The sequence below is a fragment of the Trachypithecus francoisi genome, unplaced genomic scaffold (assembly GCF_009764315.1).
Source record: "Trachypithecus francoisi isolate TF-2019V2 unplaced genomic scaffold, Tfra_2.0 Lachesis_group14, whole genome shotgun sequence".
NCBI lineage: Eukaryota > Metazoa > Chordata > Mammalia > Primates > Cercopithecidae > Trachypithecus > Trachypithecus francoisi.
In genome coordinates, this window is record NW_022681459.1 from 4,132,535 (window position 1) to 4,204,623 (window position 72,089).

At 38.6% G+C, this 72,089-nt stretch overlaps 1 protein-coding gene across 2 annotated transcripts; it reads right to left on the bottom strand.

The window, feature by feature from the left end:
• Positions 1-22,017: 22,017 nt before the first annotated feature.
• On the bottom strand, positions 22,018-51,422 carry CUNH21orf91 (chromosome unknown C21orf91 homolog). 2 transcript variants are annotated; one of them, XM_033232193.1, is made up of 5 exons: positions 51,281-51,422; positions 50,166-50,299; positions 25,384-25,920; positions 24,007-24,069; positions 22,018-22,347 (listed from the first exon to the last, which is right to left on the bottom strand). In XM_033232193.1, exons 2-5 carry the CDS (start codon positions 50,290-50,292, stop codon positions 22,181-22,183), a joined length of 894 nt encoding a protein of 297 aa, XP_033088084.1. In that variant the 5' UTR covers positions 50,293-50,299; positions 51,281-51,422; the 3' UTR covers positions 22,018-22,180. The 2 variants fall into 2 exon arrangements, with proteins under 2 accessions (XP_033088084.1, XP_033088085.1); XM_033232194.1 differs by lacking the exon at positions 51,281-51,422 and adding an exon at positions 51,044-51,178.
• Between the last annotated feature and the right edge of the window lie 20,667 nt (positions 51,423-72,089).

Below are 72,089 nucleotides of genomic sequence, written 5' to 3' on the forward strand. Positions count from 1 at the left end.
ACAGGAGTGGTGAGAGAGGGCATCCTTGTCTTCTGCCAGTTTTCAGAGGGAATGCTTCCAGTTTTTGCCCTTTCAGTATGATACTGTCTGTGGGTTTGTCATAAATAGCTCTTATTATTTTGAGATTCTTTTCATCAATACCTAATTTAAGTTTTTTAGCATGAACTGGTGTTGAATTTTATCAAAGGCCTTTTCTGTATCTATTGAGATAATCATGTGGTTTTTGTCATTGGTTCTGTTTATGTGATGGATTATGTTGATTGATTTGCATATGTTGAACCAGCCTTGCATCCCAGGGATGAAGCTGATTCCATCATGGTGGATAAGCTTTTTGATCTGTTGCTGGATTCAGTTTGCCAGTATTTTATTGAGGGTTTTCGCGTCGATGTTCATGGGATATTGGCCTGAAATTTTCTTTTTTTTGTTGCATCTCTGTCAGGTTTTGTATCAGGATTACGCTTACCTCATAAAATTAGTTAGGGAGGAGTCCCTCTTTTTCTATTGTTTGGAATAGTTTCAGAAGGAATGGTACTATCTCCTCTTTGTACCTCTGGTAGAATTTGACCGTGAATCCGTCTGGTTAGTCCCGGGCTTGTTTTGGTTGGTAGGCTATTAATTACTGCCTCAATTTCAGAACTTGTTATTGGTCTATTCAGGAATTCGACTTCTTCCTGGTTTAGTCTTGGGAGGGTGTATGTGTCCAGGAATTTATGCATTTCTTCTAGATTTTCTAGTTTATTTGCATAGAGGTTTTTATAGCACTCTCTGATGGTAGTTCGTATTTCTGTGGGGTCAGTGATGATATCCCCTTTATCATTTTTTATTGCGTCTATTTGATTAATCTCTCTTTTCTTCTTTATTAGTCTTGGTAGCATTCTATTTTGTTAATCTTTTCAAAAAACCAGCTCCTGGATTCATTGATTTTTTGAAGGGTTTTTTGTGTCTCTGTCTCCTTCAGTTCTGCTCTGATCTTAGTTATTTCTTGTCTTCTGCTAGCTTTTGAATTTATCTGCCCTTGCTTCTCTAGTTATCTTCTTGTGATGTTAGGGTGTTGATTTTAGATCTTTCCTGCTTTCTCCTGTGGGCATTTAGTGCTATAAATTTCCCTCTAAACAGTGCTTTAGCTGTGTCCCAGAAATTCTGGTATGTTGTGTCTTTGTTCCCGTTGGTTTCAAAGAACTTGTTTATTTCTGCCTTAATTTTGTTTTTCACCCAGTAGTCATTCAGGAACTGGTTGTTCAGTTTCCATGTAGTTGTGTGGTTTTGAGTGAGTTTCTTAATCCTGAGTTCTAATTTGATTGTACTGTGGTCTGAGAGACTATTTGTTACGATTTCTGTTCTTCTGCATTTCCTGAGGAGGGTTTTACTTCCAATTATGTGGTCAATTTTAGAATAAGTGCGATGTGGTGCTGAGAAGAATGTATATTCTGTTGATTTGGGGTGGAGAGTTCTGTAGATGTCTATTAGGTCTGCTTGGTCCAGGGCTGAGTTCAGGTCCTGAATATCCTTGTTAATTTTCTGTCTCGTTGATCTAACATTGACAGTGCGGTGTTAAAGTCTCCCACCATTATTATGTGGGAGTCTAAGTCTCTTTGTAGGTCTTTAAGAACTTGCTTTATGAACCTGGGTGCTCCTGTATTGGGTGCCTATGTATTTAGGATAGTTAGCTTTTCTTGTTGCATTGATGCCTTTACCATTACATAATGCCCTTCTTTGTCTTTTTTTTTTTTTTATTTTTGTTGGTTTAAAGTCTGTTTTATTAGAGACTAGGATTGCAACCTCTGCTTTCTTTTTTTTTTTTTTTTTTTGCTTTTCTTTTGCTTGGTAAATATTCCTGCATCCCTTTGTTTTGAGCCTATGCGTGTCTTTGCATGTGAGATGGGTCTCCTGAATATACCACACCAATGGGTCTTGACGTTTTATCCAATTTGCCAGTCTGTGTCTTTTAATTGGGGCATTTAGCCCATTTACATTTAAGGTCAATATTGTTATGTGTGATTTTGATCTTGTCATTATGATGCTAGATGGTTATTTTGCCCGTTAGTTGATGCAGTTTCTTCATAGTGTTGATGGTCTTTACAATTTGGTATGTTTTTGCAGTGGCTGGTACCAGTTTTTCCTTTCTATATTTAGTGCTTCCTTTAGGAGCTCCTATAAGGCAGGCCAGGTGGTGACAGAATATTTCAGCATTTGCTTATCTGTAAAGGATTTTATTTCTCCTTTGCTTATGAAGCTTAGTTTGGCTTGATATGAAATTCTGGCTTGAAAATTCTTTTAAAAATGTTGAATATTGGTGTCCACTCTCTTCTGGCTTGTAGGGTTTCTGCAGAGATCTGCTGTTAGTCTGATGGGCTTCCCTTTGTGGGCAACCTGACCTTTCTCTCTGGCTACCCTTAAAATTTTTTCCTTCATTTCAACTTTGGTGAATCTGACAATTACGTGTCTTGGGATTGCTCTTCTCGAGGAGTATCTTTGTGGTGTTCTCTGTATATCCTGAATTTGAATGTTGGCCTGCCTTGCTAGGTTGGGGAAGTTCTCCTGAACAGTGTTTTCCAACTTGGTTCCATTCTCCCTGTCACTTTCCGGTACACCAATCAAATGTAGGTTTGGTCTTTTCACATAGTCCCATATTTCTTGGAGGCTTTGTTTGTTCCTTTTCATTCCTTTTTCTCTAATCTTCACACTTTATTTCATTAAGTTGATCTTCAATCTCATATCTTTTCTTCTGCTTGATGGATTTGGCTATTGATACTTGTGTATGCTCACAAAGTTCTTGTGCTGTGTTTTTCAGCTCCATCAGGTCATTTATATTCTTCTCTTAACTGGTTATTCTAGTTAGTAATTCCTCAAACCTTTTTCAAGGTTCTCAGCTTCCTTGCATTGGGTTAGAACATGCTCCTTTAGCTTGGAGGAGTTTGTTATTACCCACCTTCTGAAGCCTACTTCTGTCAATTCGTCAAACTTCTCCATCCAGTTTTGTTCCTTTGCTAGAGAGGAGTTGTGATCCTTTGGTGGAGAAGAGGCATTTTGGTTTTTGGAATTTTCAGCTTTTTTGCGCTGGTTTTTCCTCATCTTCATGGATTTATCTACCTTAGGTCTTTGATGTTGCTGACCTTCAGATGGGGTTTCCATGTGGATGTCTGTTTTGTTGATGCTATTCCTTTCTGTTTGTTAGTTTTCCTTCTAACAGTCAGCCCCTTTGCTGCAGGTCTGCTGGAGTTTGCTGGGGGTCCACTCCAGACCCTGTTTGCCTGGGTATTACCAGCAGAGGCTGCAGAAGAGCAAAGATTGTTGCCTGCTCCTTCCTCTGGAAGCTTTGTCCCAGAGGGGTACCTGCCAGATGCCAGCTGGAGCTCTCCTGTATGAGGTGTCTGTTGACCCCTGCTGGGAGGTGTCTCCCAGTCAGGAGGCACAGGGGTCAGGGACCCACTTGAGGCCCTCTGTTCCTTAGCAGAGCTTGAGCACTGTGCTGGGAGGTCCGCTCCTCTCTTAAGAGCTGGCAGGCAGGAACGTTTAAGTCTGCTGAAGCTGCACCCACAGTCGCCCCTTTCCCCAGGTGCTCTGTCCCAGGGAGATGGGAGTTTTATCTATAAGCTCCTGACTGGGGCTGCTGCCTTTCTTTTAAGATGCCCTGACCAGAGACAAGGAATCTAGAGAGGCAGGCTGGCTATAAAAGCTTTGCTGAGCTGTGGTGGGCTCCACTCAGTTTGGACTTCTGAGAGGCCTTGTTTGCACTATGAGGGGACACCACCTACTGAACCCTCAGTAATGGCAGACACCCCTCCCTCCACCAAGCTCGAGTGTCCCAGGTCAACTTCAGACTCCTGTGCTGGCAGCGAGAATTTCAAGCCAGTGGATCTTAGCTTGCTGGGCTCTGTGGGAGTGGGATCTGCTGAACTAGACCACTTGGCTCCCTGGCTTCAGCCCCCTTTCCACGGCAGTGAACAGTTCTGTCTTGCTGGCATTCCAGGTGCCGATGGGGCATGAAAAACTACTCCTGCAGCTAGCTCAGTGTCTTTCCAAACAGCTGCCAAGTTTTGTGCTTGAAACCCTAGGCCCTGGTGGTGTAGGCACCAGAGGGAATCTCCTGGTCTTTGGTTGCGAAGATCGTGGGAAAAGCATAGTATCTGGGCCAGAGTGCACTGTTCCTCATGGTACAGTCCCTCGTGACTTCCCATGGCTAGGGGAGGGAGTTCCCTGACCCCTTGCACTTCCCAGCTGAGGAGACCCCCCACCCTGCTTCAGCTCGCCCTCCATGGCTGCACCCACTGTCTAACCAGTCTTAATGAGATGAGCCGGGTACCTCAGTTGGAAATGCAGAAATCACCCGCCTTCTGCACTGATCTCTCTGGGAGCTGCAGACCGGAGCTGTTCCTGTTTGGCCATCTTGCCAGCCATTCCTGTTGTCTGTTTTTTAAGAGAAGCATTTTACACTTTGTTGGTAATAAATAGAATGGGGTGCAGAATCGTTGAATTATGGGAGGCATCTGTTTATATGCCTGTTATAAAATGGGAGTTTTTATGACCCAGGGATAGATTTATGAATAGGCCTTTGAATGATAGCTAAAGAAACAGCACTTTTATAGTCTCCTACTTTTTAAACTAAAAGATCATCTATGAACAGCAAATTCCATCTATGATCTGGTTCGTTTAATTAATATCACAGGACTATTTGAATGTATAATTTCTCCTTTCATATAGATTAACTATTTAGCACAAGGACAGCTTGCAAGACAAATTTGCTGATGCTTAAAAACCCAAAGAAATGGGATAAGTTGTAAGAGGCGATAAGAACATTTTGTCAATAGATACTAGAGTTACTGGAAGTTGGAGCTACACTCTGTTAGCCAGAAGGCCTGTCTCAAATCCCAGTTCCACCCCTTAGAATAGAATAATTTGGTCAACGCAAATGTGTGCCTTAGTTTCCCAGCTGTAAAGTAATAGTTCCCACTTTTTAGGTTTGTTAAGAGGATGAACTAATTTCATGCTTGTAAAGTATTAGAACAACTCATGGCATTTGGTGATTTTTGTATAGCATTTGATTATTATGTATTATTATCATTTATTCCCATGTCCTTTGGACTTTTAGTCCTATGCTCCTTCTTTTGTACTACTGCCACCCAGAAAAGCAAAAAAAGAACCTAATATGCTGGATCAAATACATCATTTTGGCAAATGTATGTATGTATGTATGTATTTATGTATGTATGTATGTCAACAGATGGGCAGTCTCACTTCACAGAAATGTTTCTGCCTCCCTTCATTGAGGAGGGGCCATTTAGACAATTGTAGGTGGCTCCCAAGTGATCTCTGCTTAGCGACCGCTCTCACCACATTGTCCCAGAGTGATTTCTCCATTCAAATGTTGGAGCCTCTAATGGTGAAAGTTTTAAATCACTGGTGCTAAGAAATGTCTCTACAGGATAGCTTATTACAGGCTCTGTTTACACAAGCCTTCTGTGGGGGACTTTGGAATTTGGCAACTCATCAGTAGTTATGATGATCACAATCACCAGCCCCAGGACTAGGAACACACCTCCAGAAGCTGTACATTTTCATAAGTGAGGCAAGGTATTCAGCATTGATCACCATCAGCATTGGATTTATTGTTTTCGTTTTCAAGAATCTGACTCTGTTCTGAAAACCATAAAGTTTCCTCACTTAAAGGCCAAAATGTAAATGTGTGACATGTATTTTTCCCCAAGGCAAGTGAATCCCTGCAGATGCAGTGACAAGCTATCTTTCAGTTTGATAAGATCAGTGAACTGGATGTAAAACTGCAACAAGTCTGCAATATGAGGAAATTAGATAAGCAAGATTATCTCTAAAATAAACCTCTACTTTTAAAAATAATCTATGACTCCAGCCAAAGTGCACAGGGACTGAGGTCCCAGACATGATTTGGGGGACAACATTAATAGATCACAGATGACTCATTCAATGTGAGAAGGAATAGAACTAAGTGTTAGAATTAAGGATTAAAACAGTCAGTGTAATGATTAAATACACAGGCATAAGAGTTAAACTACCTGGGTTCACCCCTCTAATAGTATGATGGGCTAGATTCTTAAATTCTCTGCACCTGTTTCCTCATCCATAGATTGGAGATAATTGTACCTACCTCACAGAGAAATTGTGAAAACTAAATGTGATGATGTCTATAAAACATTAGGAACAATGCTTACCTTTGAGTAAAACTCCACAAATGCTAGATAGTATTTTATCACTTATCATAACTAATGATTTCAAACTGCTAACATTTGAAACTTTGATGATCAAGGATCAAAAATTTGTAAATACTAATGATAGTATTTATTTTAGCAATTTAAAGTAGCTTCTTTCAACTTGCTAACATTGGAAACTCTAAGGATCAATGATTTGATGAAATATCAAGGATTTCTCAATTTCGGGGCCATTATATTATTACTTTTTCTTAGTAAAAGCTTTTCCATTTATATTTTGTTTCAAGCACTGTGTTATGATTGGATAGTCTTAATTGATAATATTTGTTATCTGTTTTCTAGCTTTCAATGAATAAGACCTAAGAATAACAAAGATTAAAAAAATTTCAATATAATATATATATATATATTTACTACAGTTATATATTTATATTGTCTTTAAAGGTCAAACTGTGTTTTCTTGTTTTTGGTTGTGTTTTTTTTTTTTTTTCCGAGATGGAGTTTTGCTCTTGTCGCCCAGGCTGGAGTGCAGTGGCTCAATCTCGGCTCACTACAACCTCCCTCTCCCAGGTTCAAGCGATTCTCCTGCCTCAGCCTCCCAAGTAGCTGGGATTACAGGTGCCCACTACTACGCCCAGCTAATTTTGTATTTTTAGTAGAGACGGGTTTCACCATGTTGGCCAGGCTGGTCTGGAACTTCTGACCTCAGGTGATCTGCCTGCCTCGGCCTTCCAAAGTGCTGGGATTACAGGCATGAGCCACCGCGTCCAGCCCAAATTGTATTTTCTTAAGGAAAATATTTAGCAATCCTACATCTTTTCTTACCCTGTTCTCATCCTCACTGCCTAACATCAACTTTGATCACTTGATTAGAGTCAAGTCTGTCAGGCTTTTCCACCAAAAAGTTATTCTTTCCCTTTTGTAATTAATAATTATTTGGAAGGACGTATTTTGAGATTATGTAAATAGTCCATCTCTTACGAAAAACTCAATTTATGGATTCATTTCATCACAAGATTTTCCTAGTTTATTCAACGGATTCAGTAAGTATTTGGGTGCTTAAATTGCCTCTGATTTGGCTAGTGAGGACTCCTTCAATATGGTTCTGTTATTTTGACATGTCCCCATCTCTTTTTAGTATTTCTGTACTTTCTGGAACAAAAAGATATTCCAGACTTACCTTGTACCCCAAAGTCAATCGTTTCTCCAAAAGGGGCCCTGGTTTAGTGGAGAACAGTTTTTAGAAAGCAGTATTTGGGTTCTAGTTGTTACTCATTGCTTTTCTTGGGGGTCATTCTCCCAGACCCTCTTCTCAGTGGCCAAGCACAGAGGCACATTTACATCTGTGTGTATCTAGACTTGTATCTTATCTATCTATTAAAAATCATGCATCGGCCGGGCGTGGTGGCTCAAGCCTGTAATCCCAGCACTTTGGGAGGCCGAGATGGGCGGATCACGAGGTCAGGAGATCGAGACCATCCTGGCTAACACGGTGAAACCCCATCTCTACTAAAAATACAAAAAAAACTAGCCGGGCGAGGTGGCGGGCGCCTGTAGTCCCAGCTACTCAGGAGGCTGAGGCAGGAGAATGGCGTAAACCCGGGAGGCGGAGCTTGCAGTGAGCTGAGATCCGGCCACTGCACTCCAGTCCAGGCGACAGAGTGAGACTCCGCCTCAAAAAAAAAAAAAAAAAAAAATCATGCATTTAGTCCATTATCTTCAATTGCAACCAGACTCAGGGTTCATTCTGGTTCTCTTCTCTTTCATATTTGTAACTCCTTGAGGAATGAGAAACTGAACTCCCTAAATTCTTAATATATTTACTTATTTAAATTCCTTCCTATATAATCAACTCTGTGTTGCCACTTTGTCCCCGTAAAAGAAATCAGAATGTTGGGACCTCAACATTACTATTGCAAAAGAAAAGTTAAGCCTGGGAACTGAGTCATGCAAATATTGCCTTTCTTTTTCCCCAGATAGCTGTCATTTGACAATCTTGTGTCATAGCATTATATGTAAGCCAGTTTCCCAACACGGCAAAAGGCCATGTACCTCCCCAGATGGCCCCCTCACAGATTGCTCTCAAGGAAGGTCCTTGTTAGCCCCAAAATCTTTCAGGATACATATTCCCCTATAAAACCAACACATGTCAATTGTAACCTTGGTTCTACCACCTAAGTTTAACTCCTAAAACCGAGTTCTGTTAAATCTCACCCTGACCATGTCAATTACAAGCTTATCTTCCAGGGTACAGAACAAGGACAAGACATGAACCACTCCTGCGCCTACCCTGAGATGGATGCATAATTGACTCTTTCCTTCCTCTTTTCAAAGTGTTCACCTTCTTTTATGTAAAACATAGATTCATTTAGCGCTAGTTAGAGCCTCACAAGGATGTAACTATTTGTTTCACTGCCTACCCTCCTTCCCTTTTCCCCTTAAGTAATGAGTTCCCCAAACCCTCTTCGGAAAGCCCAGGTTACAGATACTCCTGTGACTTGTGTTTTTCCTGGGTCGCCCTCAAACTTTGGCTTAATAAACCTCTACGAATTGAGACATCTGCCTCATTTTAATAACCTTTCCCCTGCTGATGCTTCCTCCGTCCACTGAGGCTCTGGCACCCCATCCCCAATCTCCCGCTCCCCACTGCCCCCATGGGTGTCCTCCTCCTCCCACTCTAGATCCGACAGCCTGCATCAGACCTACCCACCCACCCCATGCTAGGCCCTCCTGGTTTGCTCCAGCTCAAACACACCTCACCATGCCCCTGTGAATGGGGATTAACCCTAACCTTGCTTGTTGCACCTGATAGCTCTAGGATGGAATTGTTCCAGAAGGAAAGGGGAAGGAATAGCATAAACTCCATCTCGGGGTTTTCTTAGGGGATTTTGCTGGTGTTATTTCTGGCATCTACCAGTAATGAGATTTTACCTAAGTTGACTGATCAGAACAATTCAACACACCCAGACATGTGGCTAAGCTGCAGGCTGCTCACAGGCATGAATTCCTTCTTAGCGGTGGTCTGTTTTCCTGCTCATTAGCACAACAGGAAACCAAGCACTGGTAATTGGATAAGTCTTCCTTTTACTTCTAATGCGCACCAAGTTAGTGGTAATGACTAAGAGGACTACTTAACTAAGTTTCAGATCTTGTTCTAAAATTCTTTGTATCTAACTGGGCTTCCATTTCAAATTCGTTCAGCTATGAGACTGGAATTGGCTTCTTATGAGCTTATCTGCTATTCCATTTACCTTAGCTTTCTCTTTGGTTCCAGGATATGGTGCCAAAAAATGTATTTCTGCACAAGAGATGCTAATATGATAAGGGACATCTGGTGGCTTTTGTACACATTGCTGTGATTTTCTTCTGTTGACCAGAAAATCCTAGTCACACAATACCCACAGGCCCTCAAACATATGACTACAGTAATGTATAACTTGAGCTGCTTTACTTTGAAGAGCTAGTCAAGAGCAGCAGGGTAAGCGATTCCCACCCCACCCCACCCCCGCAGGTAGTCGCAATAGACATGTATAAGCTTTGAAATTTCCTATAAACAAATTTTGCTGAAACTGGCTTTTTGATGTAAAGTAGCATTTGTTATGCAAGTTCTACTGGTATTACTCTTCCCACAGTCTATTTTGATTGACTTTCAGGATGAAGACATCTAAGATACTTCTGGATTCCCTAGAAAATTTATGTTGCCTGTTCTTTTCCAACTGTGTAGTCCTCTCCTGACTGTTTCAGGCTGGCCCAGCAGAGAGTGGAGAAATAGCTTACAATTCCATTAGAAAGAAGATCTTGTATAATAAAAATAAAAATTAGAAGCCCAGTTGGAAGTGGTATCAGGTCATGGGCGCTTTGGAAATGAAATCAGGAGATTTGGTGCTTGTCTTTGGCTCTGTGGCTAACAAGGTATCGAATGTTTGGAAGTTTCTTAACAGACTTAGGCCACCTAAAGGTATCTGAGTAGACAAGCAGTTTCTAAAAGGTGCTTTGTAGGTAACCAGGGGCCTGCTGGTCTCTCATAGCTGCCTCAGAGGCTCATGATAGAAGGTTTGAGAAACTAGGGGATTGTCACTGAGAGGCATACAAAGGGGACTTTGGTCGAATAATCTCCATTGTCCTTCGAGTCGAGCAGCAGCAGCTCTATTTCCTGTACATTTCACATTTTTTTAATTCTTGAAGGATTTTTTTTTTTTTTTTAAACAAAGACCCCTGCTAAAACCAAACCAAACCAAATCAAATCAAACAAAAGCTGCAAGACTCCTGAAGGTCCCTCTAGCTCTATATTTTTAGTATTTTCCTATGATATTTATATATCCCACATGCTGCTGGTTCACTTTGTCATCTGAGATGAGACCAATCTGTGTCCATCTGGGCTAGAAATTTCTTCCATACTTTGATGAAAAGCAGTGTAGTCCTGCAAGATGTGAGTCTATTTCCCCATACTTCATTCACACAGGTATGAAGATGAGAAGAGATGGAGGCAGCAAAGGAAATGTGGCTTTGCATGTCACTAGCTCAACTCCCTCTACATTTTCTTTTAAGCAAGGGAGGTGCCCCGTTGTCTCTATAGGGCAACAGCAGTGCACTGGGTCCCAACATGTTTCTGGGGCTTTTGTGAGAAGCAGTAGGCAGGAACGGTGAAGAGAAACTTAGCAGGAGGCCCAGGTGCTGTCTTGTCTAGTTTCAGAGCTATCTGATCAGGACAAAAAGGAACAAGCTCGTCCACAGCAAGATGGCCAGCAACTTGGTTATTTACCCAGTTAGTCTTGGGGAACTCTAGAGCTCTTCTAATAGCTGGGACTATGCAAATTTTTTCAAGGAAACATATACTGTGGGTTGGCGGTAGATGGGATTCAGTAGGATCCTTCTCTTATACAAGATGACTTTCTGGATGGGGTAAAAAGGGAGGGGACAAGGAGAATAAGAGAGGAATGAACCAAATGTTCAACATTCTAATACTCTTTAGTAATTTGTCTAAAATGATTGGATATTGAATTATTAGAGGCATTGAATCTTTTACTTTTTGTATAACACTCAGTGTTCAAATAATTTCTGATTGAACACTAGATTAAGAGGAAAAAATAACACCACAAATGAAATAACTTGTAATTTTATTATGCAAAGGATTATTCTAAAAAATTAATAAGCTGTCCCTCTAAGCCCTTTTAGAACACATGGAAAAATTCAGAATAGTGTAAGAGCCTCTTACGGGCACTTCTTTCTTTGGAGACGGTGATGACGCAAGTAGAGGATTTAGGATTGTGCTGCTCAGAGACAACTGTCTGCATAAAATAATGCCAGATTCATGGTTTCCAGACTTGTTAAATTCATGGAGTATTAAAATAAAACGGAAAATATGACGCCCAGTTGTTTGGTCAAAATCAGTCTAGGTGTTGCTTTGAAAGTAGTTTTTAGAGATGATTAAGATTTAAATCAGTAGACTTTGAGTAAAGCAGATTACTCTCTGTAATGTGGGTGGGCCTCGTCCTATCAGTCGAAGGTCTGAAAAGACTGAGTTCCCCTGAAGAGGAAGGAATTCTGCCTCTGAACTGCCTTCAGACTCAAGACTGCAGCATCAACTCTCGGGGTTTCCACCCATCCAGCCTGCCCTGCAGGTTTCAGATTTGCCAGCCCCCAGAGCTCATTTAGGGAATTAAACCAATCTTTCTCTCTCCACATATATACATGCTTTGTTTTGTTTCTCTGGAGAACCCTGACTAATAGACCAATACAAGACTGTGGTCTTAATTTCACCAAGTAAGGACTTCAAACTAAACAAATAAACAAAAATGAAAATCTGCCATCTATTGTCATCACTTCATGAAAGAAAGAACAATTTATATCCCCATAGGAAACACATAATCTCAAAACAAAGAACAATTTTATTGATGAATACATTCTATCCTATTAACTAGCTTACCACATGGCCTTTACCTGTCTCATTTTTCATACACAAGAGCCAGCCTTTAGGAACTGTGCTGGAGGTGACCCAACTTCTGATTGTGTGGGAGAACCATCCCACTGTTACTCCTAAGAGAACATTCTCTCCCAATAGTTTCCCCTGATACGAGAATGTGAAAGAGTAACAAGATGCCAAAATATATAGACCTCTTTTTCTTTCTACAACATAGATGCTCTTAAACAGCATGCAGAGGATTGTGTAGCTGCTTATAATAGGAGCCAGGCTGACTCAGCCCTCTTTTCTCTTTTGTCACAGGTGATCACAGCAATAGCTTGCTATAACAGCACCTCACAGTTTCCTCTTAAAATGAAACCACGTTTTCTTTGTCCTCTTTCAGCTCAGTTCTGCTGTTCATACAGGGGCTTGCGAATTTTCCACTGTAGGTTTCTTAAAATTCATTACGCTTGTAGAATGTTAGAGTTGGAAGGTCCCTAAACATCACAAAGTTCAATTTCATTTTTTATAGATGAAAAACAGAGGGTAGGAGAGGTAAAGAGGTGCTTAGTTGTGGCAGAAGGTTGGAAGAGAAGTTCCTGCATGTTGGTTTAGCAATCATCTTGCTCATTACAACTTCCTCTTCTGCCTTAATTACTTTTCAGTTCAGTTGCCTCTTTCTTCTAGAATAGCCCTTCTCTATTCACACTGCCTTTTCTTGGCTTTGAAGTTACAGATCTGAAACTCTTGCGTTAGCTATGCTATGGTTTTCTTCTACATTCTGTACACTGTACTGACCATCCTCTTATAAAACTCTTATCTAGGTTGAAGATTTCTTGAATTCCCTCTGGTGAAGCTTGATACCAACTGACCTATAAGGGCTTGGTTTTCACAACAGAGTCTTAGTCTACCTTTGCCATCACACCAAATACTGAGAGAACAAATAAAATTATTGCTTGAAAAAACTAAGTGAAGACGATAGGATTCGTATTTTTCCCACATGCCATTTGCAGTAGCTTTTCATATTTCTCATTTATCCCACACTTGAAATTTCATCTATTGGTTTTTGTAAATTTTCTTTTTGAGCCACAAATTTATCTCAGTTTCAGATTCTAATCTATTTTCAGTAGTGCTTTCAGTTTCATTTACTCCCATTTCAAAAATACTCCCTCTTGTTCTTTACAGCAATAAAATCCAAATGCAAATTCTGACAACCTCAGCCAATGGTGAGTCACGGTCTCTCATTTCCACCTCTTCTAAATGGTCATGGTCACTCATTTTCACTCTTCTAAGCACCTCTTCTTTACAGCAACAAAATCAGAAAGCAAATTCAGGCAACCTTAACCAATGGTGAGTCATGGTTCCTCATTTCTACCTCTTCTAAACCCCTCCTCTGATGATCAGGAAGTAGTAGCTATTCAGCACTTTACCACTTTCCTTGAGTCTCTGACCCCATTGTCTTTTTCTTCTTTCTCATAGAAAATAGACGCAGCCATTTAAGTACTTTCTCAACTTACTCTCCAATAAATCTGATTCAAATATGTTCATCTGCAGTTTTACCTTCTCTCTAGTGTCAAAACCTGAGGTGATCCTAAACCTCTTCAAAGACAAGTCATTCTCCATGTGATACTCTCTTCTGTCTCTTTAAACTGGACTCCTTTGATTATTGCTACCTCTCTATTGTTAGCCTTTCTACTGGATCTGTCCTCTTAGTATTTATTCATATTCAAGTACTTTCCAACCTTAAAAAAAAACCTTGAACCCAACATCCTCTTTGCCTTAACTTCACTTCATAAAATTTTAAAGACATCATACCTCAAATCCACAATCCTACCTGTCTTAGTCCATTTTATGTTGCTGTAACACAGTACTACAGAATGGATAAAATTAATAACAGTCACTGATTTGGCTTACAGTCCTGGAGGCTGGGAAGTCCAAGGGCATGGTGATAGCATCTGGCAAGACAGCAAGACTTCATGCTGTGTGATAACATGGTGGAAAGAGCAAGAGAAGATGCAGCAAGCAAACAAGAGGGGGCTGAACTTGCTTTTATAACAAATGCACTCTCATGATAACTAACCCATTCCCTCCATAACATTATTCATCCGTGAGGGCAGAGCCTTCATGACTTAATCACCTCTTAGTAGACCCCACTTTTTGATGCTGTTGCTTTTGGGATTAAGTTTCCAACACATGAACTTGAGAGAACACATTCCAATCATGGTACTACCTTGCATCCATACGACAATCTGTTGTGATCTACTTTTGCTCCCACAGGTCCATTAAAACTGTACTCCCCGAATTTCTGGTTGCTAAATACAATGAACATTATTCAATCCTTATTCTTTTAATCTCTTGGCAGAATACTTTCGAGTTGACCAACAGAGTCTTGTTGGCTTTTATATCCCTTGGAACCAAAGACTTACAGGGCTTGGTGGAGTTTCTGGCAACATAACAAAATCTGAAAATTGATGAAAGACTTAAAATGGAAAATAAGTGGATGCCAAATGGTGAAGGCTTTAAATGCTAAACTGTGGAGAGTGGCTTTTATTTTGTAGGAGTGATAATCTAGAAAGGTCTCTTAGCAGGAAAGTAGCATTACCACATCTTTTGGGAAGTAAATTCTGGGGCAGTTTATGGTTTGGAGCAGTGGTTTCCTTTTTTTCTCTCTCTCTCTCTTTTTTTTTTTTTTTGAGAAAAGGTCTTGCTCTGTTACTCAGGCTAGAGTGCAGTGGCACAATCACGGCTCACTCACAGCCCAGGAGGTCTCAAGAAATCCTCCCACCTCAGTCTCTGCCCCATCAAGTAGCTGGGACTACATGCTAGTGCCACCATGCCAGGCTAATTTTTGTAATTTTTGTACAGAGTCTTACTACATTGCCCAGGCTGGTCTCCAACTCCTGGACTTAAGCAATCTACCAGCTTTGGCCTCCCAAAATGCTGGGATTATAGGCATAAGCCACTGTGCCCATCCTAAAGCACATTCTTAACAGGAAAACTGACATAGGCATTACCAAGATGTTTAATTTCTCTTCAGAATCTTCCCATCAGATTCAGTTGACTCAAAAGGCAGCCCATGTGGCTGAGGGTTAGTTTAGATATGCATTGGCTCTTAGCAGTTCACTTTTGGAAACGAATTTCATAAGATCTCAGAGTAGAACACAGGACATAGATCCAGTGGAAGAGGTTAGGTTTAACAAGTTCTGAGTTGCAAGCTAGAGAAAGCAACTAGTTGACTTTGGCTATAAAGGACTTTATTCAATGGGGAGAGATACCCAGAAGGCTGGGAAACCAGGCAGGAGCAAAGGTGATGTAATCAACTACTAGGATCACAGTTTAAAGTACACAAGGCAATGGCTATTCAAACATCAGATGTCGGGAACTTACCTGTTGTACTTACTGGATATGGGATAATGGCTGTTGTCCCTATTGATAGCCACTGATGCCTTCAACACAGGTCTTCTATTCAGTTTCTTTGCTTCACCAGTCAGGGCGAGGTGCCTCAGATACACAGGAGGTTGAAGTTTTTGCTTCTAGAGGTGGTGACTTGTGCCATCCAAACACTAGAAAGGGATTCAGATGTGGAAGAACAGCAAAACACAATACCAAAATCAAAAATAGAAAATAAAACCCAAAGACGTAAACTTGCAAGGATCCAATGCATCGCTTTTATTAGATTCTAAAAGCAAAACCTTTCGAAGCTTTTTATGAATTTAGAGTATCGATATATAAAACAGGTCTTGTTCTGCCTGCAGTTCCCCTTCCTATTCTTATCCACCATCCATGTACGACTTGTCAGCCTCTAAGACACCTGCAAAGAATTTCTGGTCCTATCATGACATTAAAAATTAGGGGTGAACAAAGCGTTTTACAAATAGTTTGAAAATTCCCAAGAAGGCTGGGAAACTGAGCATGAGGAAAGCCTAACAAATTCAGGCTTAGAAAAGTTACAATGTATTTCTCTTAATGCCACTTAGTTAAACTAAACAGGAGAACTTCATCTGTGGTCTGGTACTCTTTCCAAACCAGACTCTTGGTCTCCATTTCCTCTCCTGAAAAACAAAGCAGTATGACTATTAGACTTTGAAGAGACTTTAAAAAAGGACACATTATTCTAGTACCCCATGAAATGTTTCAATTCTCAAGCAGTCCTTATTTTGTAATTTGCCTCTGAACTCTTGTAAAATCATGTTTCCTAGTTTTAAAACTGCTTGTTGCCATAAAAGCATCATATAAATGACTTTAAAAATCATTTGTGGAAAAAAACTGGTAATGTAATATTCAGATTCATAATGCTAACTAAAAGTGACCTTGAATATTTTGTTGTAGTCCTATTTTAATGTTTTAAAGCCGATTTAAAAATACTCATATTCAGATAAGCCCCAAACTAAAAACAACTCAAATGTCCATCAACAGGTGAATAATTAATTTATAATATATTCATACAAAGGAGCAGTACTCAGCCACAAAAAAAAAAAAAAAAAGGAACTGAACTATGAACTATTATTGATCCTTGAGCTAACATGGATGAATTTTAAGAACATACAGTGGAATGAAAAAATGACTTCATTTACGTAAACTTTTTAATGCAGGCAAATGCAAAGTACAGTAATAAAGATCAGAACAATCAGGCCAGGCGTGGTGGCTCACGCCCATAATCTCAGCACTTTGAGAGGCCGAGGCAGGCAGATCACCTGAGATCAGGAGGTCAAGACCAGCTTGAGCAACAAGGAAAAACTCCGTCTCTACTAAAAACGCAAAAATTAGCCGGGCGTGGTGGTGTGCACTTGTAATCCCAGCTACTCACTCAGGAGGCTGAGGCAGGAGAATCGCTTGAACCCAGGAGGTGGAGGTTGCAGTGAGTTGAAATCATGTCACTGCACTCCAGCCTGGGCAACAGAGAGCGACTCCACTCCATCTCAAAAAAGGATCAGAACAATCGGTGGAAGGAAAATGGAAAATGAAGTGACCGTGAAGGGAACCAAAGGGAGTGATGGCTCTACAGTTGCATACATTTGTTAAAACTCAAACGATACAGTAAAATGCCTGTGTGCTTACTGTATATAAATTACACAATTAAAAATAATTGCATAGAATCATCTAGTAAGTCACAGGCATCTTATTTCCTGCTTCTGTATTGTTGGGAGACAGAGAATATTAAGTATCAAAGCTAAGTTAAGATTATTACAAGAAATTAAGAAATTGTCAGATAAGATCATTCTAAGTATAGACTCCCTAAACCTGCAAAGCAAAACCCTTCATATAGACTCACCATTTAAAAAAAAAGCTACTTTTAAAAACATTCACTCAAGCTAGCAGATAACAAAATACTTATTTTATTGTTGTAAAATTAAAAATAGTAGACAAGCATATATACAGTTCCAAAGCAGAGCAATACAAATATATAAATTATTGCAGTTTTCAAAGAAAATATAACAGCCAAATAATTGTCAATACTTTTTTGAAACGAACTTGGTTTTTACCACAGCAGTTTCATTTTCTTTTTCCAAGTCTTAACACAATTTTATAAAGTAAATTTCTAACACCAGAGAGATTAAGTTCAATGACCATAGTATATGCTACTGTTTTAAAGCAAGGTTAACACACACACACACAAACACACACACAAAATGGAATTGAACAAAAGTTACTATTTAATACTTTCTAAACTGCCTCTTTTGGAGGTACGGTGAAAGAAAAACATTCTAGATGTGTCTGAAAGAAACAAGGTACACACTTACTAAAATTCCCCTTTGCTTTATTTAGGTGTAGTTGATGGAAGTTCAACTAATCTTTAAACCTTTTTTGGGGGAGGGCAATACTTATCTTCATGATTTTTTGTTTGCTTACTTTAGTAAACTTAAAGCTGTGAAATAATTAAATATTATTAAAATGTATTAGTAATGTGGACTCAAACTAAAAAGAACAGGGAAAGCATATGTTACAAACTAGGTATTTTGGAGACTTGACATAATACGGTTCATATCAATTTTACTATAGCCAGAAGTTGCTTAAGAGGTTAGACTGCACCATAATAAGGGCAATTATGAAAGGATGAAGTGAAATAAAATCCCGAGATGCAAGCATTATAGCCCTCCTCCAAGTTACCTTTATTTTCGTGTGAGGGCTCTAGTATTCTGGTAAATAAACTCTTCCCTGCCCCGTGACCACAAAACTTTACTTGGTAAGAATAAACTGTTGAGGGTTTTATCTCTTACTAATTTTCACCACAAATTTCCTGAAATAATTACTCCCACCAACCTAAAGTTAAAAGTACAATCACACACTGAAATGACATCAATTATCTTTGCTTTACATCTGAACAAAAAGTATTAACATTTTTTATAGCGTATTACACTTCTTAATGAGCTCTTAGTAACAACATTTGTCAGTAAATGAACTGGCATAAGTCAGAAAAAGTGACAATACAAGAATTTTACATGGTACCATTTAAAATTTTCATGTACAAGTAACCCACTTTATGGTCACTAACCTGAACCTCCAATTAAGCTACACAAATAATTTACTCTTTAAAAATTCCTACTTTAAAGCATTTACATTTTACATTTTATAATTTAATAATGAAAGCAGATTCTTCCAGAACAAAACAAAACCCAAACTGGGAACATTAAAACACAAACAGATCTAAAAGCTTACTTTAAAAAAACCACAAAAATGTACTAACAAGCCTTACCAGTGTAAACACTAAGGTAAAAAATATATAAACAACATAAAACACAAAACCATTTTAAGTCATAAAGAATATGGTAAAATGGCTGGGCGCAAGGGCTCACACCTGTAATCCCAGCACTTTGGCAGGCCGAGGCGGGCAGATCACAAAGTCAGGAGATCGAGACCATCCTGGCTAACACAGTGAAACCCCGTCTCTACTAAAAATACAAAAAGAAATTAGCTGGGCGTGGTGGCGGGCGCCTGTAGTCCCAGTTACTCAGGAGGCTGAGGCAGAAGAATGGCGTGAACTCGGGAGGCAGAGCTTGCAGTGAGCTGAGATCACGCCACTATACTCCAGCCTGGGCAACAGAGCGAGACTCTTGTCTCAAAACAAAAACAAACAAACAAAAAAGATGGTAAAATGAAAATCCATATCTCAAGATGCCTGTCAAGATATATTTGACTATATATTTTGACTATATTTCTGAAATCACTTTCTAACATGAAGTTGACATTGAAAAAATAATCCTTAAATGTGTATCAAAATGGGCACTTTGTGGTAAAATGAACATGTATTTTGAAAACCTAAGAACGTGTCTTTGCTCTACCACTGTTCATAGTAAATGACACAACAAAACACTATTCTGCTGCCTGAATCATGTATTACTGGACACCCAAGTGTATGTATGCCTTTTAAAAAAGGCTAATTTAGATATTAATATGAGGATCAAAGGATAAGATGATAATCTCAGAGTAAACACAATTGATTTTTAGCTTAATTATAAGGCTGAACTGATTTAAAACTTTAAAGAGAATCTGTGTGGTCAAAAACACTTTTCTGATTTTTAAAACTCAATTTAACTTGTCAAATTATAAAACTGAATGTGAAAATGATTAGTCTTATCTCACTCCCCTTAATCACATAAGCTCTGAAAATTTAGTAATGAATGACTGGCAGTCTGTTTTGCCACTTTTTAAACAGTAGTACATGAGATATGCTTCAAAACATCCTCAAAAATTACTAACAACAGTAGAGAACAGCCAAGTATGGAAAACAGTATTTGTGATATTTCATGTTCTCTTGTTAGAACTCAACTCTGTACCTGATACTTATATTTGCATACACAGTAATTGCATATTCGATTAAGAAAACATAGGACTAAATTATAAGTTTACCAAATATTTGGATAAACTGCTGTGCAAAATACTTCAAAAAATTTTTTTCACTAGGAACTCATCCAAATAAAGTAGTGTGAGTACCAGCACCACAAAGTTTTTTTTAAGAGCACCTCTCCTTTGAAGAGCTTAAGTAGAAATATCTAAATGGAATAAATCAGAGTCCCCACTTAAGACCTTAGTACATGCACACTCTCATCCACTTGTTCCGTACTCATTAGTAAAGCTATATATTTGTCAGAAAACTCCTTTCTTTGGATAACACTGTAGCATTCAGGACTGTAACTTATGGCTCATATTCTGGAAATATGCTACTACTGATATCAAATGCAACATATCCCCAACTTTTATGACTGTTCCTAACTCATCTAAACACAAACCCAAATATGCGCAAACACACTGGCTGGTAACCAAAACTGAATTACACCAGAAAAGAGTAAAGTCAAATTTGAAAATGTGGGAACAATTAAGCACTAAGATACTGGCATAATCAGGAAATGTATTTACCCAACTTGTAAGTTTGAATATTTTGATATTGCACACATTTAATTTAAAGCTCATCAAAACTAAGGCAATGCATCCATACTCCCTGGATTTTAAATTCATTTTGCATGACTTAAAGAATTGAGAGAAATCGAAAGCATCTTTCAAAAATTCCCCCAAAAAGTAATGTTATACTTCAAAGAAAAACAAAACAAAATCAATGGATATCAATTAATACCTTCAGGCCAATTTAGCACGTTAGCATTACAAAAAGTTGTTTTCAATTAGATTGAAGTGTTTATTTGCTTAAATACTTTTTTGTGTTTAAGAATAAAATCTGACCCAAGCCAGGGTAGGCTGCCAAATTTAAGGCAAATGTCATTTATATCTTTATGCATGAAGCTGCCAAGTTACTGGGCTTTTCTGTAGATAACTTTCAAGCAAGGATCTACCTCATATATACATTCTAAACATGAATTAAAAACAGAATTTAGAGCCCATTTTAATTCTGCATTGGTTATAGCTTTTACTATAATACATTATTAAAACTTATCTAGCTGTTTGGGACAATCTGTTAGATAAAAACTCTTTGGAAGCATCATAGGCAACTTACGAGAACATTCTATATATAGGCTTATATTTTTTTAATTAGGAGTTTTGCTTTTCTTCTGTCAAGCAATCCTGTTTTTCTCTATAGAGTCTAAAGTTTAGAAAAATACCTCACAATGCTTTTTTTGAGCACTAAGTTCAATGATGGTGATAATACAATTTGGACAGTTTAAGTATTCTTGAAACTTTACTCAAAGTGGCACACAAAATAACCTCACTTTCTTTTCAAAGACAGAACAATTTCACAGCACATTCAATTTGAAGATAGATATTATATTTGAATTGGAAGTGAGGCTGACTAACTCTGTCCAAATTCTAATGCATCAGTCATTGTAGTGAAGCTAATAATGAAAGAAGCAGAGACTTTCATTTCTATGGAGACAAATTGACAGAGAAGCCAGATTAGTCTTTTCTTCCTGAACGAATAACTGCTTTTGTTAGAAAACAAAATAATGTATTTTATTTACTTGAATACTGCTTTAAAAAGTTAATTCCTCTTTTTAAGAGTTACTAGAAATTAAAACAACTCAACTAAATAGATTTCTAATCCAAAATACATTTATCTTTGGAAAGCAAGGTAACCGTTGTAAAAAACACTGTATTAAAGGAATAAAATGCAGTGACCTGAAATATGGGTGAACATATTCACATATGATAGTGTAAATAAATATACAGAACCACTCAAATATACAATTATAAAGAGAATGGCAAAGTACCTAAAATAGCATTTTTACATATAAAATTTTTATATTAAAATATTGCTCATAATAAATAAGAGGTGATATGAATTCCATTTCCCTCTTAAAAATTATCTTTAGTAGTTTAAGGAGTTTGTTAATCTGTTGTTTCGACAGGTGAATTACATTAAAATGTTTAATAAAATGACACTCTAACAGTATATTTAAGTAGTCACATGTGATAAAATCTGTTTAGTAATTATGGGAGAAAAGAGTCCCCAAATGAGCCAAAATGATTAGCCCCAGAAGACTAGAGTATAATGATCTGCTTTATTTGAAAAAGATGTCTAATACTGTCTTATGTTTGGCAAATTTAATGACCATAAAAAAATGGACCAGGACTTTCTTTAAACTTCTTCAAAGTCTGCATGTCTGGGAGACCAATAAAGGGCAGGGCATACTAAGTAAGTCTGTTTAGGTCAGTTGTTTATGGGTAGGTGTGACTTCATTCCTGTTCGCCCTACTTGCAGACATGGTAACTTAGAATAGTTCTTCAGAAGCTGTTCGATGGCAACGTGGCGGACATGGAGCTGTGAGGCCAAAGAATCTTTTTCTTGCACTTGGTGTGTTAACTCTTCAAAAACTTCTGTAAAAGATTGAAAAACTTTCATTTGTAGTATGCAGAAAGCCAGTGCTATGATTCGTATTTCAAGAACTCTAACTGAAATCTGCATTGGGCAGTGTCACAATGAAACTGATTTGATACCAAGGAAACAGTTGTGTTCTCTACAAAGCATATCAGTTCTGATCATCCTAGGCATCTGTATACTGTACATAGCCAAGTGGAATTTGGCTTTTCTCCATCAAGTGAAATTTAAGTCATAGCAATGACTCCAGAGATGCACAGCAAACATGGTGGCTGCTACTGTAGCTGAGCCACTTTTCACAATTAGAATCTATAAACAGATTCAATCAGTATATAATGTGATTTATGGACAAGAAGTGCCCGTTAGTATTCAGGTCTGGAATCAACTCTAAGAGGCTTTGGAATCAGACTACCAGGAGTTTTGAATCCTTGTTCCTACTCTTACGTGCCTTAGGCAAGCGACTTTTGGTTTCAGTTTCCTTTCCTGTGTAACATTAATAATGATAGTAAGCACTTCACCAGGCTACTGTAAAACTTAAATGAGATCATATTTGTAAAGCATTCATAAATTTCTACAACTATTATTGCGATTATTTTTATTATTCTGAGAGGCTGTGTGGTTAAGCTTTGGAGTTTAAATCCTTGATCTGCTACTGATTGGATGCATGATCTCTGTAAGCAACTTAACATCTCTGAAGTACAATTTTCTCATCTAAAAGGAAATAAACTGAAAAGGAGACAATTGGGGAATCTGAACATTAATTGTTAAGTGTTAGCACTATACTTGATGATGTTAAGGAATTACTAATTTTAATGGTGTGATAATGACATTGTGACTGTTTTTTAAAAAGTTATCTTTTAGAAGAAATCCTAATCTATGGACAAAAACCAATGTGTTAGCTGGGATTTGGCTGAAAATAATCCATGCTATGGGTAGTGCATTGGGAATGGATGCAAGTAGAGATGATTATTATTATGCCTTTGATAACAGTTGAAGTTGGTGAAGATGGCTTAAGGGGTTCACTATACTAGTCTCACTACTTTTATATATGTTTGAAATTGTTTATAATTTAACAAAAAAGACTAATATCACGTGCCTTAAAGAACTGTTTGGGAGCACTCCCACACAGTGCCTGGTGCAATCGTGGGTAGTCAATAAAATGTTAGTAAGAGGCTGTAGTTTCCATTTTCACTTAGAAAAGAAAAATGTGGCCAGGTGCAGTGGCTCAAACCTGTAATGCCAGCTCTTTGGGAAGTTGAGGCAGGAGGACTGTTTGAGCCCAGGATCTCGAGATCAGCCTGGGCAACATGGTGAGACCCCATCCCTATAAAAAAGAGAAAATTAGCTGGGTGTAATGGTGCACATGACAGTAAGTCCCAGCTACTTGGGAGGATCACCACTGCATTCCAGCCAGCGTGATAAAGCAAGATTCTGTCAAAAAAAAAAAAAAAAAAGAAAGAAAGAAACTAAAAGAAAAATGTATTTCCTCTGCAATTGAAAGTTGTTTGTTTCTTATTCTTTTTGCTCTGGAAACTCTAACAGGTTTGAATATCTCATTTCCAAATTTAAAGGTAGATAAAGCTAATGGTGTCTTATCATAGGTGATTTTCTATGTCAAAATTTTTCACACACAAAAAAGCAGTGCGAGTGATTCTTACCCTGGATTTGCTGGAGGAGCTTTGCATTCAGTTGTTCTACCTCACCAAGAGTCATCGAATTCACTGAAACATGAAAATGTATTCACTATTACCACAACAACCTAGGAAAACATGCAGCTTACATCACCAACATAATATCCTATTTTTAAATCTGCACTTAACTGTCAACACAACATTCAGCAGTACTCCAGCATTCAACCATTAACGCTCTTAAGTGTGGAGGAGACGTTTTCAAACCCTGACGACAACCCATGGTAAGAAACTTTTATTTTTATTCTGTTTTGAGACAGGGTCTTGCTCTGTCACCCCGGTGGGAGGGCAGTGGTGTGATCAATGGCTCACTGTTGCCTCAACCTCCTGGGCTTAAGTGACTGCTCCCACCTCAGCCTCCCTAGAAGCTGGAACCATAGACGTGTGCCACCACACCTCACTGTTTTATTTTTTGTAGAGATGGGGTCTTGCTATGTTGTCTAGGCTGGTCTTGAACTCCTGGGTCCAGTGATCCTCGCACCTTGGCCTCCCAAGGCTGGGATTATAGGTGTCAGCCATTGTGCCTGGCCAGAAACATATTTTTTATCACTCCCAGTACACCACCACCCTCCAATGAAACAAAAGTTTCACCAAAAAATACTCAGTAGTAGGTCCAATGAATTCTGTTATCTCCTATTGTGTTTCAGTTTTTACAAAGTGTTACTCACTACCCATTAAGCTTATTTTGATTAAGCATTACACAGCTTATAATATGCAATTTGAAAAATTAATTTGTCTATCTAGATATACAATCTTAAACAATTTACATTTAGAATCAAGAAGTTGTATAACAAGTTATCAGAGGTCCCTTCTGGCTCTGAAATCATGATTTCAAGACAATTAAAATCACCTCAGCTTCTGTAAATTTTTGTAGAAATAGTTGTAGAGACAATGAGTCACGCTTTCTAACTTTACAGTAAGTGCACACATTACCTTTGGCCTTTAGTAAAATGTCAGATTTTTGCTTTTGAAATGCCACCACCAGTCAACAAGACACATGCCTACATCAGTCCTGTAGGGATCAGCAACATGACAATGTGTATTAGCCAATAGATGAAGCTGTACTTCTAAACTACATGAGTCCTAGATGTTCCAATTCACAGTCTGTTGATTCCACGTAGTGTAATTATTTTACATGGCAAAACAAATATGGAAACTGCTGAACTTCAATGCTTAGAAGATAGAATTCCAGTGAATGAAAAGTTTTAAGACGTCTCATTTTTGCTAAGGTGAACCTGTTACCAAATCTACGTTTCCACAGCAAAATTTCTGACCCATTACACATTTATACAAATATATAGAAATCCCAAACCACCCAACTGTTACTTTTCTCCCCATTTTACTTACATTCCTCTCTGCTGTAATGTGGATGCTGGGTCTGGACATCAGCCTCTGGACTAGAGATTGTCTCTTCTTTTTTCTGTGCTTGGTTGTGACTATGAGGCCACAATACACTGTTATGACATAAAGTGGCACCTGAATCTTGTAACATAGCAAGTCCAAAGTCTGTATTTTCCCTCTGCTCCAAAATTCTTTGTGTACGGTTAGAGATACCACCTGCACTTCCATCTATCCATTTTGCAGAATATTTCGGTACTTGGGAATCAAACTGTGGGAGTAATTTTTCTTCTGGCTTATGCCTGAAATTAAATAGATGCTGCTGGGGGTTTTTAGAACATTCCGAATCTGAATCCAGATCCTTATTTTGTGCATACTGTACAATCCAGTTTATCTTCTTACTCAAAATGGTTTTAACTTCTTCGTAAGTACTTTTTGAAAGCTTAGATCGAGGACAACCCTGGTTTGCAATTAAATGATATTTTTCAAAGCAGTCTTTATGGCCCCTTAATGATTTGGTGTGCAAGAGATCAGACTTTGGTACCCCTATGGAAAAAAAAGAGAAACAAAAGACTTGAGAAATTTTGTTTTCTATAAGTCACTTTAAGAATATACAAACCTTAGTAATATCACAGAGTCCTTGATAGTCTGCGAATTAGAGGGAAAATGCTAAAGAACATTAGTATTAACATAAAATGTGGCCTAATAATTTCTGCTTAAATTTAATTCAATATTCAGTAATATCAAATTCTTATGGATAGCAAAACCTAAAAACTTAATTATTCAATTTTAATCTTAGTTCAGAGATGTTACTGCACAATATAAAAAAATACTACTGAACCCAGCAATTTACCTTTACAGATTCTTGGCCTTTACATTATAGTGCTTTCTTCATTAAACCTTCTGAAGTACACACTTGCGAAAGTGTCTATAATATTATGAGGTTCAATAACAGAAATACTCAACAAGTCTCCCCCGCAAAACACAGTAAATCATGTTCTTAAATTGTGCTATGTTTATTGAAGAAAAATAAACCAGAACCAGAATAATACAAATTAATAAAAGTCAAAAAGTCAATAAACGATTCAGATTTATTTTTTAAGAAAATCAAAGCATCTAACATTTTTCAAATTTCCATTTTATAGTTACTAAAACCTTATCAAGATTATTTTCTAGAAGAAATACATTATACACAATAATTTTTCATATAGCAATAAATTCAATCTGCCAAGATCCAATAGCCAGTAATTCTTCAACTCACAAATATTCAATATATACCATAAATAACAGAAATATTACTTTTTATATCTCCCAACTTTACAGTAGTGTAAGTATGCTACCTCAATTGTTTTTCAAAAATATAAAATACATTTTCAAATATCTAATACATTTCAAAATATAGAATATATTCACACATGTTTATAAGTTCAAGCCTATTATTAAAGTCAAACAGCGCTACTTTTATAATGAAGGTGAATCAGGAATGCGGACCTGAAAATTTATGTCTGCCAGAACTAACCAGTTTAAATCTGCTTAGCTTTTTAAATGGAGTAAGCGGAGAGCCAATCAGGAGCTAGTTTTAAAAAAAGTTTTAGCTGATTCATCAGAAAAAAATATATTTTGTAATTCATCCTTTGCTTTGAAAATTGAACTCACAGTGGTTTTATTATTTGAACTCCAAAGTCTGGCTAAAAGAAAGATAATGAAGCATTTGCACTTTAATGGTATGAAATCAAGTATTAACATGTATTAACATACTTGTGAATATTAATGTTTAAAAAATATATAATATCAGCCAATGGTGGGACCTGATGAGACTGTCAAAACCAAGTGTTAAATTGGTTATCGGTTCCCTCAACAGTTACTGTAAGCTGTGAGAACACACCTCTAAAACACATTCGTATTATAAGCACATGTAAACAACGGCTCTCATGAGGTAAACTCAAATATCTGAGCCTTGTTTCTTCCAATGAGCTCAGAAATTGCTAGAAACTTAAATAGAATTTAATACACATTTTATTTATCACGTTGCTCCTTGTACTGCAATTGTGATCATGTATACATTTCTACCAGTTATTATCTGATTAGGTCAAATTTCCAGCAACATTAGAACACATAAATTATAAATCTCAAAGCTTTATTTAGTAATAAAGTATACATCTTCAAAAATGGGTAAACTGACATAAAAAAGAAGTTCACAAGCCCTGCTTTATTAAAAGTTGTATTATTACGCATAGTAAGACAAAAACAGTAGTTATCACAAGTTATGCACGAAAGGAAAAATGGTTCCACTCTGCTATCTGATTCCAATGCTTAGCTTTCTGGGAAACACTGGTATGCACAGAGAATCTGAAGCTTGCCTATTAGTAACTGGAACATTTATTAAAGAGCTCCCCTACTCTCTGCAAACTCTTTTAGGTCTTGTTGCCAACAGATGGTTAGCTAATCCCTCAAAACAGTAAATAGTCTCATTCTCAGTGCACTGCCTCAGCTCTATGTAGCAATGATTTAGCTGAATGTAAATATAGTAATTTGTAAGTTTCTCCTCCAGTTTATATGAAATGAAATTCTTTAGCATATAAAAAAAGTTGTGAACTAGGCTATGGAAAGTAATATTTATTGTTAAATTTTGTGGGGTTTTTAGTATTTATACAGAAACTCCAAAACAAGATGAAAAAGTAATTACATTAAATAACTAATTTTTTAATGTACTCTAGAGCTTCAACAACAGGTCATTATAATAGATATCTATTTGAAGAATAATATGGACTTTTAAAGTTTTTTTTAATCTACTGTTTCTTCTTAATGATTCATGTAACATAATTTCTGCTTAGATGTACCTATTGGCTCCTTGAACTCACCATACTGAACATTAACTCCTCTCTCACCATGCAACTCCAAAGCCAATCCTCTTACTGAGTCTGGCATCACCAACTGCTCAAGGAAGAAACCTGGGTGTCCTCCTTGAAAGCTCTTCACTTCCCACAATCCCATAGGTTTTGCTGTCTTACCAGATTCCCCCACCCCCCACATAAAATCTAGCACCTACAACATCTGAAATCCTTCTGCTTCACTCCAGCACCACTCCCACTACAAATGTGGGTCATGATCATCATCATCTCCTGTCTAGTTTTTCATTTCCCCTAAGAAGCCTTGTCTAACCCAAACATCTGGGTTAGTTTATCACACTAGATTTTACAATTGCCTCTTTCCTGGCCTGTATCTCCTGACAAAATGTAGGTTCTGTGAAAAATACAGACCTTATCTCTTACTCATATATTCTCAGTGTCAAAATGCCTGGCACACAGTGGGTACTCAAAAGTAGTTAAATGCATAAAAGAAAATTAAAAATATATTTTAAAACACCAAAAACAAACCAATTATCAGTCAAGGTCCCTCCTAGCAAGGGAACCAGAATTTGCAGTTCTGCCAGGCTGCTCAGCGGGTAATTAAAGGCATCTTTCAGTGAAGCTACTCCTATATTTAGCCTAATGGGCTATTAGTCTAAAGAACCTATCAGTGGCACTGACAGAAATGGCATTCCTGTGGCATCATTCAATCTTCCAAAGAAAATCATGAATTTCTACTCGATTATGTATTTTTTAAATAGAAATTTACATACAGAAAATATACAAGAAGGCGGTTTTATGTTAACTGTAGCTCATTCATCTAGATATGTACCTCTAATTTATTCATTCATCTAGATATGTACCTAATTTATTCAGTTACATCAGTCATACTGAAATTTAAAAACTGAGTTAAAGACTGAGTTTTAAAGTTCAATTCGAAACATTTGTTTTATAAATATATTTTAAAACATCCTGTGCAGCAGTAGCAGAGGAAACAAAAACTTCTATAATACACTGACTACTTCACATACTTGAAAAAAATTACTTTTTAATTTAGAAAATAATGTGAGTAGCTCACTTAATTTCCATCAGTAACATATATATCGTTTTATAAACTCTTGACGTGATTTGTTTTTTCTACCTCATAAGTTCAAGTTATTATAGCAGAAACAACCATTGCTATTATCAAGAGATCCCAGTGAGTTTCCCAATTGACTTTTCAATTTTAACTGCATTTACAAGCGTAAACAGCTCTGAGCACTAATTCGTTTCCTAAGCAGCTTTTGAAAGGGAATGAATCTAAATGCAACACAATCAGCTGATACTTTTGAGGAGCTGAGTTATAAGAATTTCCAAGCCAGTTCAACCAAGATTGTACTTCAATTTGCTTGTTAATAAAAATTTTGAAGGCCAACGTAATTGACTTCCTATTATAAAAACATCTTTAAGACACTTCAAAGATATCCATATGTCACTTTTTTAAAATCATAAAGTCATTATGAGAGAACTAAGACCTTAATTGGCAACCAAAAGTTTTAATCTTATTTATTTATTTTTTTAAAGTATGGATTTCTCAACGGATGCTGGAGAGGATGTGGAGAAATAGGAATGCTTTTATACTGTTGGTGGGAGTGTAAATTAGTCCAACCACTGTGGACTAACTGTGGAAGACACTGTGGTGATTCCTCAAGGATCTAGAACCAGAAATACCATTTAACCCAGCAATCTCATTACTGGGTATACACCCAAAGGATTACAAATCATTCTGCTATAAAGACACACGCACACATATGTTTATCGCAGCACTATTCACAATAGCAAAGACATGGAATCAACCCAAATGACCATGAACGATAGACTGGATAAAGAAAATGTGGCAAATATACACCGTGGAATACTATGCAGCCACAAAAAAGGATGAGTTCATGTTTAACACAGGAACAGAAAACAAAACACTGCATGTTCTTACTCATACTGGGAGTTGAACAATGAGAACACATGGACACATCGAAGAGAACATCACACACCGGGGCCTGTCGGGGTGTGGGGTGCTAGGGGTGGGATAGCATTAGGAGAAATACCTAACGTAGGTGTCGGGTTAATGGGTGCAGCAAAACACCATGACATGTGTATACCTATGTAACAAACTTGCATGCTCTGCACACGTATCCCAGAACTTAAAAGTATATAAAAAAAAAAAAATTATGGGTTTCTTCTGGTTAGAGGCTATTCCTATTCAATAATCTTATTTTTCTTTTATCTTTTCCCATTTTATCTGAGTTTTTATACTATTATTTTATACTTTGAAAACCCTACCTCTAACCCATCTAGCATGCTATCCCCACCTCTATCCTTTAAGTTCCTCTTTAAAATAAATTTGCTTTAAGAAAACTTGGTTAAATCCATCCTAAAAGTGCAAAGACTACTCAAATGTTTAGATGTTTAGCTCTAGTTACCACCATTACTCTTATTTTGTTGTTTTTTTGAGACGGAATCTCGCTTTGTCACCCAGGCTGGAGTGCAGTGGTACAATCTCAGCTCACTGCAACCTCTGCCTCCTGGGTTCAAGCAATTATCATGCCCCAGCCCCCAAGTAGCTGGGACCACCCAGTTAATTTTTGTGTTTTTAGTAGAGATGGAGTTTCACCATGTTAGCCAGGCTGGTCTCAAACTCCTGACCTCAGGTGATCCACCTGCCTCAGCCTAGCAAAATGCTGGGATTACATGTGGTGTGTAATCCCGGGATCACAGTGGCATGAGGCACCGTGCTTGGTCCACTATTACGCTTTTAAAAGAATGATTAAATGATTTTATTTAATTCACCGATTGTAGGAACAATTTTTTTTCCTAACAAAGATAATACTCCAAATGGCACTAAAAAAATAACCACAATACCAAAATGCTTAAAGTTCTACCACATGTCCCATGATCCTCTGCTTTTACCCCTAGCCTCTTGAAGAAGACCTGATTTATGACTTGGTAGTAATGAGTAAGCAAGACAATCTTTTCCTGATGATTCACCAGCTGGTCCTGTCAAATAGCACTGTCTCTCAGCTGTCTACACTGATGCTGAATGTCTTTATACTTCACACATTCTTGAATCATGTCATCGGACTCCCTTACAGTTTTTGTGGTCAATTAGACTACATTTGCAATTTGATTACATATTCCATTTCCCAACCAAAGGACTGGCTTAACATAGTCTGGTGCTCCAGAAGGCGAGCAAATAGAATATAACCATCAGTGGATGTGAAGTTGTAACATGCAGTATCACATCCGTAGGAGATTGGAAAGCACTAAGAAAGCAAGCACACCAACGTTTATCTCAAACTTAGAGCAGAATTAGGGAACTGGGAGTATAGGTTTGCTAAAGGGTGGGTTTATGTGTTCTTTCTTAATGTTGAAATAAGGCAAAAACATTAATTTAAGTTTCTGGTTAACATGCTGTGAAAAAATTTTAAGCACATTGCCTTAAAACATGATAAACTTATTTGCGCAACAATACATGCAGTATGGCTTCAAAATATTTTTTGGCTAGATGTGGTGGTTCACACCTATAATCCCAGCACTTTAGGAGGCCAAGCCAGGTGGACTGCTTGACACCAGGAGTTCGAGAGCTATCTAGGCAACATGGTGAAACCTGGTCTCTAGAAAAAAATACAAAAATTAGCCCAGCATGGTGCATGCACCTGTAGTCCCAGCTACTTGGGAGGTTGAGGTAGGAGGATCATTCGGGCCAGAGAGGTGGAGGTAGCCTGGGCAACACAGTGAGACCCTGTCTCATGAAAAAAAGAAAAAAAAGTTTTTTATGGAGGCTCACATTTTGCCCAGCCTAAATAATTTTCCAAGATCAAAGGTGTTTTTCTTTTTGTGATGATCTTATCTTGGATGCTAAGAAAGGGAGTATAAGTACTTGAATATGCATGTGTTGTCCATATTAAGTAACAGTAATCTTGTGCTTCTTTAAGCAAGGGTTCACTGTAAAAATGGGAGGGCAGCCAAATTCCATCTTATTAGGAAAGACAATGGATTAAAATGTTACTTGTTTTTGAGGCGCAGACAACCATTCCTGATAAAAATAAAGGAAAAGCCCTGTGGGTAGAAGTGGTACTCCCATGGACTGAAAGCTGGATCCACACTGCAGGTAAGTTTTGTTTAGCCCACAAATATTTTAAAGAGAAAAATTAAAAACAAAATGAGAGGATCTAGCAGGATCTGGCTGCTGAACTGGGTATGTACTCTTTAATTCCAAATAGTTCTTATTATTTCCTTAATGAAAGCACATGTACCTGTGACTCTGCAGGCTCCAAATCCATGTCAGGTCACCTGTACTGTACTGAGACTGGGCTGGATTGCTGCAGTGTAAATACTACTTGCCCCAGTGATGGTTTCGCGCTTAATTCGATTAGACTACTATGCATTTGATGGGCAGGCAGTAGCCAAGCCATAATTCAAGAAGAGTTATTACCATTATATCTGTTGCCAAGCACTGCCACTCAGTGGGAGGATGCTCAGTTTGTCTATTCTGTCATGTGACCAAGGTAGAGGATTAGACTGAAAGTGGGAAGGGAAGGATGAATACCTGGAGTATCCACTTCCCACAAAAGGACAGGCTTCTGCCTCTTGGAATTTTTTATCAGTTGTCCTAGGTGCCTTAGAAAGTACTGTGATAAAGAGTACCTCATTTCCTTGCCCTCATACCTTTAGCTAACTCAGGAGCCACTTAAATGACTAAATAGAGTCTGCCATATTCAAGTACCCAACATACCGTTTACAAATAAAAGGTAACTGCTTGGCAGATGGAATACTGGCAACCACATGAAGCCAATATACAGATGGGTTCAGAAACTTGCTTTCCCACATTTGGAGAATCATTGCCCTAAAGAAAGATTTATCAACAGGTGGTCTTCAGATGGCAGACTTCAGCTTAGAGATGTGCATGCCATTTAAAAGTTCCTGTGTGTGCTAAGGATTAAGGCAGTTAATCAACGCAGCTTAATCTAATAAATGAATTGTAAGGGAAAATTTCAATGAGCTAAGAGTTCAGAGAGACAATGATAAACCTCACCCTCAACCAAGGAGGCCAGAGCAGAACTCAGATCTTTGATGGATAGATGTATACATTGTAAATGACATGTCAAAAATAAAAACTCTCTCAGTGAATTCTACTTTTTCATTCCAACAGTTGGAAAGTTGGGGAAACACACCTACATAACAACTGTTTATTACTAAAAAGGCACAAAACTAATCCAAACTCAATTCTACTCCTTAATGTAGCTACTTGTTTTTTTAACAGCAATGCCCAACAGAACTTTCTGTGGCGATGGACACATTGTATCACTGAGCTATGCAATAAGTAGCCATTTGTGGCTACAGGATACTTTAGCATCTGAAATGTAGATAGTCTGACTGAAGAACTCAAGTTTTAATTTTAATTTAAATGAATTCAATGTGGCTAGGTTACTGAATTGGACAAGGCAGCTTGTCCACAGGTAACTAAACAAAACAGTACTCGGAAAGAGAACATGGATAGAAGCTATCATCATTTCTTTTAAAAACCATACTGAGATATATATATATATATTTTTTTTTTATATGGAGTTTTGTTCTTGTCACCCAGGCTGGAGTGCAATGGCGCGATCTCGGCTCACTGCAACCTCTGCCTCCCAGGTTCAAGCAATTCTCCTGTCTCAGCCTCCCGGGTAGCTGGGATTACAGGCACCTACTACCACACCTGGGTAATTTTTGTATTTTTAGTAAACACAGCGTTTCACCATGTTGGCCAGGCTAGTGTCGAACTTCTGACCTCAGGTGATCCACCCACCTCGGTCTCCCAAAGTGCTGGGTTTACAGGCTTGAGCCACCACGCCCAGTCAGTGTACTGATAAATTAATATGGGATATTACACTCACAGCACGATATAGAAAGGTAAATTTGTTTTTCTGGTAAAATAAATGAAATTTGGGCTATAAGGTTTAATTAACATCATGTTACAAAAAGTTTTAAGCCAATAATCCAATGGACCCAAGTAACCCTCTACATGTTCCCTATTCCCCTAAAGGATTTAAGTGAATGTACTGACATTTATTCTAAAAAAATTTTTGTGCAAGAAATTGTCGTAAGACACCTAAAAAGCTATTCAAATTAACCATAATTGAATTACTAGTTTTAAATATCCACTTACATGGGGCATATGGAGACACTAACTTACAGCAAAACAAAAACACAATGAAGTTTCCTAATGATAGACAAAGTTAAAAAGATGTTACTTAAACAAAAGATAGCCTTTAAAATGCCTTCATAATAATAACCAAATGAATGAGGGCACATTACTATGAAAAAGCAAATTTAGGGTTTGAAAGCAAGAAATGTGATAACTGTCTCTTTGCCCTTCATCTCCTGAACTGCCACCTGCTCAACTTAAGTTCTGAGAAAGTGATCTATTTTCTTACAAACAAGAAAGGTAAAATGAAAAGCTCATCGGTAACTATTTATCAAACATAAGTTTTGCAACTCAACTTCTTTGCATATATTTGAATCACTGTTTCTGAAATTCTAGCTAATTATTCCTTAAATAAATGATTTATAACAGCATCTAATGGAAATATACTAGCTAGTGAATTTGAGGCATTTATAATTCAATTACTACTGAAGGTAGTAAATGGTAAAAATTAAGGCTGAGTTGAGAAACGATCACTACAACTCACCAACCATTTGATAAGAAGACTAAAGCTAAAAATAGAAAATGCAGTAATTGATTAATCATATTGCAAAATGCTGAAATAGAAATAAAAAATTACAGTTCAGACCAATGTGAACTAAAAATATGTAGTATTATGACAATATATGTTTTAGTCAATCTATATTTTAATCACATACCTACAAGCATTTCTTTTTCTTTTCTTTCATTTTTTTTTTTTTTGAGACAGAGTCTTGCTCTGTTGCCCAGGCTGGAGTGCAGTGGCACGATCACAGCTTACTGTAGCCTCAATCTCCTGGGCTCAAGGGCTCAAGGGCTCAAGCAATCCTTCCACCTCAGCCTCCTGAGTACCCGAACTACACAAGTATGTGCCACCCTGTCTGTAAAATTTTTTCATATATATAGTAGAGAAAGGGTTTTGCTATGTTGTCCAGGCTGGTCTTGAACTCCTGAGCTCAAGCGACCCTCCCACCTTGGCCTCCTGAAATGCTGGGATTACAAGCATGAGTTACTGTTCCTGGTCAATCGTTTCTTTTGATGATGCTACCATACAGAGAGACAAGGATAGGAAGCTGTTGTTGGGTACTAAACATACTGACTTATACCTATGAGCCTGAATTCTATCTCAAGTTAATGTCCTTAAACACTGGGATCATTTGTCCTAAGTGCATCATAGCAATTCTAGAGTAAAAAACAAAACAAAACAAAACAAAACAAAAAAAACCCCAAAAAACTGTGATCTAAACAAAGGGGTTGGAGAACTAAGGTACAATACAGTTTTTTCCATAATGTAACATAGTTTTTAACATAATAGATTTCATGGCATCAATTCACTAGTAAACAGAAGACATTCAAACAAATGATAGAATTGCAAACTGGGACATACATTTGACCTGTAGTCTACGTTTGAGAATTTAAGCTACATGCAATGGGAATTTAATCACCAGCAAAAAAGATGAATATATAAAAAGATTTTAGTACTGGAAATTGAACACAAGCTAAATATTCATCAAAGAAAACTGGTTAAGCAAATTATGGTACAATGGGATACAAAAAAATGATGTGGTAAAAACTTTACCTGCTAATAGAAAAAAGATGTTCTTATTAAATGAAAGACCTGGTTATTATATGGTGTATACAGCCTCATTTCATTTTTTATAAACAAATACTTAAACACAAAAATGTTTTAAAAACATTTCTACCCCCTCCCCACATGCTGCATTGCAGAAAACTTAGAACACACCAATTAAGAGTATGAGTAATAGGTAGAATTATGAATATTAATAATCTTTTTGCTTTCTGTATTTGGTTTTCTTATATTAGGCATAGTTTGCTTTTTAATAAAACAAGAAAATTTTAAGAAAAAAATTTTTTTATCCTTTTAAGGAGTGAAAACTTAAGAGACTGAAAAAATGCCTGTGAAGAAATGCTTTTTAGTTTGAGAAAGAACACAGTGCTCTTGGTATCGTATGGTATGTTCCAACGAACTAAGTTAAACAAAAAGATTAAGACACTAAAATGGTAAAAGATATGCATTCCTAAAACATCCTAAAATTCTGAATTTTTTTTTCGTTTGTGAGAATCCTCTTAATAATGTATCTAGCAAAGAAAGTAATACTCAAATGAAAGCAGCCCTCCTCCCTATAAAAGTGAAATCACAACCACAGTCGTTCGAGCTGGCAACCCTTGCTGGAGAGCCAAAGACTACAAAGGGAGTGGAGGAAATATGTTGATAACTGAAAAAAATGCATACCATTGAATTGAACAGATTTGCCGGGCACCTACCATATGAGGAAATAAGGAAAGCTAGGGCAGAAAAATCTACTGAAAATCACATCACTGAAAGGTTAACTGAGGAGAAATTTAAACCTCTTCAATGTATACAGAACACTCAATTATTCTGTTAATAAAGAAGCTGTTCAGCATACAAACCAATCACAGCAATACCCTCAATATGGCATTTCATCTTTTCAGATAAGATGAAAACAAAACTCTTCTAAATTTCTATTTAAATTAACAGTAACATTTGCATCACATACTATGTTTACCTGTATTTATACAGGGTTTCTATATTCATCATTTTTTCTCATCCTTGCAGCATCCCTGTGACACAGGCAATGATGTTATTTATTATCACCTCTCATTTAATAGAGGTACTCCAAAAGACAGGCAGCTGCAAACAAGGAGGAAGAAAAGTAAATGACGTTTAAGACAGAGGGCACTAGATAAGCAAAGGCTTAGAAGTGAGACAGAAAGAAAGGGAGAGACTGAAGGAATGAGAGCATGACTGGCTGTAAAATGCCTCTGGAGGGTAATGAAAGATGAAGGTGGTCAGTTAAGCAGGTTCCTGGTCATGAGAAGAATTACATGCCATGTTAGGGAGTTAATAATCTGCAGAAAATGGTAGAAAATGATTTAAGTTTCATGTACATGAAATGGCATGATCAAATTTGTACTTTAGAAATCTTTATGGTGGTACTGAATGAGAAGTGTTGGAAGTGTGGAGTAGGGATGCGGGAGAGGATCAAGCCTATGAAACCAATTAAGTGGTCTGTGAGGTAATACAGGTAAGAAGAAATAATGGCTTGGATTAAAGTGTGGCAGAGAGAAGGACAAGAAGGGAACAGACTGGAGAGAATCAATAGGATTCAGAGACAGACTACATGGAGGGGGTGGGTAGGAGAGAAGTGCTGAGGGTTGACAGAACTGTTGCTAGCCCAGCAATTTGCCTTTGCAAACTGGAAAACCATCACTGACAGGGCACACAGCTTGAAAAGCAGACCTCAGGCTAGATATGAGCCGGAAGTCATCATTGCACCTGCAGAACTCTCCCTGGTACAGAACTCTTCCTGAAGAACCTGGTCCTTCGATCACCAGCGTTAAGAGTCAGCTGGAATTCTTGTTAAAATTCAAATTCCTAGTCTCAACCCTGGACCGCTAGTGAATCAGAATCTCTGGGAGGATGGGCCTGAGGTTCCATGTGAATCAATGATAAAGGAAATACATCAAATGCATGTGTATATGGAAGGAAATTACTTTAGCTCAAGAAACTTCGGCTCGACACCTGAAGAATATCTACATGGAGAGGCCTAGCAGGTAGGATATATGAGTCTGGTGCTCAGAATAAAGATTTGGCTTCACAATATAAGTTTGTAGAGTTCCAGCTTAACTTTACCAGCTTACAGAGGTATAGTTGAAGCCGTGGTAATAAAAGCAACTAAAACAAGCGGCCAGGATTGAGGGAGTTGAGTATTTCAACAAACAGGTAAATGTCAGAGTTTGAAAACTCCAATAACACGAACCTGTTTTATTTCCTAGATAGCTAGGTGATCGCTGGTGAGAGCAAGACGGTGGCAAAGTAGAGGGCACTGAAGAAAAGCTGGGAGGAGAAATAAGAGACCCTAAATGAACTGCTCTTTAAAGAATTATAGCCTAAGGAAAAAAGGGAAAAGGTTTTTTTCCCTTGACTTTTTCTTTTAAAATGGGAGACATGAACACTTCTGATATGCTAGCTAACCATTCTTTTGGCCAATCTGCCAGGTACATAGAAAACAACTGTAGGTTGCCAAGCTGATGAGTCAGTAAAACAGAGGAGAGGGCAAATAGATGCATTAAGAGTGGGAGGTTGGACACAGTGGCTCACGTCTGTAATCCCAACACTTTGGGAGGCCAAGGCAGGTGGATCACCCTGAGGTCTGGAGTTTGAGATCAGCCTGGCCAACATAGTGAAACCCCATCTCTACTAAAAATACAAAAATTAGTGGGCACGGTGGCAGGAACCTGTAATCCCAGCTACTCGGGAGGCTGAGGCAGGAGAATCACTTGAACCTGGGAGGTAGGGGTTGCAGTGAGCCAAGATCCTGCCACTGCATTCCAGTCTGGGCAAGAGAGCGAGGCTCTATCTCAAAAAAAAAAAAAAAAAAAAAAAAAAAAGAGTGGGAGGCAGAAAAGACAGAAGATGTAAGAAGTGTGAAAGAAATTAAATTGTTCCATATTCACTCTCAATTGAGAATTGCGATTTCCCAGAATATCTATGACTGATATTTATCCAATACATTTTGTCAATACATAACCCGGTAATCTAAAACTGACTTTTCTGGAGAATTTCCTAATATGTAGGAATTATATTTTATCTATACTGTATTTATTCTACTGTGTAGTAGAAATAAAATTGATATGGTTTCGATTTGTGTTCCTACCCAAATATCACGTCAAATTGTAATGCGCAGTGTTGAAGGAGGGTGCTGGTAGCAGGTGACCGGATCATGGGAGCAAACTTCCCCCTTGCTGTTCTCATGATAGTGAATCTCACGTAATCTGGTTGTTCAAAAGTGTGTAATACCTCCCCCTTCTCTCTTCCTTCTTCTCCAGCCATGTAAGATGTGCCTGCTTCCCCTTCACTTTCTGTCAAGATTGAAAGTTTTCTAAGGCCTCCCCAGCTATGCTTCCTGTACAGCCTGTGGAACCGTGATCCAGTCTCAGGTAGTTCTTTAAAGCAATGCAAGAACCAATACAGAAAATCGGTACTAGGAATGGGGCACTGCTGTAAAGATACCTGAAAATGTGGAAGCGACTTTGAAACTGGATAATGTGCAGAGGCCGGAACAGTTTGGAGAGCTCAGAAGAAGACAGGGAGGTAAGGGAAAGTTTGGAACTTCCTAGACACTTGTTAAATTGTTGTGCCCAAAATGCTGACACTGATATGGACAATGAAGTCCGAGAGTAGGCGGTCTCAGATGGAGATGATAAATTTATTGCAGTAAAGGTCACTCTTGCTACGCTTTACCAAAGAGACTGGTGGCACTGTACCCCTGGTCTAGGGACCTGTGGAACTTTGAACTTGAGAGTGATGATTTAGGCTATCTGGTGGAAGAAATATCTAAGTAGTAAAGTGTTCAAGATGTGGCCTGGCTGCTTATAACACTATACAGGCATATATGTGAAAAAAGAGATGATCTGAAACTGGAACTTATATTTAAAAGGGAAATAGAGTTTAAAAGTTTGGAAAATTTGCAGCCTGACCATGTGGTAGAAAAGAAAAGCCCATTTTCTGGAGAGAAATTCAAGCCAGCTGCAGAAATCTGAATAAGTAAAGAGGAGCTGAATAGCCAAGACAATGAGGAAAACACCTTGAAGGCATTTCAGAGACCTTTGTTGCATCCCTTCCCATTACAGGCCCAAAGGCCTAGGAGGAAAGAATGGTTTCATGGCCTGGGCCCAGGGCCCTGCTGCCCTGGCACAACCTTGGGACACTGCTCACGTCCCAGCCACTTCAGCTCCAGCCATTGCTAAAAGGCCCCAGATATGTCTCAGGCCTCTGCTCCAGAGAGTGTAAGCTGTAAGCCACGGCTTCCACGTGGTGTTAACTTTGCAGGTGTGCAGAGGGCAAGAGTTGAGGCTTGGGAGCCTCTACCTAGATTTCAGAGGATGTATGGAAATGCCTGGATGTCCAGGCAGAAATCTGCTACACGGATAGAGCCCTCATGGAGAACTTCTACTAGGGCAGTGCAGATGGGAAATGTGGGGTTTGACTGCCCCCCAGAGAGTCCCCACTGCGGCACTGCCTAGTGGAGCTGTAGGAAGAGGGTCACCATACTCCAGACTCCACAATGCTAGATTCACTGACAGCTTTCACTGTGTGCCTGGAAAACCTGCAGGCACTCAACCCCAGTCTGTGATGTACCTCACTGTATCTTGGAAGTAACTAACTTGTTTTTTAGAGGCTCAAAACAGACTTGCCTTGTCTCAGATGAGACTTTGGACTATGGACTTTTGAGTTAATGCTAAAATGAGATAAGTCTATGAGGGACTGTTGATAAGGGATGATTGTATTTTGCAATGTGAGAAGGACATGAGATTTGGAAGGGGCCGGGGACAGAATGATATGGTTTGGATTTGTGTCCCCACCCAAATTTCAGGTTAAACTGTAATCCCCGATATTGGAAGAGGGGCTTGGTGGGAGGTGATTAGATCACGGGGGCAGATGTGCCCCTTGTAGTTCTCATGATAGTGAGTTCTTACAAGATCTGGTTGTTTAAAACTATGTAGCACCTTCTTCTCTCTCTCTTCCTCCTTCTTTGCCCATTAAGACATTCCTTCACCTTCTGGTATAATTGTTAAGTTTTCTGTGGCCTCCTCAGCCATGCTGTTGCACAGCCTGCAGAGCTGTGAGAAAATTAAACCTCTTTCTTCATAAATTACCCAGTCTCAGGTAGTTCTTTATAGCAGTGTGAGAATGGACTGATACAATAATGAAAATGTTGATTTATCACGATAAATGGAAAATAATTTGTTCAGCCAAATTAACATGGTCAAAATTATGAAGGATAATAAGTAACAGAAATTCCCTCAGAGCAAATAGTAATATAAAAACTTTGAAGTATTTTCTACTGTTCAAAATACTTACAGATACTGAAGATCCTCTTTAATATTTGAAGACATCAGTATAAAAGTATGAATGAAGGAGTATTTCACGTTAATCTTGAAACACTCCTCCCATATAACACAACCAGATTTCCTCAATGTATGGGCTCTAATTTTCAAAACAGACCAGCAATTATCATTAAGTTCATGGTAGATATTATTCCATCAGTAATCATAAGTTTAGGACAGATATTAAAAATGTCATTAAGTATATTTGTGTAGCACTTCAGAAACTGGAAGGTGCTTTTGGTGTCTATTATACTTCATAGTGGTAAATAATCCTGTATTAATTCCAATATGCTATATAATTTACTTATTCTGTTGTCTTTTTCCTCCTCTCATGCAAGCCTCATGATAGTGGGGATTTATTTATTTTTGCTAACTCCATTATCTCTAGCTACTAGAAAATTGCTGACACTCAGTAGTTGCTCGATTAGTATTTATTGAAGGAATATGTTTAAAATTATGGTGAAATCAACCATAGAGCTTTCATTTTGAGATTTAGATTTACAGGTACACACAAATCATTGTTTTGCTTTACTGTTGTACAACTCAGTCAGTAACAGCAAAGAGCTACCAGAAATAGATAACAACATTAATTTAAAATTATTTGTAAAGAACAGACACTGTCCCCTTGTTAAAACAATAAATCCAAAGCTCAGTTTAATGGGTTTATTCTCCTTATCAAATTCCTAACAGATGGTATGATAAATTGAATTAGAATAATTTAAATTCACTCCAACCAGAACTGTGGTTAACATTTTGATAACTCTGCAACTTTACTTCGCTACTTTGATTTCAATCACTCATATATTTTTCATGCCTTGCCTTATTTAAAATTCACATTTAATGCTCATTTCCCATAATATGGTGATTAAAGGTAACAGCAAAATCACCTTCCAACCTCTAAAGTGCTATACAAATACAATTATTTTGTTTTTAATTTATATTTGGTAATAAACATTGAAAAAATGTTCTTAAGTTTTAATTTTGAACTGTCAACAGAGGAACAATATTTCTAAAATGTACTATTGACATACAAGTTTAATAATCATTATCTTCTAAAATTCAGAAACTAGGCAGCTCAACATTAATGAACACTTTCTTTTCTCTCTCTCAGGTTGTCCCAGCATCAGCTATTGAGGCTGATAAGCAAAAGGGAGCTGCTATGCAATTTCAGGATTGGTGCCGAAATCTTCATTCGTGCTCACACTGTCTGCTTCCACTCACTCATAATCCTATTCTCTCTCTTGAAAGAAAGGCTAATCAGGATAAATATGCCAGTCTGCCTTACTTGGATTGTGGAAGGACAGAGAGCAGTGTTAGAATCACTGTTTCATTACCAGCTGACATCTGCATGGTTCTTCTGGGTTAGGACCAGCAACAAGACTGTCTCGTGTGTGTCCTTTTTCTTCCTAGTTCCTCCCATCTCTCTGATTAACATCAATTCAATAAAAATTTCTCAAAACTATATTATGTTGGCATACTGTTTGTTTAGATTACAATCTCCATGGAAATTGCATCACTCCACTCTCTTAGGTCATCAGAAATCAGTATTTTTGGCTATTCCACAGAATGTGTATTCATTAAATATCGTGAGTAGAAATTATTTAAAAATTAGGCATGTCTTAGGACCCAAACTTTAGTCCTTGCTTGAATATTCACACTTGTGTAATTCATTTCCAATCTTGCCTAAAAGTTACTTAATAGCTACTAAATTCCTAAGAGTCCATGTCATTTTCTTTGGAAGAAGAAATTTAGGCACCTGGATGCTTTGGAATCAGAGACCCTGGGTCTCTAACCTTTGTGATTTTTGGAATAGTTACCCAGACTCTCTACTCACTTTCCTTATTCATCAAACTGGGGTAACACAGAACCTACTTCATATAGTTGTATTAAGAATAAAATTAAAAACTGCGTGGAAAGTGTACAATACCTGGTAAATAATATCCAAATATTGTTTAGATAAGAGACTTACCTAAAAGTACAAATTCCCTAAATATTTACTGAGCATAAGGTGGACTAGTTTCTTTCAACTACAGGGTGATACTTCACTTCCTCTAGAGTAGAGATAAATCTATCTTTGTCTTCTTTCTTCACAGGCCATTATTATTTGCATGCAATAAGAAAAATTACACTTTTAGTGTCTATTATACTTCATAAAGGCAAATAATCCTTTCTGGACAGGTGATGTCTCTTTATCACTTCTCCAGTAACAGTTATTATAAGTTATGTCAACATGAAAACTATCTTTGAGAATAATTTTGATCCAAGTAGTAAAGACTTTCAATTTAGATTTAAGTTGTTTTCATATATCTCATAAAACATTTCTTTTCATCTCTGTCAGACTATTGGGATAAATGAACTATGATTCTGAACCAGAAAGTCATTTTTATGTATTCTAATAAATCATTTTAATTTATCATTATGATATTCTTATTAATAGGATATTCTGGGTTATACACACTGCTTGTTTTCAACTTTAAATCACTGGTTTAAAAGAACATTATTTTTATCACTGACTTAAAAAGCACTCAAGATCATCATTATGAACATATATACTCCTCTGCTGCAGAGGACATACCTTCACAACCAAAATTTATGTGTGATCTAAATTTTAAACACATCCTAGACTTTAGAATTAGAAAGCCTAACAAAGTTAGGCAGGAGAAAAAAAAAATGAGGCTACCATCATTAGGGCAGGGATAAAAGTCTGGAAACTGGCTCCTCATATATGGGTTGTTAGTTAAATCACAAGTCTTTACAAGATATTGTTAGCCTAGTTTCAATGATTTTTCTATAAAAATATTCTATTATTTAAACTAATCACCAATTAAGCCTACTTTTTACTCTCACCCATCCCTACTCCTATTCAAAAAAAGTATTACTACCAGAGCCATTTTTAAAGTGTTCAAAGTAAGCGATATTAAAAGGCAGTTAAGGAAAAAAAAAGAATTAACCTTGAGCCTTTACTTTCAAGTTGCTATGATGTGAATGTGTCCCTCAAAGTTCATGTTTTGGAAACAGTCCTTAAAGCAACAGTGTGGGGTGGTGGGGTCTAATAGGTGATTAGGTAATGAGGGTTCTGACCAAATGAATGAAGTAATGTCATTATTGTAGGAGTGGGTTAGTTATCTTGAGATCACTTTTATAAGAAACCACTTTTGGCCAGGTGTGGTGGCTCATGCCTATAATTCCAGCACTTTGGGAGGCCAAGGCGGGCTGATTATGAGGTCAGGAGATCGAGACCATCCGGGCTAACACAGTGAAACCCTGTCTCTACTAAAAATACAAAAAAATTAGCTGGACGTGGTTGCGGGCATCTGTGGTCCCAGCAACTCAGGAGGCTGAAGCAAGAGAATGGCGTGAACCCGGGAGGCGGAGCTTGCAGTGAGCCGAGATTGCACCACTGCACTCCAGCCAGGGCGACAGAGTGAGACTCCATCTCAAAAAGAAAAAAAAAAGAAACCACTTTTGTTATAAAAGTGAGTTTAGCTCTCTCTTGACTTCCTGCCTTCTGCCATGGGATGATGCAGCATGAAGATCATCGCCCAAATGCAGGGCCCTCAACCTTCAGAACCAAAAAATCTGTGTTCTTTATAAATTACCCAGTCTCAGCTATTCTGTTACAGCAGCTCAAAATAAACTAAGATAAGTACATTAAAGATCACCAAGCTAAAGTTCAGAATTCCCATTAGGCTTTATACTTCAAAGTGCAACTTTTAGTTAATACATGATGTTTGCTATTACAGGATGGGAAATGAGAGAGGCTAATGCCAGACTGAACTAGCTCTTTACAGCTTCCCGATCACAAGTGGTGGGCACCTTTACTTAAGTGGAAAAAACGTCACTGTGTCAGAAGCAGGACAGAGAGGTACAGTTTATGTCCTCTTCGAGTAATAGGCAACCAGTTCAAACTTCCAAACCAAATCAAGAATGTCACATTGAGATTCAAATTGGTCCCCGACTACTGACCACAAACAGTACATGGTAAAGACACAGAGAACCAAGGAACAGTAAGATTAAACACAGACACGAATTCACCTACAACTTAGCCAAGATCACAGATTTTTCTTGCTGGAAAGATTGCTAAGGAGCTGACTTTGGGTCTCCTTCTAGAATGGTTCCTAGAAAGAACTAATCGAGAGAAAGTAGTCCAAGAGGTACTACACAGAGAGCAGCCAGATACATACTTACCAACCAGCAAGGCCAACTTACACTGGAAAACTTTGTTTGGCACAGATTGAGTATCTCTTATCTGAAATGCCTGAGACCAGAACTGTTTCAAATTTCAGAGTTTGGAATATTTGTATTATACTTACTGGTTGAGCATTTCAAACAAAAAAATCTGAAATCCGAAATGCTCCAATGAGCATCTCCTTTGAGCATTATGTAGGTGTCAAAAAGTTTTACATTTTGGATTTTGAATGCTCAATCTGTATAACAGGAATTGGTCCAATCTTATAAAAACGTTTTAGCCAGGTGTAAGGTGACGCACACCTGTAATCTCAGCTTCCTGGGACACTGAGGTGGGAGAATTGCTCAAGGCCAGCCTAAGCAACATAGTGAAACCCTTATTTTAATAACATAAAGAAAGGAAGAAAAGCAAAACTATTCTAAGCTAAGTTAGCTTAAAAAAAATGGGGGCGGGGGGGGTTTCTCTATGGAAAAGCAAGCAAGCCAATTATAGGAAGAGAGAAATGCACTAAGAATTATTTGTACACTATTTTGGCACAAGATGAAAACTGATAGTACGAATCAACAGTATTGAAACCCTGGATCTTTTCCTGCTGAAGTCTCACTCTGGGCTTTGTTACCTTACAGTTGAGTTTCATTACTGGCTCCTAACCACTCTGGGCTGCGATCCTCTTTGCTATTCCTTAGGGAATGGTAGTAAGTTGGTCATTAAATATCTTTACAGATTTTAGCAATTTGAACTATGATGCATATTAGAGTATTTGATCACTAATACGTATGAAAAAGTTCATAGTGCCTTAGGGCCAAGAGCAGGCTGTATTTAGGAAGTTTATGCATCTGTTTCCTAATCTGAGAAGTAGACTACTTATTTTAATGGTGTATTAGTCCATTCTTGCATTGCTATAAAAAAATACCTGAGACAGGGTAATTTATAAAGAAAAGAGGTTTAACTGGCTCACAATTCTGCAGGCGTACAAGAAGCACGGTAGCATCAGCTTCTGCGGAGGCCTCAGGGAACTTACAATCAGGGCAGAAGGCAAAGAGGGAGCCAACACCTCACTTGGTTAGAGTAGGAGGAAGAGAGTGAGGGGGGAGGTGCTACACACTTTAAAACAACCAGGTCTCATGATAACTCACTGACTGACTATCATGAGAACAGCACTGAGGGGATGGTGCTAACCCATTTATGTGAATTCTGCCTCCATGATCCGATCACCTAATACCAGTCTCTGCCTGGGGATTACCTTTCAACATGAGATTTGGGTACGGACACAGATCCAAACCTATCAAATGGTGAAGCACAGTTTAAAAAAAAACAATTAACCTTGTAAACATTTAAAAATATCTAAGTCCTTAAAGTGCGCTTCTCAGGTCCTTAAAGCAATCACCTGTGGCTTGGAAGTATATAAAATTTAGGCTCCTCTTTCCTTTTCATTATTGTAAAGTCACAGAAAAAAGCCAACTTAGAACCATGCCCACAATACAAAATCTGTTCAACAAGATTAGATTGTCTTTTGTTATTTCTTTCTTCCTTCCTTTGTCTTCAATTTTATAAACGTATGCATGCACACAGCTTTTAAACAAGAGGCTAGTTGATTAGGAAACCAGTGTTTATTTGATGTAAGCAACAATCCAAAAAGTAGAAAATATTATTATTGTTTACTACAAATGTATGGACTCAAAACTAGCTTAACTGTTATTATCCCTCAGGAGAATTTATTTTTACTCAGCCTCTTCTCAGAGAAGAGTGTCTTAGAGCAAAGTTAGCAATTAGTACGCTAAGAAATCAGGTAACTGCAATACTCCCAAACTACGAAAAACTTTACACTAAACTAGTAAAGTTAAATGTCATTTTTTAAAAGCCCCTCTTACATTCTAGCCTATTGACAGGCATTGTGTTGGGAACTTGGTAAAGGAAAGAAAACTTTAAAAACATTTTAAAAGATTTACTGACAACAAATATACCTTGTTATTTTTCTAGTATGTAATTATTATGACTTTTCCCCCCACAGATTTCTAAAGACCTGTATACTGATACAAAAACTAAAATTGTGTGCAATTCAAGATGCTTAGTTCCCTCTTTTCTAAAATAATCTTTTTTTTTTTTTTTTGAGACAGAGTTTCGCTGTTGTTGCCCAGGCTGAAGTGCGATGGCATGATCTCAGCTCACCGCAACCTCCGTCTCCTGGGTTCAAGCATTTTCTTGCCTCAGCCTCCCAAGTAGCTGAGATTACAGGCATGCGCCACCACGCCCGGTTAATTTTGTATTTTTAGTAGAGACGGGGTTTCTCCATGTTGGTCAGGCTGGTACCAAACTCCTAACCTCAGGTGATCCACCTGCCTTGGCCTCCCAAAGTGTTGAGATTATAGGCGTCAGCCACCGTGCTGGCCTACAATAATCTCATATTAAACAAAACAGTTGTAATACACTAGCTGATCACTGTAGTGAAAATGAAAATGTGTGTTTGTGAGAGCTGAGAACTGACACCAGAGAGAAAAGAAATTACTTGATTCTAATTTTTCTTACAAAGATTAAATTGGGATTTTAATATATAAAACCTTGAATATACAGAGAGTATTAATGAAACAGTTCTAATTCAAACTGAGAATTGTCTTTCACACTGAAGGGAACTATGATTTCAAAAACAAAGGACTTATTCCACGCTTACATGCTGAGATATTATCAGAGCTGAAATGTTAAGAGATGGTACCTGAGGAAATACTTGTATAATCTCTATACAATGACTGAGTACCAGATAAAAGGCTTATTTTAAAAAGCTAGAAAAGCAATTACAAAAATTTAGGGTTCTGTGGAAAAATTTGATCATGGTACGAACTCTGTTAATGATGATTTGCCAGGAATCTGGTTAGAAACCGGTCAGAAAAAGCTGGCTGAGAGAATAGCAAGGATAACCAATTAGGATTAGAACATCAGCCCTATTGATATAAAACTATTGACAGTAGATCAATGGTATTAAGATCACATATACTAGAACCAGACTGTCAGGCTTTAAAGTCCAGGATCGTCAATTATGAGCTGTGTGACTTCAAACTGTATTTCTTAGGTCTCCAAGGTTCAGTTCTATCACATTTAAAACAGAAAATGACAGTAGTCATTCCAAAGCTATCTTGAGTTAAATAAGATAATCCACATAAGGGGTTTAGCACAGTGCCTGGTACATAACAACAGCTTGCCATCACCACTACAGCAACCCCGGGTAGTCCAGCTTTTTGGCTGTTTCCTTAAATGTAAAATACAGGGTTTGGACTAGATAATTTCTAATGTCTTTACCCATCTAAAATTAAAATTCTACAATGTATCAACAATATACAAGCCAACTCTATTTCCAAAGAACATAAATTCAGATTTTCACCCTAGCATGATTTAAGTACTGTAAAATAAACTTATTTTTAAGTTATCCTTTTATTTTTATTTATTCTTTTAAAGAGGAGGTCTTGCTATGCTGCCCAAACTGGACTCGAACTCCTAGGCTCAAGCAATCCTGTCACCTCAACCTCTGGAGTAGCTGAAATTGTAGGACTACACCACTGTTCCTGTTATATCATCTTTTGAAATTAGCTATAATCACTACATTTATTAAAGCCAAAGTTACAGATATTCTACGTAATACACAAGAAATCCATAATCTTCCATCACATACTGTTTGGTGGCTATAATAATTTCTGAATAACAAGTCCTAACAGGAATTTCAAGGTATATAATCCCCCACTATATTTTTTTTAAACTGTAAGAACATTTCATACCCCATACTTACTGAACAGAAAATAAAGATCATGAAAAATTTCAAATATATAATTCAGAAAAAAGGAAATAACTATTTTGAAACTGTCCAAAATCTAGAGGTTTAAGAAAGTCTCTCTACTGATATGTAACAACTCAAAACTCAAATTACAGGCCAGAATATTAAGTTTTTTTTTTTTAGTATGACTCATAAATATCTAAACCAAAAATCAATTTTAATATGACACTAACTGCACCAACCCAAATAAATCCTTCTAAGAGGGCTGTTTTTGTTTTTGTTTTTTGTTTTTAGATTTGGAGAATTTTTCTTCATATATCTTAGGGACACTATTAAAAAATTTTAAAAACCTTTTCAGTTTTTAAAAATTACTAACAGTGTGTGTGATCACTGAAAAGAGGTTAATCTAAAAATCTTAAAATATTTTTCCAGATAATAAGGTCATATTGGTGAGAAAAGGGTTTGGGCTCATCTCACTCAAATACTTGCATAATAGGCTCGAAAGAATAAAAAAATTGTTATGTTACTTAATATGAAAAACACACACGTCTGTTAAAATCTGACAATTCAATAAGCTCTCAAACCAGAAAACACATTTCCCAATCAACACTCATACTTATTTCTGTATTAGGAAAAATGGGGTTGTTCCAGGGGTCTTTAAAAAACAAAGATTTCTCTTAAATACGTAACTCTGTTAACTGCACCTTCATTTCCAGAAACCTCATCTTTAACAAATCTCTACACTATTCATACTTAGCACAATTTCCAATCATTGAAGATATTTTAGTTTTACCTTACAACCAGTATAAAGCAGCTGTGTTAAAATCATGCCATAAAATCAAAACTATACTGTGTGCTTACCCTCAATATTTAGCTCAAAACAAATGTGGCAGAAGGAGAGTGTTTCTTTGTCTGTTCCCAGTTTACAAACACTGCAAATGTTGTCATCATTCAAATCAATGTTTACAAACTGCTCCTCTTCGTTCATAGTGCCCCTATTAAGAAACAGAAAAGGAAAGTCAGACAATTCAAGAACCTGCCTTTGGGGTAGTTCCCTTTTCTGGGAACTTCTAGGAAACAAGGATGCTGTTCAGCTCATCTAAAGCAAAAGCTCCATCAAACAAGCATCGCCATACTTGCACTTCAACATTGTACTTTTCCTGTGGAAAGACACAAAGCTAGTAAAACTTAAAGCTAGGCCATAGGTGACACTATGTCAGTGTCTTTTTTGTCCTACAGTTGATTGGGTTAAGGGGACCTGAAGGAGAGAGGTTTGCGGGCATTCTAGTCCTCCTCCTTCGTCTCCCAACCTCGAAAAATCAGACACAGGGCTTAGCAGCGAGGCCTCTTCAGCTACCAGGTTTTGTCAACCTAGTTAACGCTGTGAGAAACAGGAAAAACGACCCGCACGGGACACTGCTTTGCTAACTTCCATTGGGGGAACCTCAGATGCGCCTCGCGAACTCGGAGTTGCGAAGCTTCGAATCGAACGGAGGTCGGCGGCAGCAAAATGCACGTGGGTCCCGAACACCTGGGGAGGGCGTCCCGCCGGGTCCGGGGCAACCACACCGAAGGCCGAGCGGCGGATTCACGGTACTGGCCAGGCACCGCCGGAGGGGCCCAAGCCGGAGCCGGGAGAGCCGCGGCATCCTGGAGCCCAGCGGGCGGGAGAGTCTCGTCCCAACGCTCCGGGATTCCTCCCAGAGGGAACAAAGCGTCTGAGGGCCACGGCGGCCGACCCGCCCAGCCTCAGGGTCTCGGGGAGCCGGGTCCTGGACCGTCCTTCAGCGTTGGGGGCGCGCGGCCGCCCTCAGGGAGTCGCGGACCCACGTCAGTCTCTCCGTCGGTCCGTCCGTCGGGGCGCCCGGCGCGCACCAGCGCGAGGGGCCACGGGGCTCGGAACTCGAAGGAGGTGGGACGATAGGACGGGGGATGTGGGCTCAGGTGGGATGGGAGCAGGGGTGTGGGGTCTTTACCGTCCGGCTCCGCGGGCCACCACCGTCTTTCCGCGCGGCTCGGGTTCCTCCACTATTGTTTCCGGCCCCAGCAGAGGCGGCCACCGCGCGCCGGGCCCCGCCCTCTCCCGCCGGCGCCATCCAGCGAAGGCTGCGGGGAGGGTGGCGCGGCCGCGGGCGCACCTGCGCGTTCGCAGGGCTGCTACGGGCCCGCCCCTACGCTCCTGCACCGACGCCGCACCTTCGCCTCGAGTTCTCCTGTGATTCCGTGTGTCCTGGCCGGAGTTTCTTACCGTTCTCTGGAACGTAGCTCCTCACACCCCCCTCGTCGAGGTGCGTAGATAGACGAATCCGTTCCACCTCTCTCTTCAGCATAGTGCAAACTACTGCCCCGGGGCGGGGGCCGCTGACGGCGCGGGTAGGAAAACCGCGGGTGGATGGGAGAAAGGGAGAGGTGCGTGGGTGGCACTTTGACTTCAGGAGAAAGAAGCATAATACTGTCTCTGAACTTATAGTTAAGTGCCAGTTGAAGTATCTAACGAAGGAAAAGTTCATATTCAGGTGTCATGATAGAGGTATAATTTCAAATACAGAAGCTTTTAAAATAGATTATTTGTTGTGGGGCGCCCCCCCGTATGGTACATCCCTCAACGCCCACGGGGAAAACCCCTAGCCCCACCTCTTATTTTTAGGTCCTCCTTGGTTCTCAAACTCTGTGCTTGACTTTTATTTAAGCTATTCCGGTTTTTTGGGGTTACGGTTCATGCAGTACTTTCCCTTACGTTTTCTATTGTAGTCCTCACGGGAACCTACAGAGGAGAAACAGGACCTGTTCTCTCATTTTGCAGCTTAGGAGTAATTAACCCAGGTTATCACAGTTGGTTAGAAACAGGCTGGGGCTTGAACCCAAGGCTACTGAGCGAAGAGCAGTGTTATTTTCTACAGCATCATATGCGTGTGTTCTGGTTGCACTCAAATAGAAAGAGGGCTGGTCTGTCAGTCTACATGTAGGCATTCTTGAACTGATGGTAGGAATAGACTCGATAGATCTTGGAAAGTTCTGGACCAAATTAGCACTCTAATTATGGCATCTGTGCCTCGCAGGAGCGATCTGTGTCCTTGCCACCTATTTTAGTAGATGAACCAGCAACACTGACATTACCTGGTTTCCTGTTAGAAATGTATAATCTCAGGCCCCACTCGAGATTTCCTAAATCAATACCTGCACTTTAACAAGACCCCCAGGAGATTCCTATGTTCATGGAAGTTTGAGATGCACTAATTGAAATAGAAAAGCCTGAGCTTTTTCTCTTCGAATTTCTCATTCTAGGTAACTATGACTAAAATATCTTGCATCTTGGATTCTACCCATCTTTTTTTTTTTTTTTTGAGACGGAGTCTCGCTCTGCCGCCCAGGCTGGAGTGCTGTGGCCAGATCTCAGCTCACTGCAAGCTCTGCCTCCCGGGTTCACGCCATTCTCCTGCCTCAGCCTCCCGAGTAGCTGGGACTACAGGCGCCCGCCACCTCGCCCGGCTAATTTTTTTGTATTTTTTAGTAGAGACGGGGTTTCACCGTGTTAGCCAGGATGATCTCGATCTCCTGACCTCGTGATCCGCCCGTCTCGGCCTCCCAAAGTGCTGGGATTACAGGCTTGAGCCACCGCGCCCGGCTCTACCCATCTTTTAAGTAAAAGGGATTATTTTAAAAAGGACTCTTTTAAAGTGATTCAATAAAATTGTTCTAAAATCACTAAATTTAAAAAATTGAAACAAATTCTTTTCAATTGTCATGATCGTCTTCCTTTCTATGGCATTTCACATTGTTTACTTGCTATTCTTAAAACTCTTCTCTCCTGTTGGCTTTTTAAAAAAAAATAAGGAATAATTTACAGAAATAAAATTCTCCCATTTTAAAAGCACTATTTGATGAGTTTTGACAAATATATAAACTTGAGCAACCACTACCCCAGTGAGGATACAGAACATTTCCACAGCCCCAACATTTCTTTCTGTTCCTTCCTGGTCAAGCTCCTCCAACATGGGATCTAATTTATATGACTGTTTTAGTTTTGTCTGTTATAAGAGTTCATATACATGGAATTAAGCAGTGTGTGTTCATTTGTGATTGGCTATTGTCATTCAGTGTGTTTTTGAGATTCACAATGATGTTTTGTGACAGTGGTTTCTTTTTACTGCTTGTCTTAGTATGTGTTCCTATAAAGGAATACTCAAGGCTGGATAATTTATATAGAAAAGAGATTTATTTGGCTCATGGTTCTGGAGGCTGTACAAGAAGCATGGTGCCAGCATCTGCTTCTGGTGATGGCCTCAGGCTGGTTCTATTCATAATCGGAGGCAACGGAGAGCCAGTGTGTGCAGAGATCGTGTGATCAGAGAGTAAGCAAGAGAGGGGAGGAGATTTCAGGCTCACTCTCTTTATTTTTTTATTTTGTATTTTATTCCTTTGTTGTTGTTGTTGTTGAACAAAAAAAAATTAGTTCCGTTGGGAATTAAGAGTAGGAATTGATTCACACCCTAGAGAATGGCACCAAGCCATTCATCAGGGATCCATAACTAAGCTCCAACTCCCTGCTCCCCGCTCCCCAACCAGGCTTTACCTCCAGCACTGGGGATCAGTGGGGTATGGGGGCTCACACCTGTAATCTTAGCACTTTGAGAGGCTGAGGTGGGTTGATCATTTGTGTCTAGGTGTTCAAGACCAGCCTGGGCAACATCGTGAATCCCCATCTCTACCAAAAAAAACCCCACAAAAATTAGCCAGGCATGGTGATGCATGCCTGTAGTCCCATCTACTGAGGAGGCTGAGGTGGGAGACTGGCTTGAGTCGTAGAGGCGGATATTGTGTGAGCTGAGATCGTGCCACTTCACTCCAGCCTGGGTGACAGAGTAAGACTCTGTCTCAAAAAAAAAAAAAAAAAGAAAAAGAAAAAAAAAGATGTCCACGCCCTAATTCTTGGATCTTTTCAATATGTATATGTAACATAGCAAAAGAGACTTTGTAGATATAATGAAGATTGTAGACTTTAAAATAGGTTATCCTGGATTATTGGGGTGAGCCCAATCTAATTACATGAACCCTTATAACCAGAGATCTTTCTCCAAGTAAACTCAGAGAAATGTAGCAAAGAGAAAGTTGAAGTGATTGGAAGCATGAGAGGGACTTGACATACTATTGCTCTAGGAGTACACACTGTTCTCCAGCTAGTAGCCAGCAAGGAAATGGGAGCCACAGTCCTAAAACTGCAAGGAACAGAATTCAGCCAACTGCCTGCATGGATTGGGAAGCTCATTTGAACAATCTCCCAATCATGCTGTAGTGGATCATGCTGTACTGGAATTTTTACCTACCGAACTGTGAGATAATAAATGGGTGTCATTTCAAGCCATTAAACTTGTGTTAGTTATGCCAGCATTAAAAAACCAATAGATTGAATGTCTAAATTTTTAAAGAAGGTTGAGATTTATTTTGGGAAGCTGTTACTGTAGTGGCTGATCAGCTTGCTTCTTTTGAGACTTGTTTTTAAACCTTGTGAGGGTCTACACTATCATTTTGTAATATGGATATCTTAGTCCAGTCCTTGAAGAGTGGCTTATTGGACCCTCTTTTGTATGTCATGGGTATTTAATAAAGATTCTGCGCTCTAGTTGATTAAAACTCAAATGACTCCTGTCCCTTTGAGTTCCAGCAGGTGTTCAGTTTGTAGTTCCCCAGTAATTGTTCTTTTGGTGATAGTTATTTTTTGCCCTGGCATTTAATTTTTTTTGTAAAGTCTCGCCCTATACATGCACAGCTTTGTATTCAGCCCAAGACTTGAAGAGTATTCTGAAACTCTTTCTATGTATAATTTTTCCTTTCTGTCACTTTTTATTGCAAATTCCAGCCGTCTTAGACTTCCCAAACTCAAATCTTTTTCTCCCCAGTGCAACTTTGCTTGGATTTCCTTATGTGGACCATGGTCTGAAAGTACTTCCAGGCGTAAAATCAGGGTAATCATAGGTCTCCTCTCATTTGTTTCTTTTCTATTATGGATCACATGTTTGTACTGTCTGTGTTTCAGTGTCCTAGAATTCATATTTTCTGGATGTTGGTTGTCTGCCGCCATGTGAGGTGTGTCTTTCACCTTCCACCACGATTATGAGGCCTCCCTAGCCACGTGGAACTGTAAGTCCATTAGACCTCTTTCTTTTGTAAATTGCCCAGTCTTGGGTGTGTCTTTATCAGTAGTGTGAGAACAGATTAATACAGATTCCTAACTAAGCCTAAAGTCAAAGTAATGTCTGTTTTAGGCCAATAACTAATTACAAAACTAGTCGTTGTATGTCACTTTATAGTTTATAACACATTTTTGCACACTTCACTGAGTTACTAAATTAGAAAGAATTGTAGTTAGTTAAAGGTAAAATCCTTGACTATTCGAACACCTAGGCTTTAAACCTGTACAGCATATGACTGTACTGAATACTGTAGGCAATTACAAGGCAATGGTAAGTATTTGTGTATCTAGACATACTAAAGATATAGTAAAAATACTGTATAAAAGAAAAACATGGTATATCAGGCACTTATTATGAATGGATCCTACAGGAGTAAAAGTTGCTCTTAGTGGGTCAGTGAGTAAATGTGACTGAATGTGAAGGCCTAGGACATTACTAAAAATCACTGTAGACTTTATAAATACTGTACATGTATACTACACTGTTTATTTTATAAATTTTTATTTCATCAATACTTAACCTTACTGTACATTTTTTACTGAATAAAATTTACTTTTTAAAATATTTTGACTATTTTATAATAACAGCTGTATTAGTCCGTTTTTACACTGCTCTAAAGAACTACCTGCGACTGGATAATTAATGAAGAAAAGAGGTTTAATTGACTCACAGTTCCACAGGCTGCACAGGAAGCATGGATAGGATAGGAGGCCTTAGGAAACTTACAACCATGGCGGAAAGCAAAGGGGAAGAAAGCGCGTCTTACCGTGGTGGAGAAGGGGAGAGAGACAGAGCAAAGGAGGAAGTGCCACACACTTGCAAACAACCAGATCTTGTGAGAACTCACTCACTGTAACGAGAACAGCAAGGGAAAAGTCTACCCTCATGATTCAATCACTTCCCACCAGACCCTTCCCCGACATGTGAAGATGACAATTCAAGATGAAATTTGTGTGGGGACACAGAGCCAAACCATATCATTCTACCCTGGCCCCTCCCAAATCTCATCTCCTTTTCACATCTAAAATCACAACCATGCCTTCCCAACAGTCCCCCAAAGTCTTAACTCATTCCAGCATTAATTCAAAAGCCCAAGTCCAAAGTTTCATCTGAGACAAGTCCCTTCTGCCTTTGAGCCTGTAAAATCAAAAGCAAGTTAGTTTCTTCCAACATACAATGCGTATACAGACTTTGGGTAAATATTCCCGTTCCAAAAGGGAGAAATTGGCCAAAATAAAGGGGTTACAGGCCCCATGCAAGTCTGAAATCCAACAGTGTGGCCATTAAATCTTAAAGTTCCAAAATAATCTCCTTTGACTCCATCCCTCACATCCAGGGCACGCTGATGTGAGGGGTTGGCTCCCAAGGTCTTGGGCAGCTCTGCCTATGTGGTTCTGCAAGGTGCAGCCCCTGAGGCTGATTTCATGAGCTGACTTTGAGTGCCTATGGCTTTTCCAGGTGCGAGGTGAAAGCTGTCAGTGGATCTACCATTCTGGGGTCTGGAGAACAGTGGCCCTCCTCTCACAACTGCACTAGGCAGTATCACAGAGGGAACGCTGTGTGGGGGCTCCAACCCCACATCTCCCGTCTACACTGCCCTAGTAGGGGTTCTCCATGAGGGAGACCAACAATGTCTGTTGGAGAGATCACATAAATTTTTTTCTGAAAATCATTGCATTACCTCTGCAATTGTGAAAATTTTTCTCACTTATCATTTAAAGTCCAATTCAAATGAATGTCTGCTACAAAAATATCTCTAATCCTTTTACTTTCCTGAATTCCCACAATGCTTGCTCATACCACTACTATTTTTAGTATGTTTTTCTGACATGGTCCCATTTTTAAAAGAAAGGATTTAGTATATTCGATATATCCATCCACCCGTCTCTCACCTATTGGTTTCTCCTCCTATGTTATCTAATTCTCTCCAATTAGAGAGGTGCTTTTTCCATTTAGCCAGGAAGATTGGCATATGTAGTCCCAGGCTCAAAGCCTTCTGGTACCATGATCCTGAAGGTACTGGAAATTCAAGATGGTGTGACTGATTGATTGAATTATTATTTCCACTTCTTCACCCCCCTTACTCTCACATGTGACTTTATAGTTCACTGTAGTGAGCAGAATATATTTCCCCATCCCAATGAGATATTAATGAACATGAAAATGAGCAGAGACCTTAAATGTGCCTGTGTGCCTTAGCTTGGTTTCTTTATCTCTATCATATGTCACAAGAAGACCTTCATCCAGGTATTTGCTGGTCCAAGAAACATGAGAGATGTAGAGATCAAACAGATTGAAGGGTCCAGCTTGCAGCCTAATGCTGGGTTGCCCCAGCTGACCTATAGAGCCATGACATTTGGTATTAAAGTACTGATATGGTTTGGCGCTGTGTCCCCACCCAAATCTCATGTTGAATTCTAATCCCCAATGTTGGGGAGGTGATTAGATCATGGGGGTGGATTTCCCCCTTGCTGTTCTCATGATAGTGAGTTCTCATGATATATGGTTGTTCGAAAGTTTATAGCATTTTCGCCTTTGCACTCTCTCTCCTGTCACTATGTGAAGATGTACTTGCTTCCACTGCACCTTCCACCATGATTGTAAGTTTCTTGTGGCCTCTCCAGCCATGCTTCCTACACAGCCTGTGGTTCTGTGAGTCAATTAAACATCTTTTCTTTATAAACTACCCAGTCTCAGGTAGTTTTTAATAGCAATGTGAGAACAGATTAATACAAGTACTCAGTTGTGGGTTGTTCAGTTATGCAACATTTTGCAGTGATAGCTGATTAATACAGTGGAATTCTGAATGGCCAAATATGATTCATATGCTTGTCTCTGAATCAATCACAATTGCTAGTACTTTAATTGGCCAGGCTGTATTACATTTCCAGCTCTTCCTCCATTCCCAAGTAATTGAAGTTGGCTCAGGGGTGGGGATATAGGAATTAAAATTTGATCTCAAGATATGGAAGACAAGTTTCCCAAAAGGAAAGTGATTGCTCTTACCAGAGGAAGAGAATTGGTTTGAAATCTATTAAACAGGAAAAATCTATCCGTCATAATCTAGTCTGGTACTCTTTCTACATCATTATTTATTGCTAAATTTTAAGCTGAATTGTATGCAGAAACTCTGCCTTACTCATCTTGTATTTAACAGTTACAAATTATATATTATATGTATTTAACAGTTTGAATCCAGTAGGATTAAGTTTCACTGCAAGTAATATAAAAATCCCCAAGTAACAGTGACTTAAAAAGTTGGACATGGACAGACATGCTGGCTCATGCCTGTAATCCCAGCACTTTGGAAGGCTGAGGCAGGAGGCTCACTTGAGCCCAAGAATTCATGACCAGCCTGGGCAACATGGTGAAACCCCATCTCTACAAAAAAATACCAAAAAATTTAGCCAGGTATGGTGGTGCAGGCCTGTAGTACCAGCTACTCAGGAGGCTGAGGTGGGAGGATTGCTTGAGTATGGGAGGTCAAGGCTGCAGTTAGCTGGGATCGTGCCACTGAACTCCAGCCTGGGCAACAGAGTAAGACTTTGTCTCAAAAAAAAAAAAAAAGAAAGAAAAAGAAAAAGAAAAAAGGTTGGACTTTATTTTTTTCTCTTATGTTGAAGTCTAGAATTGAGCAGCTAGGGAGAGTGTGGTGGCTCTGATCTTCAAAGTTCTTAGGCATGCATTTTGCTTTCTTTCTTTTTTTTTTTTTTTTTTACCATGAGACAGAGTTGCTCTGTCATCCAGGCTTGAGTTCAGTAGTGCAATCTTGATTCACTGCAATCTCTATCTCCCGGACTCAAGCTGAGATGGGGACTTGGGGACCACATCTTTCTTCCAGATGACCATATGGCCAGCTAAAAGTCAGGGTTTCTAAAAGAGGGAGCATAGATATTGCAATTTACAGCAGGCAATCTCTACTGCAGTGCTCAATATTTATTAAATGACTGAATCACGTTAAAAATTAAAATTGATTAATAAACACTGACAATTAATTTTTAATCTTAGATGAAATGCTGGATTAAAGAATATATTTGATGCTGGGTGCGTTGGCTCACACCTGTAATCCCAGCACTTTGGGAGGCCAAGCCAGGTGGATCACCAGGTCAGGAGATGGAGACCATCCTGGCCAACATGGTGAAACCCCGTCTGTATTAAAATACAAAAAATTAGCTGGGTGTGGTGGCATGCACCTGTAGTCCTAGGTACTTGGGAGGCTGAAGCAGAGGAATCTCTTGAACCTGGGAGGCGGAGGCTACAGTGAGCTGAGATCATGCCACTGTACTCCAGCCTGGTGACAGAGCAAGACTCCGTCTCAAAAATAATAATAATAATAATTTGTTTAAAAATTATTTTTGATTTCCACTGAAATTGAATAATTGGTCAGGCTTATTTCCGTTTTATTCATCCATTTTCTAAAAGTGTGATCCTTGTAAGATTCTACACAGGGAGTCTAGCGCTGCTCTTTTGGAATCTCTAACCCTGAAGAAAATATCACTCTTAAAATTATGGCTCCTCTTAAGCTTAGACAAGCATCCCTCTGAAAGTTTGAGATACAGATATTTGCATTAAAGGGATTTATTACCTATAGTTTTAGTAATGCCGACATTATGGGTAAGCTGTCTGCTGATCCATTGTCTTGTTTTGCAAGCAGAACAAAGCAAACCTATTTCTAGTCTGTGGATAAATTCTGTGTTGGCATTTCTGGGAGAAGATTGGGAGTTAACTACCAAGCTATTGATTTTTTTTTTTTCTGCTGTGAGCCAAATCCAGTCTTCAGTAATGTGCACAGTCCCCCCTGTGAAATTCAAGGTGATAAAAGGAAAGTTTAGTATTGATGTCTGAAGTTAGAAAAGTCTGTTTCATAATTTACCAGAGGTTTATTTTTATATTCCCTTGTATAAGTATCAGGCTTTGGGTATAGAATACTCAAGCTAGAAATTAAAATCCAGACGTGTTTCTGAGTTTACTATTGGTGTACCCATTGAATGAGATACAATTTTAAAGTTTGATGATGAGAGAATTATAGCATTGTTAAAAGAAAAACTTTAGACCAATTAAATTGAACAGAGTTTAATTGAGCAAGAAAAAAATGATTCGCAAATCAGGCAGCCTCCAGAATCACAGCAGATTCATAGAGATTCCAGGGATGCCTCGTGGTCAGAGCAATTTATAGACAAAAAAAAAAAAAAACAGAAAGTGACATACAGAAAATGGAAGTGAGGTACAGAAACAGCTGGATTGGTTACAGTTTGGCATTTGCCTTATGTGAACACAGTTGGAACGCTGAGCAGTGTGTGAGTGGCCGAAGTATGGCTCCTGGGATTGGCTGAGATTCATCTGTTGCTGCAGAAGCATTCCCCTAAGTTAGGTTTTCAGTCTTGTCTACCTACTATGTTAGGTTATGATTTGTCCAATAGGGCTCAAGTATAGAAATACAGAGGCTTTCTCAGGCCATATTTACTTCCATTTAACAGCATTAAGGGTAGTAAAAAGAAAGTACACCTTTTTTGCTTTTCTGCTTTTTGAATTTCTACTAAACATTTTTTTTCACAAAAGTTAAAACCAATGAAAAATGAAATTCCTTCATTCAATCAATCATTGATGTATTCATTCAATAAGTATTTATTAAATGCACATTATATGTGAGATACTGTGCCGGGTATTAGTTACACAGTAGAGAGCAAAACAAAGTCCTTCCTCTTGAGAAATTTGCTACTTAATATAAGCGAAAGGCATTAAGTAATTGCATTTGGAAAGGAGTTTTTAATGGCAATGGAATACATTTGCATTTCAATTGCTGTAGCACCATGAAGATGTCTAAGTACCACATTGGCAAATAACATTTTTATTTCTTGCTTTTTTCATTGTTTTGCTAAATCTTACATGTTAAGCATATTAATAATTCATTATCTATAGTCTGTAATAAGGGATCCCACCATAGTATTTGTTTTCAAAATAACTGGAAAATGTAGGTTTCAAAACTGAAAACATTTTAGCTATTTTGAAAGGCTTCCAAAGTGTATTATGTTCTTTTTTGTTGTCTTAAAATATATAGGATATAATTTATGCATTAGCAAAATGTTTGTGTTAGAGGAGGATAAATTGTTATAAACCTGACTTAGAAATTCAGTGACTTAATCAATAAGAAAATGATTTTTCCCTCATGTAATAACTGAAGGTAGGTACCCCAGGTTGGTAGTAGCTCTCCTTCACATGGTGATTTAAGGACCCAGGTTTCTTGCATTTCGTGACTCTTCTGTCCCCTAGGACGTTGTCATCTGGTGCAAGGTCAGGATTGCATTCAGATTTCAGCCACTGGAGAGGGGGTAGTGTGGAGGAAGCACACGTCTCTTAAAAGGCCCGGTCCTGAAGAGGCAGGCACATACCACATCTACTCGTATTTCACATTTCATTGTTGAGAATTTAGTCACATGGTTACATCCGTCTGTGAAGGAGATGGGGAAATGTAACCTATTTTTGTGCCTAGGAATAATGAGTGGATAATTTTTAGTAGATGACTAGCTGTCTCTCCCACAGCCTGAAACTCTGGCTGCCAAGTTTCTGTGTATATCCTTCTCATACTCATCCTCTCTCTGGGCAAGCCACAAAGAGCACGTTCACCCCTTCCTCCAAGGAGACAACTCAAAGTTATATTCAGCCTCTGCACCCAGCTCAGCATCCATAGGTATGTTGACCGGTGATGATCCGTCCTCTCACTCACATCCATAGGTAGCTCCTAGTTATCTGGTGACCTGTAAGTTGAAGGTAAAATACTTTCCTCTTTTTCTGTCACCCCTTTCTCCCACCAGAATCAGTGGTGGACCAGAGACGGGATAACTGTAATTAAAACTCCTATTCAGGAAAGGGAAGAAGGAGAAACACAGCAGTCACACTGGTTCATAGCACTGAGGGAAACCAGCTAGACGGCTGGGGGTCAAAGACCTCTGCCTTAGTAGTGAAGGGACTTCCTTGATGGGCCTTGTTTCTGCTTTATGGGAGTAAATTCTTGTCCACTGGTCTCTGGCCCCCTGCTGTTCTCTCTGGAAGAAACTTCTTTGTCTATTATTCTTCTTGATCACATCTAAGAGGGCTGTGAGGAGTTTGTTCCTCTTGAAAGCTGCATATATTTTACAGCTTAGTTTGTAGGCCCATAGAGTCACAAGGCTATTTGGTTCTTAGGCTCATAGGTTCTTTAGCAACACAGTTTCCTCAATCTTAGGAAATTCTAAGTTTATTTCCTTCCAAGGTGCCTGTAAGCACAACCAAACATTTTTCTGGATGTATTTTAGATAGTTCTTCAGCTTTTGCTTTGTTGCTCTTTCTCTGACATGTTCTTTCACATTAATAGCAGCTATCGTGAGGCTCTCTGAATAGTTAGGCTTTGCTGGGAAGGCAACAATCTGACCTTTTGCCATTTAGAATCCAGAATCAGTCAGTTTTTCGGGTGAGGGAATGTCTTAATCTTTGGCCCCTTCTCCTTGAAGTCATTGTCACTTTTCAAGGAGGTCTTCTCTGATCACCCTATTTAAAACTTCCACCTGGACCCACCTTACCCTGATTATTTTTAAACACTACTTGTCACTTTCACATATATGTATGAAATGATGTATAACATATAATTATTTATTATACTAATTGTTTATTATCTGTCTTCCTTCTTTGGCATGTAAACTCCATGAGGTTTAGAAGTTACATTATATTCTCTGATGTCTCTCAGGTGTAGAGAACAGTGCCTGCTGCATGGAAGGTGGCTCAACAAATCTATGCTATGTGAGTGAATGAATAATTTGAGAATGTGTTGACTTTTCAGGATCTGCTATATATCATGCTATATGTGAGCTATGCAAATACTGCAGGTTACAGTTATTCTTTCCTATTGCACATAGATAGAATTTTTACTTTGCTCATTTGGCAGTGTAGGGCAGGACGAGTACATCTGTTTTTTCTCCATTATCCGTAGAGACCTATTCTATGCCAATTATGGAAATTCCATTATTCTTGTTGGTGATCAGTCCAACAATGGACAAGTGAAGCATATTGGCCAGTGAGGGATAAGCAAAAGTATGGTAGCATGAAGGATCTCTAGAAAAAATTTTTTTTTCTCTTCACTTTCTTTCTTTCTGCTGTGGGTTTTGTTTTTGTTTTTGTTTTTGGTACAGACAGGGTCTCACTCTGTCACTCAGGCTGGAGTGCAGTGGCATATCACTGTTGCTCACTGTAGCCATGAAATCCTGGGCTAAAGTGATCCTCCTGCCTCAACCTCCTGAGTGACTCGGACCACAGGTGTGCATCACCACACCCAGCTAATTTTTGTATTTTGTGTACAGATGGGGTTTCACCATGTTCCCTAGGCTGGTCTTGAACTCCTGAGCTCAGGCAGTTCACCCATCTCAGCCTCCCAAAGTGCTCGGATTCTGTGAGTATTTTTTATTCTCATGATAATATGATGTTGGAACTTCGGCACCTGTCTTATGATCATGAAGGCAGACATTGCTAACATTTTGAGATTTAATTATGGGAAAGACAGAAAGAATCTCAACCCATCTGGCATAATTGAATCCCTGTTCTGATGTTGGAATAATTTTCGTTTTAAATGAGATAATACGCTTCTACTTTATTTAACCCATTTTGGTCTACCGTTCTGTCATTTGTTGATGTACGTGAAAACATCCTAACTGATACAGCAGCAGTATCTTCAGTAGCTACTGAGACTAATTTGTACCACACTGCAACTCATCCAGCCATTTGTCCATTCATTCATTTATTGAGTAAATTTTCTATATACTAGGCTCTATGCAAATCTAGAAGTAAAAAGATAAAGATACAGTTTGTGCATGTCCTCGTGGAACTGACAAGAGTGGAACAATTGCAAATGCAGTAAACAGGTAGTTGTTGTACAGGAGTTCCACTAGTTCTCCTGAATTTGAATGACGGTAAGTATTTGCTCTGTGATAACAGTGTCCTAGACAGATAATTTGTCTTTTCGGCATGTGAAGATGGATTTCACCTATCCATCCTTCACCATTTGAGGGAGGTTGTCTTCTGTTGCCACTGCAGAAGTGGCACCAATGTAGACAACTGTGACCATATTATTTAGTTCTTATCTATTGAGACATAAACTTGTAGGTGGAGAAGATTATATAGAGTTAAGAAAGCATGCGAGATAGCTTGCTAGTTTGCTTCTTTCTTCTCCATGCCTACTTACAGGTTCTTCTTAAATACTTAGAAGAATAGAACTCTGACTGTGGTTAGAATGCATACATCGAATTGTAGCTGTTTAAATATGCTCCTACAGGATCTTGGTCAATTTTGCATGTATGCCTGGAAAATAAATTAGAATTGCAAATGGTTAAGTATTTCAGTTTTATCCTCTGGAAAACTACAGTTTCGTGTTTGTGTGTCTTAAAAAAAAACAAAAAAAAAACCCCTACAGCTTTATCAATCCAAGCCAGCTATCTAGTTATTGATATATTGAACAATTTTATTTGCAAAGCTGTTCAATATCTACAAATGGTAATGTTAGTGGCCTAATGAGTATGTGGGCTTTGTACCTCAAACTCAGTAAGAGAAGTTGTGTATTCCCCACTCTTTTTTGAGAATTTGAATTCAGATGACAAACACATGCATGTTCAGGATGAAAAGCTATGTCATATAATACTCGGTTCACTGCACTGCTTTTCATATTAGGCTCATCGAAAGTTTATCTAGAGAAGGCTGGGCACAGTGGCTCATGCCTATAATCCCAGCACCTTGGGAGGCTGAGGCAGGTAGATCACTTGGGGTCAGGAGTTTGAGACCAGCCTGGCCAACATGGTGAAACTCCATCTCTACTAAAACTACAAAAATTTTCTGGGCATGGTAGCACACACCTGTAGTCCCAGCTACTGGGGAGGCTGAGGCAGGAAAATCCCTTGAACTTGGGAGGCGGAGATGGCAGTGAGCTGAGATCACGCCATATAATTGGTTATAATTTATAAGAATGTTGCCATCAAGTGTGTCACTTAAGTGTGTCTATTTAAGGTCTGAGACTGTGAATCTAACCATATTTAATGAAATGGCTTACTGTATAAAAAGTCTAAACCAAAGATTCTCAGGGAACAAAGCACATGTGCAGTTTCAAAACAAAGCGATGTTTTGTCCCATTGCTGTGGTTTGTAGCAATACTTTACTCACTCTGAAATCCAGTTAACATCAAAGGATTACATGTGAGATTTTGGTTTATGCTATCTCTTTTCTTTTTCTTTTTTTTTTTTTGAGACAGAGTCTCGCTCTGTCGCCCTGGCTGGAGTGCAGTGGGGCGATCTCGGCTCACTGCAAGCTCCGCCTCCCGGGTTCACACCATTCTCCTGCCTCAGCCTCCCCAGTAGCTGAGACTACAGGCACCCGCCACCACGCCTGGCTAATTTTTTATATTTTTAGTAGAGACAGCGTTTCGCCGTGTTAGCCAGGATGGTCTCGATCTCCTGACCTCGTGATCTGCCCGCCTCAGCCTCCCAAAGTGTTGGGATCACAGTTGTGAGCCACTGCGCCCAGCCAGTTTATGCTGTTTCTGTATCTCATACTACTCCCTCTTAATAAACAGTTTTCACTGATGATATGAAGGGTTGGTATAAAAATGTCTTTAAATGAATAAGCTTTCTTTGGTAAGATTAAATCATATAAATTATTTTTAAAACCTTCCGATATATACAATATTTAGCCCAGTTTTCAAATTTTCTGGATGTAAAACAAAAGGTTTAACATACATTCCTTGAGCTGTTAGTGCTATCGAAATCCTTTGTCCCATTTAAGTCCTAAACAGTTTTGGTTGGTTGAGTAGGATGTGAGTTTTTTTGGGTCTCATATCATGCTTTTTGGCTTAATTTCAGGTTTATATATATAAATAAAGGAATTAAGTAAAAATAAAATTTCAGTTACTTTTTGAAAGCACCTGAAATCTTGGACTGGAATAGGTTGTTTATTTCAAGTCAAAAGCTGTGGTTTTCCCCTTCTGCTTTACCTTTCTTCAAAGATTGTTTTAATGTAATTTTTTCCTGAACTTTCCCTGTTTCCTTAATAATGCATAGGATGGCAATAAAAATGGTTTTAAATCTCACTCCTCCATGAGAGGTTAGCTCCCCTTAAGCTCCTTTTGTATTTATACTTGTAATTGCTTATTCAACATTGGTATTGCCCCGTAGACTGTAAGTTTCCTGAGGGTCAAGAATGCTTCTGCCTTTTCCACTGTTGCTTCCCCAGTACCTTCTCTATATTTCATGACCAAATAATGAAAATGATATATTCCATTTAAAGGGCCAAAAAAAGTTTATCTAGAGAGAAAGTTTATGTGGGGAGAAAAGGTAGTATACTGTTTTCGCAGACATAACAGGTAGATGAATTTATATGCATGTGGAACCTGTTCAGGAGCTACTCTTAGTTTGCTTTATGCATTTAAAGTTTGTTTTAAGTACCTTTAAGTCTAAGTATCCTTATGTTTTTCCTCTTTTCTAGAATGATTTTGGAATTTCCACTTTTTGTTCTTGTCTACTTTGTGATTCCCAAGTTCTCTAATGGTAATTGACAGTTCCCATTGTTTTGATTTGTGACATCTGATGGATAAGTATCGTTAACAGATATAGAGGGGGAATTGTCACATTTAATACATGTAAACCTATAATTTTAAAAAGAGGAACTACTAATATTCGGTGATTAAACAAAAAATAGATTATCTCGTATCTAGAAATAAAAAAGGTTGTTAAAATTTAGAGGAAAAAGCTAGCAACCCTGCCTATACCAAAGAATATTTTGATTTTCATAGTGCCTTTTGTCAACTAAAGAAAGAAATTGAGGCAAATTAACATAAGTTGATAATTTATTTGGGTCATATTTGGGGACTGCAACCAAGGAGACACATATTCAAATTGCCATGAATATATGCTTTGATTAGCAGCAGTTACAAGTGGACTTTCAAAGGAAAAAAAAAGGACAGTTCTTACATTGGATTGTTAAAATAATGTAAGTGATTGATTGTCTATATGTTGTTCTTTGTATCACAAATTCCTGGAACATGAAAATAATGGGCGAGGGTCGTATTATGCAAATTGTGGTAACATGTTAAGTAATTTGTCAGCTAGTCTGGAAACTACAAGGAAGGAAAGAAAGAACAAAATGCCTTTAAACAATTGCTCCTGGGCATGGGTTCAGAGCCATGACTTTTATAGTCATGTCTCTCTGGGTCTGATACATTTTGTATAGCTCACATAGCTCAGACATCTCTGAGCTACTTTTCTTCTCATTTCCCCCTTTTGATTGAGATCTTCCTCTTCTGAAAGCATTGATAATCAGCATTTTAAATGTAGCTTTTCCCCACATTGCTAGGAAGTCGCACTCCCGGGTAATGTCTCTCTACGTTAGAGGGAAAGAGTAGAGGCACTATAGCTTTGGAATTTAGTGAGGTCTTAGGCTGAATTAACTGGCAACACAAAGGGACAGAGGAACTGGGTCTCAGGATTTCATCCACTTATAAAGGAAGTATGGCATGTTGAATAATTTCTTTGCATCTAGCTATCATGAGTTTAGTTTCTGTCAAACACTTTAGATAGAGAAATGCAAAGCAAGATCGATTTAAGAATAAAAAATATGACACAAATAAGGACAATTACTAAATAAACAATTTGAAATCTAAATATGAGAAATATTCCTATTGTCATGCACGTCCGCGTGAAGAGACCACCAAACAGGCTTTGTGTGAGCAACATGGCTGTTTATTTCACCTGGGTGCAGGCGGGCTGAGTCCGAAAAGAGAGTCAGCGAAGGGAGATAAGGGTGGGGCCATTTTATAGGATTTGGGTAGGTAAAGGAAAATTACAGTCAAAGGGAGGTTGTTCTCTGGCGGGCAGGAGTGGGGGTCACAAGGTGCTCAGTGGGGGAGCTTTTTGAGCCAGGATGAGCCAGGAAAAGGAATTTCACAAGATAATATCATCGCTTAGGGCAAGGACCGGCCATTTTCACTTCTTTTGTGGTGGAATGTCGTCGGTTAAGGCAAGGCAGGGCATTTGCGCTTCTTTTGTGATTCTTCAGTTACTTCAGGCCATCTGGACATATACGTGCAAGTCACAGGGGATGCAATGGCTTGGCTTGGGCTCAGAGGCCTGACACCTATATCTGAAGGTAACCAATCAAATAAATCATATAAGGGGTCTGTCTTTCCAGACATGGGTTGTCTTGTAGCTGTTTAGCCATTTGAGTAATCTTTTAAAACTGAGTTTCAATTTCTTGTCCTGCTCTGAAGAACCAGATGACTGGCTTTAGGTCAGCTTCAGTTGGAGATGTCTGATGATGGAAGATGCCTACTCATGCTGGGCTGCCTTTTTAAAATGAGAAATGTAAATCCATGAGTCAAAGCCTTTGAATTTAGCTTGAATTTAGAGGGAGTCCAAAAATCTCAAAGTTGGAAGCCATGATATTGGATATCATAAACTCCCAAGAGCTTGCTGTTAAAAGAATCCTCAATTAACTTAGAATTTTTAGTGAAATGCTTTTTAATGCCTTGGCAATAATGAAGAACATCATCTTTAAGGAAAGCTGGGTTGTAGACTCCTACGTTCAGGCACATGGGGCTTCCTAGTATCATTTCAAAGGGAAAAAGCTGATGTTTTCCAAATGGGTAGAATGTAAGTTAAGCAATAACAATGGAAGAGCCTTAGGCCAGGGAAAGTCAAACGTTTCTGTAAGCTTTGTCAATTCATTTTCTTATTATCTCATTTGGGTGTTCTACTCATCTGGAAGATGGATGGTAGTATGCCCAATGGAAACGCTGAAAAATTGACCATATGTTACAAATGGACTGAGTTATTTGTCCAGTGAAATGGGTTCCTTGGTCACTGGGAAGACTGGAAGGGACTTTCCAAGAAAGAGTAAGACAAGTATTAAAATGGCCATGGTTAAAGATGCCATTGACAAAGAAATTTGTGCATTTTCTTTTTTTGTTGCCTACAATTCAACATTCTAATCATAATATGACTGATAACATTCACCAAGATATATTAGATATTTAGTAATCTCATGCAATTTTGGGACACATGAACACATTTATACATATATAACTCAAAGTTAAATGCTATTTCTTATTTGACAGTGTTTTCTGTATGATTTTTTATATACTGAATAAGCCTAGTATCTCTCTTTGAAACTTCCAGGGGTTCTTTTTGGGATGTCCAAAAGTTCCTGATGAAAAGACTTAATTTAGAATTGGAAATTTGATTTTGAGAAGTTTATTAAATATCAAAGTTTAAAACCCTGTATCAAAATGGAATCATTTATTTAGCCAAACTGATGATTAAAACATTTCAAAAAGCAAAAAAAATAAAACAAAGCAAAACAAAAATCCCTTATCTTTGATAGAGGAGATTCAGTTTTCTAAACATCAAGACTTAATACAGACAGCATGAAACCAAGAGAATCTCTCTCTTTCTCTCCCTATTTTTTTTGAAGTTTACTCAAAAGATGAAATCCTTTTACTACTACTTCTTATTAGTACTCTACAAAAATCTTATGTACAAGAGAAAACCAAATTCTACCTTTGTATTATTAATGGTGAAAGTAATTTTAATAAAATCTTATAAACAGATCTACCCAATTTCAATCAGCTTTAACCACACAAGATAAGATTTCTGTAACACTTCTATAACTTCTTACAATTTAATTCTTTCTTTCCCAAACTTGCTATATCCATTTGGTTTTTTTATTCCTTTAATTTAAAATAACCTTTAAATAACCTCTAAGCAAAATTACTTTGCCTTTAACAAAAACCATATTCTCCTGCCGTTGTTATAACCATCTTTACCAAAAACACATCCTTCTTTTCTTACGTGCTCTATATACAAAGGTATTATTTTGTATCTAGTAGTTTTAGTTATATTTTAACTACAATTTTACCTCTTAGTAACTCTAATTTTCATTGAAAAACCTAGTAAGAAATTTTAGTTATGCATCAGGTGCAGAAGCTAGGACAGAGGACATAGCTGTGAAGACAATGCCCAGAGACTCTTACCCTGCTCCAGCGTGGTTCTAAGATACAACTGGGCCAGGGAAGACACATTGGGTTTGGCTCTGACATGCAGCTGGTGGCCTAAGTGCTGTCAACATGCACATGTTTTCAGGCATCACCATGGCCGCCTGTCTAGATTTCAGAATCTAAAGGCTCAAAACCAAAGACATAGGCTCACAAACAAGCAGGTATTAAAAAAAGTAATGGAAGCAACCATTTTAGGATGTTTAAAACATCTAGCAAGGACAGTATAAATTTGTCTTACCTGTAGACCCAGGCAAAAATATCTAAAATTAAATTTAATTTAGTCAATTTTGAAGAAATTTCTATTCTGTTTTGCCAACAATTTAAAGACTAGTTTTGATTACAAAGATTACTAAAATCTTATGAATTTGAAAAGTGTGTAGTCTTATTTACTTAAGTTAGGAGCACTCATTTCTTTTTTTTTTTTTTTTTTTTGAGACGGAGTCTCGCTCTGTCACCCAAGCTGGAGTGCACTGGCCAGATCTCAGCTCACTGCAAGCTCCGCCTCTCGGGTTCACGCCATTCTCCTGCCTCAGCCTCCCGAGTAGCTTGGACTACAGGCGCCCGCCACCTCTCCCGGCTAGTTTTTTGTATTTTTTAGTAGAGACGGGGTTTCACCGTGTTAGCCAGGATGGTATCGATCTCCTGACCTTGTGATCTGCCCACCTCGGCCTCCCAAAGTGCTGGGATTACAGGCTTGAGCCACCGCGCCCGGCCTGAGCACTCATTTCTTTATAAGTCAATTTGGTACCATGTAGACAACATGCAAACACAGACGTGCACATGTACACATAAAAATACAGATACACACAAACAAAAATCTTATAACTTTGATTTAAAAATTCCAGCCTTGAGACTGGTAAAATTCTCTAGTTTAAAAGGGCAGTTGGATTAAACTGTACCTCTGTAAATGGAACAAGTTAATTGGTCCCCAGGGTAGCAAGTTTACGTCTCAAAGCCCAAGGAGAGAATTTAAGCTTTATTATTATTATTTAAGGAGTTTGGATATATTACTTAGAGGAAGATTAAAATGAATACCAAGGTAACACAAAATCATAATCATTCACCACAGGACTTTAAAGGAGACCAATTTCATTTAGATAGGTAGCTTCTAATTTAGTCTCAATTTTCTACCTGGACCACTGAGCTCTGGGAGGAGCCCATTAACAAACAGGCCTGACAAAAAATTTGCAGTTTTCAGGAAGGCAGAGCATCAAGGTCTTTAAAAATCAAGGATCCCATCTTTACACCAAATCCTGGGTCCCCTAAAGAGGGAAACGCCTTGGGACGGGGCTGCATAATGTTTCCAAGGTGCTACTCACTACAAAGACGTTTCCCCGGGGCTGGGGCGGTGGGTGATCCAATGCCATCAGCCCCCTCTGTGATCAGCCCATTTCCCAAGACAGTTTTATCCCTTGGTGATGACGGTTTCTGTATCCTCCAAGTGTTCAAACTGAACCTTTCTTATCTAAAGACACAAAGAAATGAGTGGCCCTCTGCAGTGATAACCATTCATTGCAATGGCTCTCAGCCATTTCC

Excerpts from the sequence above, each read along its gene's own strand:
- CUNH21orf91 (XM_033232193.1), bottom strand. The coding sequence starts at position 50,292 with ATGAACGAAGAGGAGCAGTTTGTAAACATTGATTTGAATGATGACAAC. Across the intron at positions 25,921-50,165 it reads TTTTGAGCTAAATATTGAGG|GGGTACCAAAGTCTGATCTC; the intron begins GTAAGCACACAG and ends TTTTTTCCATAG. Across the intron at positions 24,070-25,383 it reads ACATTACAGCAGAGAGGAAT|TGAATTCGATGACTCTTGGT; the intron begins GTAAGTAAAATG and ends TTCATGTTTCAG.